Below are 72,089 nucleotides of genomic sequence, written 5' to 3' on the forward strand. Positions count from 1 at the left end.
ATTTTTTTTGTATTCGGATTATATATTTTGCACACTATGACTCGGTCTGTATATATTATTTAAATTTTATTTGTTATATTCGTATTTTACGTTGATATGTCGTTTGTTTTGTTCGACTTTTTCGTTTTGTATATATTATACGTGCAATATATCTTTCGTACGGGACTATTAGAAAAACCATAAAAAAATAGGCTTCTGCATAATTCGGAAATGCACTTCCGAATTACACTAAAATCTGAAAAAACGTGCTTTCGGAAGTGCATCTCCGAAAACACCCCCCATTTGGTGTTTTTCGGAAATGCACTTCCGAAGTCTGGGAAAATTTAAAAAAAAAATACTTCCGAAACAGGGGTAAAGTGGGGTTTTCGCTGGGGTTGATCCCCCGTAGAGAGGTGGGTAAACAAAAAACCTAAAAATAAATCTATAATGCCGTTTGGCTTTCTCAAATACATTATTAATGTTAATTTATCTAATTTATAAAGTTTGATTGTTTCAATCTTATAATCCTTTTTATAATTTATAAAAATATCGATGTGGGACTTTATTCTTCTTCCTTGCCAAAGTTTATCCTTCTTCTCAAACTTGTGTCTATTCTAGCCGCTTCTATTGTAGCCGCTTCTCCATTTTTCTTAAACATAAGCACACTTTGTAATGATTGATTAATTTGATTTTGACTAACCCTCATTAACTGTATAAACAAGTTTAAATCTAACTAACAAACCTAATTCAGTTTGAATTAATCTCAAGCTTCTCCCTTCTTCTTAAACATAAGCATACTTTGTATAAAAATTTATTATTAAATAATTAATTCTGTTGAAATTTATATTAAATTAAATAATTAAAAAAAATTCAAATTAAAAATTTATAAAAATAATTAATTTAATAACTTAATAATTAATTTATTATTAAATTTAATGAAATAAAAGTTATAAAAAAATAATTAAATAACTTAATAATTAATTTATTATTAAACTTAATGAAATAATTTAAAATTTAATATTAAATGAGAATAATGACATGGAAATAATGTTGTGCAAAGAAAAAATGACACATAATCAAAAATACCCCAAATTTAAACGGGCGAAAATTAAACTGAAAATTTTAAAAAATAACTAAAATATTGGATTTTAAAATAGAAGAATCAAAATAAATAAATAAAAACTAATGAGAGGACCAAAGTTACAATTAAACCTATTTATATTTATAAAGTCACTGCCTAAAATTTTCTTTATCATAACTTTATATTCATATTGCCATTCGGTTGAGGTATTTCTTAAATTACATATATATTTAATTAAAAAATTAAAATTAAAAATACATTAATGAATTTATATACCTATAACTAATTGGTGGTGGTGGTTATGTTTGATTAAAATAAATAAATTTTCATATTTTTTTGGGTTAAAACAATAGTTGAAGATGACAATGTATATTATGTTAAATTATGAAGAATATATTCTTAGTCAAATTTTCAAATTTTGAGTGTACATAAAGTTTGGAATTAAATAGCTATTTTTTTAGTTAATTTTAATTACAATTAAAAAAAGCTTGAATTTTTATTAGCTTTCATGGAATATTACATCGTAATCAAGTAATTCATTTTCCAAAGTAGTTTTAATTAAAATAAAAATAACTTGTATGAACTTTTTATTAAAATATATGTTGAATGATGCAATGAATTATATTTGTTAATTAAAAAGGAAGAATAATAGTGATGTTTAAACATAAAATAATCTAATAATAGTGCTGCTACGTAGAGATAGTTAATGGTAGGTAGTAATCGTGTGTAGGGAGATGAAAAATAATGTAAATATTATAGAATTATAGTGTAGATATTAAATAGAAAAATATTTAATTTAACTTCAAAATTTTGAAGAAGAAAAAAAGAGACAGTGTAGGTTTATATGATGGTGTAGAAGGATAGATGGATACAAGTATATATAGATAAATATATAAAATAAAAAATATATACTAACAAAGCTTCGTTAGAATCAAATAATAAAAAATAAATGTTTAGTAAAAAATTGTAAAGAAGGAAGAGAGAGTACCCTAATGCTCTTTATTATATCTTGCTTAAAAAAAATTAAAATATGAAGAAATGAGAAGTGAATATATTAGAAATGAGACAAATATATATAAATCAAGTTAAAAAATTCATGATTTTGACCTATGCTAAAACTCATGTTATAGGAATGTATCTACCAGTTAATAATTAATCTCCATTAAATAACCAATTATTTTAAATATTTTAATTTTTTTTATACAATTCTACTCTTTAGAAAAATTATGATCGATCTTCTGAATTTTATAGAATCTATTGAAAAAATTTATATTATTTTTAAAATATATTATCAAATTTTATATTTAAATTGATATTATCAAATTTTATATTTAAAATAACAAAGGCGCTGGACACATCACACATATACCTAACAAAGAAAAAAGACTAAAAGAAAAGTGAAAAACAAACTACATTAATGAGAATTATTAAGAATTTTATGGTGCACCTAAACAAGTATAACACATGGTTCTTATCAATTCAATATTGTTATACAAATACAAATTATATCATGTCATATGCTCTTTGAGCACTCAACTACACACAACATACATCTTGGTGTTCACAACTCTCTAGAAACACGCAAAGGCCACGTAAAAGCTCTATGAATATTTAAGTGAGTAGTTTTTCAATTAATATATTTTTTTATAGTCATGAATTTTGGTTGAGTATTGTTACCTTAAATAAAAATAAATAAAATTTTAATTTATTTTAAAATGAAATGATATTAAAACATGAAATGATATAATATTGAATGTCATCTTTTTATTATTTTTATTAGATAAAGTTAATGATATTCAACTAAATTCAAAGACATGGGAGTCTTCATCTTTTTAATTTATAATTTTTTTTCCTTTATCAAAAATAGTTTTAGCAATTAAAAATCCAATTAGTTCGATTTGATTTATTTACCAAAAATAATAAATTCAAATCAAAAACATATTAAATTTTTATGGTTAAATATGTTTTTATTCTTATAAATATTTTAAATTTTAGTTTTAGTTTCTATTAAAAATGACATATTTTAGTCCTACAAAAATTTTATGCATGTAGTTTTAGTTGTGTTATTTTTTAAAATTTTAAAAACTATTTAATTATCCTTTATATTTAAATTTTTGAATGATTTTTTTCATACATGTTTAGAATACGATAAAATATTTATTTATCGAACTTTAAAAATTTTTAAAATGAGAAAAATTAAATATACTTTTTTAAAATTTCCCAAGATAATGATAAAAGTAATAAAAATTTTGACTTAGAAATTAAATTTTGAGTTCTTTTTTTCTCTAGAAATTTTTATAACATTTTTTTTTAAGCAAGCTTCATTAAAGGAGAACAAAAGTTCTCAAAGTCGGTTACAAAAGATCCGAGAAAAGGCTCGGAAAAAGGAAAATTACAACCCAAATGAAATTTAAGAGATATAAAACAAAGGGTTTTTACAAAACTCGTAAAAATTACAATTGGTTTGTGTAATATTCTCAATAAAAGATCACCTCCAAAGCAAAGCTTTAATATTCCAAACGATATCCGAAACGCTCCAATCTTCCTCTCTAAAAATAATTTCATTCCTAGTGCACCACAAACACCAAATCGTAGCTAGCCACACACAAGCTTCTTTACCTTTTTTTACCCTTTTTTGATTACAAAAACTACACCATCTCATAAAACTACCCATGAGATCAACCATTCCCACATCTAAGAAATCTATCCAACCGGCCACTTCCTTCCAAACTAACGAGGCAACTTGGCAACCAATAAACAAATGATAACACGATTCGGTATTGACACCACAAAAAACACAAGAAGTATCAATGAAATTAGAGAGAATACCTCTACGAAGAAGCGAATCTTTTGTAGGAATTTTCTCAATAAAACACCTCCATCCAAAAGCTTTTATTTTGAGAGGAATTTTCATCTTCCACACAAGACAAAAAGCCTTATCATTATAATTGGCCGGACCACACGGGATAAAAGAGGAAAAAAAGATATTCATAGCAACCCTTTATCGAGAAGGAATTCTCCGCATTATCGTTCCAAATCGCCTTATCTTTTCCTTCCATCTTCGGAGAAAAAAGGTTCAACTTACCTTGTAACAAATACCAATCGTCGATTAAACTGGGGCTATTCGGCAAATCAATTCCAAGATCTCCCCATTTCCACTCCTCTCCCACCCAACCCCCCATTCCACCCACCGAGACGTCTTTCAAGAGCGAAGCCGAAAATAACGAAGGGAAAGTGTCCCGCAAACAACCACTAGCCAAACAAGAATGTCTGTAAAACAATCTTTCAAAAATACACTTTGATTTAACAGTATGGATTAAAACTACGTGCATAATAATTTGGGTTAAATACTATTGCTCTTCATAAATATGTCCACCTTTAATTTTAGTCCCTCTACAATTTTTCTTCAAAGGATGGTCCATCTAAAATTTTCCCTCCACACTTTTGGTCCCTGCTGTTAACGTTCGTTAACAGAGCTGATATGACAATGTTAGCGTGACAAAGTTGCTAACATGGATGTCACGTGGGATTTTGTCCCCATTTTATACTTTTTATATAAATTTTATTTGTAGAGACAGATATTTCGTCGCAAAATCTGTCGCTAAAATGAACATCATTAAAAAAACCCAGAAATCGTAGCTAATTTGAAGCAAATTTGTAGCTAATTCAAACACATCGTTTTTATGACCTAGACTTCGTTTTTTTAATGATTTTTTTAAGAAAGTTTATCACATTATAAGTTTATCACATTAAAAGTTCTTATGACCTAGACTTCGTTCTTATGGCCTGCTTCCTAACTATTTATTGATAGCACCGAGTGCGTATTAATAGATTGGTATTTTGATAGAAGTTTTAATAGTCTGGTCTTAGACGAAAGTTTTCTTGACCTTGACTGATGTCAAACGTACTTTCTTAGCTTAACTAGTAGATCGCTCGGCTCGGGGGGATTCTTTACGTATTTTTAACTCCCGTTATCGCATAATTTAATAAGTTTCTAAATTTTGGAGAGGTCGGAGAGCCCAATGGGATCTCGGCTCATTATCGTTTTGCATAAACTCATTTAGGCGTGGGACGTAGTAAAGCCCTAGTGAGAATTCAACTTACTAACATTTCGCATTTTTTGTTTTAAATCAAATCGTTTGAAAACTTTTAGACGTTCCTACGTAGTCGTATTTGTACGTGTGACCCCAGAAGACTGTTGGCGTGGCTAAGGAGTCATAATTTTATTGACTCGAAATCGTGATGACTTAAGCCCCTTGTGGTTTATACATGCTATACCTTTAAGCCCCTAGCGGCTTTGATCCAACAAAAGCCGTGATGGCGCAATTGACCGGATGTGACAAGGATTAGACCCTTACAAGCTTTGAAGAGATGAGGTGCCTCCAGTTGTTGGTTAGTTCGCCGAATTATGCAAAATAAAGTTTTTTTTACTAGATGCAACCAGAGGCCATGATGACATAGTCGACTTACGCATCATAAAAAGGCCACGATGGGGCAATTTGACTGGTGCGACAGAGGCCGTGATGGCCTAGTCGTCTTGATCAAAGGGGGCGCGATGGCGCAATTTGACTATTGTGAAAAGGTTCGCGATGGCCTAGTCGTCTTGATCAAAGGGGCCGCGATGACACAATTTGACTATTGCGAAAAGGCCCGTGATGGCCTAGTCGTCTTGATCAAAGCAGCCGCGATGGTGTTCACTTTGACTATTAAGAAAAGGTCCACGATGACCTAGTCGTCTTGATCAAAGCAGCTGCAATGGCGTTCACTTTGACTATTTGGAAAAGTTCCACGATGGCCTAGTCGTCTTGATCAAAGCAGCCACAATGGTGTTCACTTTGACCAATACGAAAAGGTCAGCGATGGCCTAGTCATCTTGATCAAAGCAGCCGCAATGGCGTTCACTTTGACTATTGCAAAAAGGTTCGTGATGGCCTAATCGTCTTGATCAAAGCACCCACGATGGAGTTCACTTTGACTATTACAAAGAGGTCCGCGATGGCTTAGTCGTCTTGATTAAAGCATCCGCGATGGCGTTCACTTTGACTAATGCGACTAGAGGCCGCGATGACATAGTCGCCTTTATTGATTGCTCCTTTGATCATGTGTGGCCCTTCCTAGTTGAACTGAGTTGATTTTGTCTAATCAGTTGATTTAGCTTTTTCATCTTCCAGTTTTGTAGCATATTGACTTCTTTTGAGCCTAATGCTTGCCAACAAATGAGAGTTTCACCCTTTAGCCTCTTCCAATAATCTTCCTAACCGAGATACTTGTACAACCCCCGAAGCGTGAGGTTTGTGGAACATGCTGAAGCTTTTTTGTCAAAAGTCATCCCGGTTATCTATCGCACACTCATAAAAAATAAAATTTGTTAAAGACTGTAGCAAGCTATGCATAGAATTATAATAAAATTCATGAATGTAACCATGAATGTTATTGATTTTTTGGCGGTGACAACGTTTTAACCCTTATTTATGTGGCTTGCCGATACAACCTAGTTTGAGAATGCACATCGACTAAACATTTGTTGTAGATCCTGAAATCAAAATTATCGAAACAGGAAAGGGTGTATACTTGAGAAAATCGATGCTGACATAATTTTTGAATCCGACAGAATACTCTGCCAAAGTGTCTGAAATAAGCTCAGATGCCAAGATCAAAATGTTATTTATATAAATAAAGAAACTCACCTGAACCTTGTTAAGACAAGGGGGAATTTTGCATAATGGCAATTCCATCAACCCATTGTCATTCACGGATTCATTCAGATTTTGGTTGCCGTCATGAATGATTAAAATCTTAGTTTTATGAATTACGTTTTAAATCCGACCCAAAACTCAATTATGTAGTGTTATCCACCCCCTTGGGAGTTGATTTACGCTCTGGTGGTGACAAGATCGTAAGTGACTTCTCCTTGGCGCAAACATACCCGAATCCTAGACGCTTGCCAAAACCCTAAATTCCTCAGTTTGCTGGATTCAACATGTCCATCAAAGATCCTTCTTACTGGAACATCGCGTTATAAGCCCCCTGTTCATCTGGATTACCATATCAATTTCATCTCCAAACAAATACAAAACTCAGGGAGTATTATTGTTGCCTTTAATTAAGTAAGAAATATATTTAAAGAAGGAAAAGTAAACAGGTGATTAATGAGATTGCAAACTTATCAGTGGGCTCAATCGATGAGGATCAATTACGCTACTTTAACATGTTTTAGGTAATTCGTGGCGGCATTTCTCGATCACGGAATTTGTTAGATGTGTAGCAGTATATGAACTTCGGTAGTGGAGCATTGGTCGCAATTAGATCGAGGTAGGTCCTAGCCGAGTTGCAGATAGGCAATTCGAGGTTGGCTCTGGCCGAGTTACAGGTAGGAAAATCGAGGTAGGCCCTAGTCGAGTTGCAGGTAAGAAACTCGAGGTAGGCCCTGGCCGAGTTACAGGTAGGCAACTCGAGATAGGCCCTGGCCGAGTTGGAAGTAGGAAACTCGAGGTAGGCCATGGTCGAGCTTTATCCAGCGATCTGGTGGTTGAGAAACTAACAACGTCTAGCGTCGCATCTTTTGGTGGTGGTGTGGAAAATTTCTGACTTAGAACTTTACAACGACACTGCTTTCGCAATGTGGGTAAATGATGATACGGTGATCGGGAATATTGACGGTGCAGATGTGACTTATTTTTCAATTTTTACATCCATTGCCACTGTTTGGAAGTAGTGATCAATTTGACAGGCTTCTTCTTTCACTATTTTTAATTCCATCGGCTACAGATACAATACGTTAGATCTGAATCCACTTATTTGCTTAGAAACACAACTATGATACCGACACATATTTCCTAAGAGACTATAAATACTTTGAATTTAGTGTTTGTTCTTTAGGTCTCAGAAAGTTTTACCATGCCCCACGGTGGGCGCCAAATGTTCCTCTGGATGACTTTTGATTATCTCCCGAAAGAAGATTCCGGCGAGGTCACGCAGGAGTTTATGGTGTTAGCTTTAGGGATTTAAGCAACACAATTGATGCAAGCTCAAGAAAAAAATGTGTCTTGCTTATCCCTTGTATGGGAGCCCTTATTTATGGTGTTCCTTGGTCTTAATTACCATTAAACTGCTTTGTAACCGTTGTAACTGTTTCATAAGTGTTGTAACGTCCCATTAATGTTATAACATATGTAACTGACTCGATAACTTTCATAATGGCAGCAACCTTTGGCATGTGCATAACTGTCATGGTCGAGTTGGAGGTAGGCAACGGACGAGTTGCAAGTAGGCAACTCGAGGTAGGAACTTGTCGAGTTGCAAGTAGGCAACTCGAGGTAGGCCCTGGCCGAGTTGCACGTAGGCAACTCGAGGTAGGCCCTAACTGAGTTGTAGGTTGGTAACTCGAGGTAGGCCCTGGAGAAGTTGCAAGTAGGAAACTCGAGGTAGGCTCTGACCGAGTGGCAGGTAGGCAACTCGAGGTGGGCCCTGGCCGAGTTGCAGGTAGGAAACTCGAGGTAGGCCCTGGTCGAGTTGCAAGTAGGCAACTCGAGGTTACTTCGAGGTAGGCCCTGGCCGAGTTGCAGGTAGGCAACTCGAGGTAGGCCCTGAACGAGTTACAGGTAGGCAACTCGAGGTAGGCCCTGGCCGAGTTGCATGTAGGCAAGATCTCCAGGACCAATCCTAGTTCATTGTCCACCGTGATTTCTTCTAATTTCGATTTTCCTGGTCGATCTAAATATTCCAAATATGTATAACAATGCATCATAATTTTATATTGAAATTGAGATATTTTCGTGCTAAATTCAAATTCACATTTAAATGCACTTAAATTCATCCAAATTCACTCACACTTTTTACATTATTCATAATTCTTAAACCACCGATTAACCTTATATTAGAATCTATTGCTTAACACAAATTCATTCACAAATGACACCAAAAATCATACATAAAAGTATAGTCAAAACCTTGCACAAATCACTCTCCAAATTTCAAGTTTCTTCATCTTTAAGAAATTTTAAAAAAAGTTTGAAACTCTAAGTAGATTTGTGAATCTCTTCTTGTTGATAAAGAAATTCTAAATTCAATACTAAGATTATTGTCCCTACATTATACAAATCATCTCTTTCAAATTCAATCAAAAAACTTTTTATCGCGTTATTCGTGTTCTTGAGAAAATTCATCTAGGTAGCCTTTCATGTTTGTTGTTTACTGAATTTATTCGCATTGTTATGTTTCTGCACTTAATTAGCATCATAATCAACCTGTTTCGTCTAATTACAATCTCGCAATGTCTTGGGCGAAGAAACAACCGATGAAGGTTTGGTTGATCGTCCAATATATAAGCCACAAGAGATGAGAGATGAAACCCTTATGATTCCTTGCCTTCTCCACGACTCAATTACCTCATAATATGTATTTTCTCTCATAAATTTGGAGGCCTAACAATTGAACTTGTTTGACAAGGTCGTGTTTTGGGCCTAGGTAAAGGTCGGGGTTTATGGCTTAAAGCATTTCGCCCCTACGCGTCTTATACATAAAGGACTTTGTTCTGGTATATCTATTTTTACATAAGTTCACTTAGCATCAATCAGGCCAACCCTCTTTACAAGAAGCTCACCAAAACCCTAAAGAATATCTCGAAAGCGATGGATGGGCTCAAGCCAATCTCAAATAGGATCAACAATAAATGCCATTAAGGGACGGCTTTCTCAAGCTCTGAAGTCAACTCAACCCTAAATTTCAACGCGGTCTGCTGACTCAGTAGTGACTCGGATAATCACTCTAATAAAGGGCATTAAAACATTTAGACAAAACGATTAATGGCAAGCTAATGGAAATGATGACCATATGACAATCTCATTAAACGAAAATAAAGTGTTATAATCTCTCACTCGAGAAGAAATAAACACAATATAAATAGGCGAGCATACAACAATAGACAAGCGTGCAACGAAGAAAGAGACGGATTCACAACACAAAAAAGAGGTTTTATTGGTCCATTACTATTAAGATCAAAGACAATGTACTTTTTGTAAGTACAAATACAAATTAATCCTTCTATAGTACTAGTATTCAACTATTTAATCAAATTGAAGACAATAATAACTAAACTAAAAGTTAAAAACAGTTATCATTATTTGCATGGAGTTTAAGTATAAACCCAATAATACACAAAATGAATCATTAAACTTTTATCACAAAATCAAAAATACAAAGACAATGTTCATATCTTGTGGCCAACATATGAATACTTCATTAACAAAACGTGAAAACTAGACAGTATGTACCTCGTAGATGCATCATGCATATTAACATTATTTTTCTGTCTTTGTTTTCTATTACTACAATCAAACCTTAGACTGATCAACAGAACACAGAAAAGTCTGCAACACACACTTAGGAGAAACAGCGTCCAACAACAACCTAACACTTCCCTCTTGTTTCACCACAGCTCCATCCTTCTCCACCAACACAGCACCCACTATCTCATCATACTCACCTCCACCGCCAGCAATAAACGCCACCACCGCAGCCTGAAGAGGACCCAAACTAGGATTAAACGCCGCCGATTCAACATAAGAGCCTTTATAGATTTTTCCATTACAATCCACAATTGCAACCCCAGATGGTGAATCACTGTAAGGAGCGTGAGATTTATTCGCAGCCTCCAAAGCCGCGATCTTTAACTTCATGTCTAGAGTGTCACCACCGTTGCAAACGCCATTGGGTAGTTTCTGTGTTGGTGTTGGTTCTGCAAGAAGAAGTGTTAACCCGTTGTTACGTGGCTCCAAGAAAAGAGGAGTTTGTGGAGAAAGAAGATCGTGTGGACCGAATCTGTATGGGAGAAACTCAGACAGAGAAATGGTTTTGGATTTCGGGTCGGGTTCTGATGTTACGATGATTTGAATATCGGGTGCTCCGCGGAGTTCTTGGAGGAACTGTCGGCAATGGCCGCAAGGTGCGGCGGAGACGGCGAAGGACTGGAGATTGGGTTCATTGTTGAGGGAGAGGTTTGTGAGGAGAAACTGTTCGGCATGGATGGAGTGATGAAGGGGTAGACCTGGGAATTCGACGTTGACTCCGATTAGGATCCGACCCGATTGGGAGAGTCCGACGGCGGCGACGCGGAAGTTGGAGATGGGTGGGCGGGCGAGAGTTTGGGCGGAGGTGATGAGGGAAGGGAGGAGTTCGGTGAGAGTGAGAGAGGAAGCTTCCGCCATGGATTTGGCTTTTGCGGGTTCGATTGTGAATCCGGGTCGATCCATTTTTTTTTGGTATCAATGGAATATGCAAGAGAGTAGTTTCAGGATTATGAAACTTTATAGGTATAATATTACGTTGTTGATTTGTTACTATATATTATAGGGTTAATTACTAATTATAAATCAAAATATATATATTTTTTATATTTATTAAACAATTAATTTAATTGATCTATATATAGTACACATAAACAATTACTTACTAAATTTTAAAATAATTTTTTGTTTATACTAATAGCTAACAAAATTGTATTTTTAGTCATTTTAATAAAGTTTATCCTTTTAATTACATTTTTCCGTCTGCAATATTTAAGTTAAAGATTTATTTAAGGAGACTAGTTTAGTTCTACTTTAACCAATATATATATATATATATATATATATATATATATATATATATATATATATATATATATATATATATATATATATATATATATATATATATATATATTATAGTAACATTGTAAGAAGTTTTTCAAAACAACCGTTTTCGTTTATAATGGAAAAGGACAAACATTTTTACCCATTCTTGAAGATTCACTGAACTATGTCAGATGATGTTTGCCAGATGTAAGATGGTACTTGCCAAATGTAAGAATAAATATAAGCAAATACATGCATGCATTTAGACACCCATAGTGGGACTTTCTAATTGCACTTACTAAGAATTTTTTTAGGGACAAATTATAGATTTTTTTTTTTAACAAAAAAAGTGTATAACTAGGATCATGAATTCATTTTACAACAAAATTTTTACGAGGGGTTATATTTACTCCAGGGTAAGTTATCATAACTTAATCCAAATCTAGATCATTGATTCTTTTCAATCTAATGATTAAAAATAATAAGTAATAGTTTTCTCTCTTCACATCTAATTACTTATTATTTTTAACCATTAGATTGAGAAGAATCAATGATATAGATTTGGAGTAAGTTATAATAACCTACTCCTGGAGTAAATATAATCCTCCTCAATTTTTATATATATAACAACGACAACATCATCATCATACACAAAGGTGTATCAACCTGAAAATGAAAAAAAAGCAAATGACAGCAAAACAATCAAAAAAGAAAAATATTAACAAATAGATAAAACAAACAAAATAATCAAACAATACAAAGAGAAAAAAAAACCAAAGCAATAAAACACTACATCCAATAAGGAGATGACAACCTAGAACCCTGCCTTCACGAAACCACCATCAACAAAAACAATTTCCTCTAAAGAAAGCATCAAGAGCATTTTTTTTTAATTAAAAACTTTATTAAGATAAAAAAGTTCAATGAGTACAAGAGATCCTTATCGGATCCAGCCATTAACCAGACAAAAAAACCAGCATACTAAAAAGAAATATACAAAAAAAAAACTAACACTTCTCTATTATTAAGATAATATGTAATTTCTAAGCTTTTTGTTATTTAACCCCCTATACACCAGAGTATTTATAATTCATTTGCTTATCTTTGTAATATCAATAGGTTCACCAAAACTTTTGTTGTTTATAATTTTCCACAACTTATAGTTAGTTTCAACCGCCACCATTTTGAGGACTGCAACTCGCATTCCTTTTCCTTTCGTTTGTTGCACTAGCCAAGTTAGAAAATGTTCATTTCTTCCACATTTTTCATATTAATTAACAAACTTGAAAAAATAATGTCATTCAAGAATTCATAAATCGTCTGAACCATAGAATGTTAAATCATGTTGAGCTCACCTCTAATATGTGTCTCTTATCCTAGTGAGATAAACAACTCAAAAGGGGGGGGACAAAAGGTCCCAAAGAAGGACTAAAGATCACCCTAACCATCTCTAAATTATATACCACACGGCCGCCGCCGCCGTAAAGGTTACAAACAAAAAAAGAAATTGATTCCAACAACTCTTCACTTCTCATTTACCTTGTAAACATTCTTCTATTTCTTCTCTTTTGAAGAAGAAGAAGGTTTTGACTTCTGAACATTTCTTTTCTTGTTCTCTAGCCATGTTTGCTTCTTGTTCTTATTAACAAAATAAGCCTTCAGAGCCTGTTCAGACTCCCTTTCAGAGTTTCTTTCAATCAGACGCAACTCTTGTGCCCCTAAACTACTCTAAAGTTCTTTAATTCTCATGGTGCTAGTGTCTTTAGAATGTTCTATGGATACAACTATGTAATCAAACTGAGGAGTAAGGGATCTAATCTAAGTACCTTTTCAATGATTACTTGTTCAGAGAGATTTTCTCCACAAGCTTTCATCTCATTCGTGATCAGAGCCACTCTAGAGATGTAATCTGGTACCTTCTCATTATTCTTCATGTTGAGATTCTCGTATTGCTTGCGTAAGAACTACAACTTCACCTTTTTTACTGATGTGTCGCCACCATAGCACCGCACAAGTGTATTACACACAGCTTTCGCCGTTGTCGCATTGAAAATCTTCTCAAACACCTTCGTATCCACACACTGATAGATATAGAACAATGTCTTTTGATCCATCTTTTTGTACCACGTTGCATGTTTGTTTGCGCTTTTATTGCATCTTTTACAACCGGCGTGTAACCGTCATTGACGAAATCAAGAACATCTTGAGCTCCAAACAACACATGCATCTAAATTATTCACTGATTCCAATTCTTTCCGTCGAATACTAGAAGCTTTGTGTTCAAGTATTAGTGTCGTTCATCTTCTATCTTGTGTAAATCATTCAAATATCACAAACACTTGTGTTTTCCAATCCCTAAAAATCAAGAAATGTGATTCTTCTCCAATTTCGAACTTCAATTTAGTGTGAATTTTAGGAACGAGATCAATCACACACCTTACATACACTCGTGTTTCCCTAAATCAGAACCGAAGCTCTTGATATCAATTTGTTGGAGTTCAATCCTCCATTGATGCACAAGAGGAAAAAGATGAAGATGAAAGAATAGAGAGAGAAAGAAATGAGAGAGAAAAATGTATTAGAATTTCTAACTAACTTTTCAATCTCAATTATGAAAGTTGCATTACAACAAACTGACCAAACTTTAGTTTATATACTACATGTCAAAGGAAACTAAAATCAAATGCAAATGAAATTAAACTGAAATAGTAAATGCTAACTGCATCTGAATTACAACTAACAAAGACTCTATTGAGATTATAGTAGTAGATATGCATCCTATGTTTGTTGTTTTATTTTTTTACAAATATGACTTTCCACAACCATGTGATATTAGTAAACTTAACTTCAGTCTTGAAAAGCTTTTAAGAGATCATATCACATTGTTCTAGATGCATTCGCTTTATCAAGCGATTTCTTTTTACAATATTGAGCCACATAAAGACACTCTTTTTGACGGCTAAGGAATATAAAACAACTTTAGGGTTATTGTTAGGCATTTCCCCCAATGTCCAAGCGAACAAATTCGTGTCTTTTTGTAACAATGTGTGGGTTGATCTTTTACCTCTTTATGTAGACCGACCTCAATCTTGAGTATGTTTGATTTATCATTCCTTATATAAACTTCTAAAAAATATCCATTTGACTTTGGTTTCTTAACCATCTTCGTCGTTGTTACTTACGAATTATGGCTCTAGACGAGTGTCAAAACCATCTAGTTTCATATTTATGGCTTATATAAGTATGGGCTCTATTTCAGAACTATCATGTACCTCTTTTCTTTCTCAATTCTTTAGTGATATGAGGAAACACGTGTGACATGCCTCAAGGGCAATTCATTATCGTACTTCTTTATTCTCAATGAAGTACTTCACTTTCAAATGAACCATGGATAATACTATGCATGATTCCGCTAACGTGAACCACCTAATTATGGGCTTGTTTGTTTTGTGAAGGAAACACTTTAACTTACTTTGTCATGTTGTTCTCGAACTCGAGTTTGGGCTATCCGTGCTATGTTGTCATTATGCCCTTAGAAAACTTCTAACTACCTTTGAACGATTGCGAGGAGATCTGTAAGTAGGTCATAGACTTCTTAGACGAAAGGTGAATTCACTGCTTGAGTTTGTTGGGGTTTCCTCATCAGAGAAATATAAAGTGGAAAAGTTGAGGACATTTTCCACTTATGATGCCTAATTGATCCAGGGGGGTCTAGATATTCAAGTGGTGATGATGCTGGTGATAAACTCCTCAGCAATGATCGTTGTATGTTGATTTCAGCGGTGACGGGTGTACCTACAAATACTTCAATGATCAAGCCAATAAAGACTCTAAGTTTGAATTATATAGTTTACAATAGTGTAAACTTAAGTAAGAATCGTTCGTTATACTTTATAGTTAGAGTTTAGGGTTTAAAGACTTTAGAACTTTCTTAGAAAAAACATTCTCGCATGGCATGTGTCACGAGATCTTATAACTCTTTTTATTTGACAGATTGTTGAGGGCCGCACAACCCATATCATGTGTGCCTCTAGCATGTCCACTTTCTGGTCGTTTCTGGTTCTAGAGAAGTGGGTCTCATGCTCCTCACGAATTGGACTTTGATCTAATCACATTACTTTTATTATTAAAATATTATGTATTAATATTTTAAATAAATTGTAATATTATGTTTGTTACTATTATATTAAAGTAAAATATATTTAGTACACTTGTTTATAAGTTTTTTTATGAACGAAGTACCTTCTACTTATAACTACTGTGAGGCAAAGCTCTTTCTAAAAGAAATTATTTATTTGTAACTAATCTATTAAATTAAAGAGAACTACAATACCCAATAAAACCTATTTTTTAAGGAAATTTATTACTGTTGCTTTCTTAAAATTGAATTTGAACTCAATTTTTTTGAATATGTTAGAAGAGACTCTTATCAAGAATTGTGGACAATAACAACATTGAATATCAATGTATAATAAAAAAATATAAAAATAACAACAGCTTATCTAAATATGAGCGTGTTTCGATTTACCCCCTACCGTTGCCAAAGACAGGTTTTGGCAACGATTTTTTTGAAAGAAACCGTTGTCAAAAGGTAAAGAGGGGAGAAAAGCAAAATTCGCTAAAATTACAGGGGTGAAGTACTATTAACCCTTTTTTTAATGAACGGAGCATCTTCTGCTTATAACTATATAGATTAATTTTTCAAGTTCGAACTTTTCTCTCTAAAAGAAATTTTCTATTTGCAACTAATCTATTAAATTAATGAGAACTACAATGACCGACAAAACTTTTTTTAAGAAAATTTATTACTGTTGTTTTCTTAAAATTGAATTTGAGCTCATAACTTCTGAATATGCCAGAAGAGTCTCTTAGTAGAAATTGTGGATAATAACAGCATTGAATATGAATGTATAATAAAAAATATATATATAACAACAGCTTATCTAAATATACAAATATATAATTGATCTATTCTAATAATATACTATGTAGAAAGTCACTATTATTAGAAATATAAACATGGTGATGGTGAGCCTAAGTTGCTACCTTTGAAAATTTGTGGCTAAGTCATCACTCACAAGTCAACTGATATGAAGATAAAGTTAATTGAGTACACATTACTGAATTTGATTTTAATTGGTTGTGAATAACTACTAGAAAATGGAAGTGATTGATTATAAGTTGAAGTATCCATGTTACATATGTTTTGAGGAAACAGCATCAAATTCAAACCCAACCCTGTTTGTAACGGGTGAAGAGATCTTCTGTTTGAGCATTCTTAAAGGCACTACAAGCAATGACATAGACCCATATAAGCACAACCACAGCCACAATGAGAATTATATTTGCTTTCCTCCATTCTTTTCTTAGGTTCCCAAGTAAACCAGCCTTACAAGCATTACAATTGTAGCATAGCTGGTTCTGATCATTGCTCCATAAGTTGCAATCTGAATCAGCCATGGGATTCACAGGGTTTGTCCACATTATGGGACTCACATAATTGTATCCACAGACAGTTGGAGGTTTGCAACACCCTGACTGCAACAAAAAAACCATCAAACAAATTCCTTAGCAGAAGTAATAGAATATTTTTTTCAATAATAAAATTGAAATAACAAACTAGGTTGAGATAATTTTGATTGGGCTCTGGAAGAGACCGGCCTATAATGCAATCAGTCAAATAACATTATAAGAGGTTAGAGGACTGTTTCAAAAAAAAATAAGAGGTCAGAGGATAAAACGGGCTGGCGTGACATGGCGCGTCATGAGATCGCCCGACCTGAACCATCTCGTAGAGAATGCGAGTGTTGTAAACTATGAGATATAGAGTTAGATTTCTAATGATAAAAATACATAATGGTAGACCACGACCAAACCATGTCACAAGCTGTCAACAATAACATTTTTATCTTGTGCAATACAGACAAAACAAAGAAATTAACAATACAAAGTTGATTAAATTAATGTCTAAATTTCTAATGATTTCTCTGAATAAGTCAGTAGCTATCTGTCATGGAACTTTCGGAGTGCCTCAATCATTGTCCCCGTATAATATAAGAAAGGTTCCACAAGCTTGTAACAAGGGATGTGTCTAATGTCTTGTACTACTAATGATAGATTTTCAAGTCAGGTTAATTCAAGATAGACATGTTAAGTGTGAACCTTAAATTTCAAACAAATAATTAATACAATGTCTAAATGGTAGGTCAAGTTAAGAATAAGATTGAAAACTATGGATTGAAATTCACATCATAAGACACGTAGTTTATCATTGTCACCAGCAATAAAAAGTAACTTTGGATCCACCAAACATATTTTATTAAACTAATACGTTATGCATATTATATTATGAATATTGAATGGGACGGTGCACAATTTATTGGTCCCAGTAAAAAAGTCATGGACACTATCTTTCCCTACAAGCTACCAAAACAATATAGTAACTTCACAAAGAGAAAGAAGGATATCAAGCTATGAAGCCAAACATGACAGCGACACAGACGCGGTAACATCGGTAATAATTTGAAAAATAAATAAATTAAAAATAATTACAAGTATCATTGTAGGTGTTGGGGTCCAACACGTACATAAACAAACATGTTATTTTCTTGGGTATCAAACTTCACCGAATAATATTGACTTTCTTTTTGGGTGATACGCCTAAAGTTTTCCATATATGATTATGATGTATGAATGTAAAAAATTACAGTAGTTCTTGAATTCAGTAGTTGAAAATTAAACATAGTAACATGGTACCATGTGATGTGGGCCTGGAATTTTAGGTACAGACAAATGAGCAACAATAAGTAAGTCCAAAATAATTTCCTTTTATTGAATCAATCATTTACATCTTGTTTGTTTCCAAGTAGTAACAGCACTCTAACCAGCTCGTAACAAAGCCGTCTTTGAAGATGTGCAAGATAGACCATACTATAGACTGTAAATTTACCACATTAAACTCCGATACTGTTAAACTGTAATTAAATAGGATCTTTGCTTACACAGAGTTTCTAAAAAATTAAGACGACTCAGCATGTAATGAAACTATCTTATTTTATCTACAAACTGTGAGAAAGATAAAGAAGAAATAAAAAAAGAGACTTGTGATGGTTACCTGTAATGGAGAAATGTGAGAACTGAAGAACTGATCAGCAGTGATATAATTCTGGTTAAGTTTAACACAAACATCAGAAGCAGCCAAACACGGTCTAATCTTCTGCCAACTCCCAGAGCCAGTCACTCTTTTCCTCAACCAAGACGAAGCTCCATTCAACCCATACTCCTTGTACCCTCTACCAGGAACAACATAGCTTCCATCGGGTCTCGTAACGACGAAGGCGAAGACGAGGACGATGAGGAGGACAGCAATTAGAAGTGCCATAGTGAAAAGGTAAAGTGCTAAGAGACCTTGTTTGTTCCAATAAGCACCGATGAAACCAGAGAGGGATACGAGGAGGACGAGGATGCCGATGATGACAATTGGCCATCGGAAGTTTGCGATGCATTGGTTGTCTGGTTTTGAGGCTAGCCATATGCCGGAGGCTATTATTGGGATGGAGGATAGTGTTGCTATGAAGTTTAGAATTGCGGTTATGTTGTTGCTTACAGCCATACTAGTACTAGTTACTTGGTGACTTTTGGTTTACTTTACTTTTGGGAAATAAGAGTTTTGAAGGTGCTGAATTTGAGAATTTAGAGATAAGTATAGAGTATAGTAGATAGATTAAGGGAAAGGGACCATGGGCACATGAGACTCGAGGCCTTGTAGTTTAGGGCCTATTTATGTTTGTTTCTTTTGGGGGGGTTAATTGGACTTTTGCTTCATCTAGTTTTACTAACATGTGATTTTGGTGAAATATAGTAGTGATACTAAATAGGTTTTTAGTCTTTGAATTTGTGAACATGATTATATTAGTTCGTGAATTTTACAAAATATACCCTTTTTTTTTTACTATTTGTATTTGGTAGAATTACAACACTGAAAAAATGAGAATTAGCGAACATAGTGATTGTGAGAGACCTCGTATTTTTTTTTGGGAATTCATGTTTGTCATGTGATCTTGAAGGTTTATATTTATAAAGACTCATGGAATTGACTATGAGCGGTTCCCATAGCTCCATCATTATGAATGTGTGACAAAAAGGCTTTTTCTCCCCATATCGCAGAGAGACGATTTTTCTCCTTCCTTAACAATCTTCTATCATTATTCCTCATAGCCATGTGTGATAAGTGAGACAGATTATGGATGGTGAATCCAAGCCTCGTCAAACGAATTGTCTTTCCCTTCAGACGACCACGTTACTTCAGGAGCCCATGCCCACATTGGATGACTAGCACACTTCGTGCATTTAAGCCCATTTCTTCCCCAAGCTTGGTTCTACCATAGGCTACTTTGTTATGGGCCATTCCTTATTCAGCTTAAATAAATTATCTCAGTTCACAGTCTCTCTCAACCAGGAGGCCTTAAAAAGGATAAAGTCATTTAACTTCGACATATCGATTTCTTGAAGTTCCACAAATTTCTCCAACAAAGTATAGGGCGAGTCCTTCAAGTTAAGCATTAGGTTGAGTCCCTCAAGTGTCACCTAGGGTGAGTCCCTCAAGAGAAACATGGGACAAGTCCTTTAAGTGTTGCATAGGGCATCATGTGCATCATTAAAGGCTTCTAATGACGGATCTGTCTCAGAAAGCTAAGTCTACAGAGGACCATTGATTCGTCTCGAGAAGCCATTAAACAACTGTTGATATGTCACTAGCACACGAAAAAAATCATAGTCTATGTGACATAGGTTTTATGCCCTTATAAGAGGAGATCATCAACCCATTATTATCCACGATACTCTGGAGTTTTTTCTCTAGTAGGTCAAGTTGCATTCAAAACTTCTCTAGTCTTAGTTTCATCTTCCTCGTAAATAGGTATAACCTTTTCCTTTTTTCTTCAACCTTCATTTTTTTCATATAAACGGTGATTATTATGGAGTTAGACGAGAGGGGTAATGGCATTGAACCTTAGATCGGTATGGAGTTCATGAAATCATATGATCATTGCATCAACGTCGGATAAATCGATAGAATAATCCATTATAATTTCCTTGAAGTAGAACCATTTGGAATTACGAGAGCACCCCAAATTATAATAGTGATAGTGACTCTCTTTCTTCCTGTTCTTTCTATAAAAAAAAATCAAATTTGTCAATGGCAGATGGTTCATCGAGGTGTTTAGGAGTGGAGGATTTTGATATGCATTATACATGCAACCAAATATTGGTTGGTTCATCATTATCATCACATATATATATATATATATATATATATATATATATATATATATATATCATAAGATTAATTCAATTAAAACTAACACATGAGTTTTGTAAGAAAATTTATCTTAGTCATTTGATTAATAATAATAAAAAAAGAGAGTAAGATTTATGGTCAAAGTTAATATTTGATAGGAACCGAAGGGGTAACGTTGCATGCGTGCGTCGAGCCACGCATCGTAATAAATGTGGAATGATGGCTAGGCTAGGCGTGTGCTCGGACACCCGTTGTATGAGTCTTCTATAAATAGGAGGGAGAAGAGTCCATTTTCACTTTCGCTTCTCTCTCTTCTCTGTATTCCTGCTCGCACAACCTATCTGTATTCCTTCTCTTTTCTCCTTCCCTTGCTCCTTTTAGTTCCAACATTTGACTTTTGCTAGCATGTATGTTGTTATGATAGGGAGAAGATAGTTTTTAGGAGTTTTCTGGTGGTTATCGGTGTTTGACAGTGGTCGTGCCATCATTGGATTTGTAAACAATCGATCCAATAACTTAGTGAAGAAATCTCTTAGCAGATATGAACATATGACTTAAATTTGTTAAGGAAATTCTCCTTCATAATAGAGGGTTAGATCACTTTTTGGTTGGACATCACACTTATTTCTTGATTTATTTATGATATACCTTTTACAAATAGTCTTCTACATGAAGAATCTTCAAATTGAAGGCATTTTGATGAGGTCATGAGTGGTGATACTTACGGTGTAGAATGACTCACACAAGAACATAAGAAAAAGAAGAAATTTGAGATGCATAGGAAGAGAATGTACTTATCTGTTTATAATGTTTCTTTTAGTGGTTTGAGCATGCAAAAGTTGCATAAAATTAATGAAGATTCTGCCCAGAAAATATGAGAGCAGAATCTTTCCAAAAATAGACCATCTAATCGATTTGTTTACTACCCTAATCGATCAGATCCTGATTTTTTAAAGATATTGCATGTTTGCCATTAATGCACATATTTGACTGACTTTGAAGAGAAGATTACATTTGATTTTGTTTAAAATTTGAAGTGCGTGGGTCACCTAACCGATTAGCCTTTTACTTTTCATCCTCCTTGGTGCTTTTTTGACCTTGTGTTGTATCTTGCCCAGGAACCCATACTTTTTACACCATTGTTCATTTTGTTTGCACCCTTTTCTTGATAAAAGCTAACAACTCATATATTTTATTAGTAAAAAAGTTTAAATCGATGAGTTATTAATAAAAGCACTTGTGTAAAGGGTTAATCAATTTTTTTATTATTTAACCTTTAAATAGTGTACTACCTTAATTACCAAGTAACCTTGATAATGACTATACTTTCGAGCAGGTCCGGTTATACATATGTGCAGTCTGGTCCACTGCACAGAGCCTCTAAACATAGAAGGGCCTCTCAATAACTCACTCCAATTAAAAACTAAAGAATAAATTGTGCTTGGTAAATTCACAGAAATTAATTTTGACTTTCTATATAATTTGTCTTCATACTACAGTAGATGATAAAGGTCCGTAACAAATTCAACCAATAATCAAAAGTGTATAAACGTTTCATTTTTTACTTTTTTTTATCAGATTTTCTTTAAATTTTATACAATAAGGCTTATGTAATTAATGCTTAATTAATTCTTATAATTAGTAATAGAGTTATAGGAATTGTGAATTGTAATAATTCTTTTTATATATTCTTTATGAATATCAATTCAATATTTTAATTATTTATTTTCTAATTAATTAATTAATATGGCATACCTGATACAAGCTTAATTTATTTATATGTTTTAAAATTTGAATACTTAAGATGGATTGCATGATTTTGCTAAAATATATAGGTGCTCTTATGAAATATTGGTCTCTTTTATTTTTTGATATTACATTTTTATTATTTTGCATAAATATTTTAATTTAAAATTCTGATGTATACCATACATTATAATAATATTTTTTAGTTTCTAATTTATAAGTTTACTTTTTAATTATTATTTTATTATTTTATTATTTTATTTTTAATTTATAATTTATTGTTTTATTTGTTAAATGTTAATTAACTCTTAGTTTGTCTCGTTCAAATATCAATATGTTGCAAATTTAACCAAAAATAGACCCCAATTAGGTTTTATTTTTTCTTCTTTTGATTCTTCATTAACACATCATAAATTGTCTCTTAAGATTAACAAGTTTAATTTTGAATACGAGAAACATAAGAAAAAATTGATAAATTAACTTGATCTCAAATAAAAAAATCTTGGAAAAAATCATATATTTTTTGGTTAAAAACCTGAATGTTGTTAGCGTTGATATATGAACTTTTTTGATTTTTTTTTGTTAGGAATTTTTAAAAATATTAGAACAGGGCCTCCAAATAGTTTGAGACGACCCTGCTTTCGAGGGACTGTCAACAAACTATTGTATGTTCTTCTCTATAGATCGTTGATACAAGAGTTGATTAAACATAAGATACATACGTCCATTACAGACTTATACTCTCAACCTACTAAGAGGTTAGCTGATTATCATAAACCAAAGATGTTAAAATCATCCTCAACGAACATTTGTTTTGATCACAACCATTAATAAACACCATCAGCGAGCATCCTTGGTCCATATGCTTCAGATCAAACAAGTACTATTTTGTACTCAAAAGTATTCTTTTTTGCTTTGTACAACTTCATTTAATATGCACCACAACTTCATTAAAGCCGTAAAGCATCCCTACAAAGCATATTATATTTTCACCTTTGGTGCCCAAATTTTCTTAGGTCCTGGTGCCTTAGTAGTTCTAAGAGGTATAAGGTTACTACCTCTAGACCTTCTCAATTTATCAAAGCAAAATGGCTCTAAACGGCTAAGCCTATTGCAGTGAGAACATTTATAGACAAGTCGACCCACTTTCTTCCTATTTGTCCCTTTAGTGTGTTGACTACCTAATTCAATTTTATTTAAGTAATGCCTTTGACTTGATAGAATCATGTCAAATTTTTCTTTCCCCGTAATAAACTTACTTAGGGTTTCATGCAAATATTTTAATTCCTTTTTCATCGAGACATAAATCTCATAAGCTACAACTAGGTTTTTAATATTAACTATTTCGTACTTAAGCGTTTCATTACTTTTTTAGAAACTAAAGATAATCTTTAAGATCATCAAAGTTATATTTTTAATTTTATCATTTTCTACGATAAACTTAACGCTTAATTTGAACAACTGCTTGTATGATAACTTTGTTACCTTATGATCATATTCTTCGTGAGATTCTTTCAAACAAACTTTATCTTCTTTATTGGACAAAGATTATTGAAGGTTCTACATGGGTCAGACTATTCAAAGTTTCTCCTTTATGTCGAATCTCTGAGTCTGTTATTTGTTGAGACTTTATTTTCCTTTATTCTCTTGAATATTCCATTAGATGAAATTTCTTCTTATTATTCTTCTCTAGATGAATTTCCTCCATTTGATGTTGAATCCTTCGAGGATCGTTCAACTACCAAGATTGTTGTTTCTAAGGAGATTATTGGAGTTGATTTGTCTTTACATGAATTTGTTGATGAAATTGCTAGGGATTCTTCTAGACTCAAGCTTATGCCTTCATCCTTTAGCAGTTTGAATTAATTCATTCAACTTTTCAATAATTTCTTCCTTTTTGGAATTTTACTGAAATTCGTAAACATCCCCATCTCTTAATTTAAGGATTGGATGAGATTTTTTATTTCAATTTTTAATTCTTAGATATTTGTCAGTGACAAAAATTCTAACATTATTTCTAACATTTCTAAATTTTGAGAAGCACTTATGAAAGAAACATTCATCTTCTTCGTCTCATGTATTTATTTGCTCTTGTTTAACACTTGGAGAAGCTCCATATATTATTTAAAGAGTGTCCCACATGTCCTTGATGAATTTACAATTATGAGCACAAAAGAATTGACTTTCTTCTAAGGATATAACTAAGAAGTGTTTAATTTTAAAATCAATTTTAAACTTTTCTTTTCCTACATGATCCAAAGGAAATCTAGTTTATCTACTACTTCTCCATTAACATGGTGAGTAGGGATAGACAAATCATTGATTATAGTTTCCCATAATTCAGGATCAAAACTTTGAATGAAAATTTTAAATCTAGCTTTTCATAGTTCAAACATGTCACCATTAAATGGTAGATGTGTGTTTAGTAAAGTCCTCTTGTTAAAGACAATGTTGAAAGTCATCTTTCTCCTGACACGACCAGTCTTTACATACGAGTTAGACTCTGCCGTCACTTGTTGAACATGTGACTATATACACAAGTGAGGCTGAATTGTGTAGGTTTGAAAAATGATAGTTTAAAGCAAAATTATTTTTCAATTTAGAGTTTAAAAAACTTTCTAAAAATCGGTTGGATATGTAGCAAAAAATAAAGATAAAAAATTTAAGTGAAAAGTAAAAGTTAAGGGAAGAGAAACAACACCAGAAATTTATAGATGTTTGGTCTTAAAGAAGTGATCTAATTATTTAAGTAAAATTTTCCAGCCTCATATAATTCTAAAATATTATAATTTTTATTTATGATAAAAATATATTTATAATGAAAAAAATAGTTTTTTATTTAAAATAATATATTTTGTAAAAAATAATAATGTAAAACTACTCTAATTTAAAAAAGAATTCAATATTTTACTTGGGGATCATTAGATGATACTCAATCAGTTTTACATCAATTAACAAAAGAGTTTAATGGATATGCACTGACAAAATAGTTTTACACTGTCATCCAATAGAAAACAAGCAATCTGCCATGTCATTAAAACTATTTTAAAATAAAAGTGTTGTGTAATTAGATACATGCAGGGACGGACCTACATTCATGCTTCTGTAGGCAAAGGCCCCCACTTGCAAAACAACTAATATATACCTATTATTATATACTTGTTTTAAACACATATTTAAATATTAATGATTATATTTTGTTTTAAATGCATATATTTCAAAAGGATGATTTACGTTTCTGATAATATAATAGAAGTGTTTATGATAGTATATTCAATCTAAAATTAAATAAGACATTTGTGTTAGAAACCGTTTTTAAAAAATTAATTAGTGGAGTTGATTTGAATAATAAATATTAAAAACTCTAAAATACTTTTAATTATAATAGTTAATAAATTCGAAAGTATTCTATTAATAAAATTTATGAATGATGTATTTGTATTTTAATGAGACAACTATTTTGAGATAAAAAAAATATAAATATAATCTTTAATTGTATATTCTTTTAATAAATTAAGGTATATTAATGAAAATATATTACAATTATAATAGATTAAATTTATGAATGATGTATTTGTATTTTAATGAGACAATTATTTTGAGATAAAAAAATATAAATATAATCTTTAAATGTATAATCTTTTAATAAATTAAGGTATATTAATGAAAATATATTACAATTATAATAGAATAAATTTATGAATGATGTATTTGTATTTTAATGAGACAATTATTTTGAGAATAAAAAAAATATAATATAATCTTTAAATGACAAAAAGATATAGTTCAAAATTTTATTTGTCAAAATGTTAATTATACATATTTATTTATATAAAGATGTTGCCCCCGCTACCTAATATTTCTGGGTCCGTCCCTACATGAGTGTGATTGGTTGATAATGTAAAACTACTCTACACTGTTAGTGCATCACCCATTTTCTCTTAACAAAAAGCGATATTATTAAGTGTAACATTAACTCAAAGTTTTATGTGAATTTTTTATGATTATTTCAAAAATCATAAAATTCCTCGTTCTAATTTAACAAATTTTCTTCAATACTATGTTGAACGTTTTCTTTTATAAAAATAAAATATTTTGATTTTTTGAGAAAGAAGTTATTTCGAAAAAAAGGCAAAGTTAATATGTGTAAGTAATGTTTACTTTTTCCGTTTTTTTAGAAAATGTAAGTTAAGTATACTCAACACAATTGAAGTAATAGATACTCAATTACTCATATCAAAGTAGGTTGATTATTGTTGAACGTGTCTCAATCTCTTCAATAGGTGTATTAGTTAACATAATGTAGTGATGCTTTAGCATAAGTTACGATCCAAGTAAAGAAGCATCTTGATTTTGCATCCACACACGCGCTTTGACGAACGTGCATTTCACACTATATTTTTCAATTTTCATTCACCGAACATCAAGGACTATTTCGTACATTCCCACTTCCACTCCATTCTATTCCCTTTCTCTCTCCACAATCTCTCTCTCTTCATCTGTGAGTTATACAAGAGTGAGAGAGATTTCGCGCGCCAAACACGACGGTGCTGATAATTCCGGCGGTGTCGCTGCAACTCTCCGCCATTACTCTCTCTCTAAACCAGGGAGATGATTGCGATTCTCAAAGTTCTCATTCTCTGCGATCTACTTCTCTGTTATCCTTCATTCTCTTTCTCTCTCCTTGCGAATAACACGGTGCCGGAGCCGGATTTTGTTTTACCGGAAACTAACCTAACCGCCGTTGGCAATGCCTCGCTTGCGGGATCCAACGAGGATAGTCTCGCTAACATGATTGATCGGGCTCTCGAACGGGAGTTTCCCGAAAATGAACAGAACGAAGGTTTGCAGATCTAGATTCTTTCGTTTTTTCATTCTAATGCTTATGCATTTTTGAATTTCGCTTGTTTAATTTGGTTCCGAAACTCTTGGATCGTGTTTTGAGGTATAGGCGCATGGCTATTGAATATATGAGTATTAGAAAATGCAGATTAATTGAAGTTTCATTTTCGTTTTTGCATACTTCTGCAATTTTGTTATTAGTTTTTTGAGATTGATGCTGTGGATAGTTTAAAAAACGTAATTACTGAATTTCGCTCCATGTTTATTGACATTTATGAGGGAAACTAATAAATGCTATCAATTATGTGGATACTTTGTTATGGTATAGTTGAGTTTTTATGAATCAGTTAACGTTTGGAGTTTTTATTCAAATGAGTACACTTGGTGAGTTATCCTGATTCTTTTGTAGGTACTGATGATGCTGGTAGTTTCAACAACAGTGTTGCTGGACAGCAGGTTTGTAGTCAATTCATTGCTATGTTAGTATTTAATTACTGCAGGAAGTTTGTAGATTTCGCCAAATGCGAAGCAGTTCTGGCGCGGTGGGGTTTAGTCCACCTGCCTAATTTGGTAGTGTAGTTATTTGGCTTTAGGCTAGAGTTCAATCTGGTAGGAATTTAACTCCCGCGCACTAAGGGATAAGTAGACTAAACGGCTAAAAGGCAAAGAGAAGAAATGCCTACTCAATAACAATTAACTAACCGCCTGAGCGAATTGCTGATCTCTTTCATCAAGGATGATCTTCCTTTCATTCTGAAAGCACTCCATCTTGCATTTTCACGCGCTCAATCGTAATTTTTTAGGTAGATATGGTTGTCAAGATCTCGATCTAGATCTTAAGATCTTACTTTGCGATCTCACTCACTCTCAACAATCCTGATCTTTAGTAGAATCGATCGTAATTTGTTAGGTAGATATGGTTGTCAAGATCTCGATCTAGATCTTAAAATCTTACGATTTTGCGATCTCACTCACCCCCAACAATCCCGATCTTAAGTAGAATCACGTGTTGCGGCAAAATTGTGAAAACAAGTTGTAGAACCATTGATTGTGTGCGATCTTGGCTAGTTTCGGCCATGATCAGGCGTTTTCCGGCCACACACACTGTTTTCCGGCCACCATCATTACAAGCCAAGAAGGTTGACAAGATGCCGAGGTGGAACAAAACAATTACGGTTCGGCGGAGGCCATTTCCCCACGAATACACTTGCCTACCAAAGTATCATGTAAAAAACTTAAATATATAGTATAATTTTTTTCGTTTTAGTAATATCTTACGATTTTTGTTACGATCTTATGTTTTACGATCTTGCTACCCCCTCTCGATCTTTCAAAAATAATTGGATAGGATCTTCCAATCTTAGTTACGATCTTATGTTTTACGATTTTACTGTCACCTCCCGATCTTGACAACCTTGGGTAGATGTGGTTGGTGATAATTAATTTGGAGGAGCATTAAACTAATCTTAGGGCTGAGTTCATGATTGATGATATCATAATTCTGATTTCACTTTTGTGTCAAAAATGTGTCTTAGTTTTTATCTGAGATAATGAATTTTATGGTGGGAACATCTGGCTTGGTTACTTTGCCTTCCATTTGTTGGTAAATAGTTATAAGAGTTGTTATTTGTATGACTTATTCATAGCTCTTGAATAGACTTGTGATCTAATGTCCTTCCTTCTCATGACATGTTTATTGTATCAGGCTGTTTTAGAAACTGTTGCTAGAGTTAGGAGCAAGAAAAATGAGAGCAAAGAAGAAAAGTATGCACCTCTTTCTTGTAGAGTAGTTGGTTTTTCTTTGAGCGAGAACTAATTTTTAATAACTTAATGCTAATAAGTAATACCCATTTTTAGTAATTTTGACATTTGGTAAGTTTTTTAATAGGTCATTTCAGTTCCATGATGTTTTCAATTTGGACAGTGAGAACCGTGTTGAGGAAACACCAACTTTAATTGATCGAAAGGTATGCCTCAGTCAAGCACTTGAAGTTTAGATCTTTCAAACTTACATAATGCAATAATTTTTTTACTGCCATATCATCATGATATGCATAAAAAATACACTTTTTATATTTTGTTAATTTTTCTTCTTCAGGACAATGTCTTTATCATATCCAATCCCAAATCAAAGTATCCTGTTCTGCAATTGGACTTGAGGTTTACTAACAGTTCCTGTCCATTTTTTTTTTAATTTCTTTTTCAAGTGGCGTACGTGTATAAGTGACTGCAACTATGAACGAGTCAGGCTGCTTACCTTCTTTGGGCATTTTGTATTTGCAGATTGATATCAGATCTTGTGGTTGTCATTGTCTCTGCAACCTGTGGTGGCATAGCCTTTGCTTGTGCTGGACAACCGGTTTGATCACAAACTAATTTTTTTTGGGGATGTATATTTCTACAATAAACCTATTAAAGTTGTGTCATCCATGCAATCAAATTTGCAGGTTATGACTGGATATCTATTAGCAGGATCCATCATTGGACCAGGAGGTTTGAGTTTTGTCAGTGAAATGGTCCAAGTATGTTTGAGTTTTCCCTTAGTTCTTTTGTTATGCACTCTACTGGTTGTTTTCTCTTTCTTTGAGCTGGTCACATTATTTCTAGATATAAAATCACAACGTGCGAACGGAGTATGATATATATCCTTGAATATGGTGTATTGAAATAGGGTGATAATTAAAGTAACTTAATTATTTGATTGATCTCCAAGTAATCTCACATACTACTTCCGTTTCTTGCAGGTTGAGACAGTTGCTCAATTTGGTGTCATCTTTTTGCTCTTTGCATTGGGCTTAGAGTTTTCCACAACAAAGGTTGCTTGGGATACTCATTTATTCATTTTGGCTTAAACTTGTATATTTTCAGCTCATCCATCCATATATGGTGTAAATCTGACTTTTCATGTTTGCAGCTTCGAGTTGTTCGGGCAGTGGCTATTCTTGGAGGTCTGCTGCAAATTCTCTTATTTATGTGCATGTGTGGAATAATAGCTTCGGTATGTCTGATACTTGTATACATATTTTGAAAAGATAACCCAAGTCATGATAAATATTCATCGCCGGTTTGCAACCTGTATTGAACCTATTTGGTTATCTAATATACTATGAATCCATGATAACCAATTTGTTTAGATTATTTACAGTTCTGAAGAAATTACTGATTTATGTATGTAGCAGGATCAACTAATATAGCTTTCTCAAAATAGGAGATACCCTGAGCTTTAAGCTAAATTGAAATCTCAGATACTGAGGGAACAATGAGAGAATTGGAGAGAAATTTCCCTTGTCATTATGCTAAAACAAAGTACGCTGCTTTTATAATTTTTTCTATATGAGATCAAGTTAGACTTGAGATTTGATGGGAAGGCATTTAAAATTTCCTAGGTTGATACAGTAATCTTACTGTTTAAGTTAACAGTTTTTCCTCAAAAACCTCTTTCTCCATTTCCCTTTTAATTGCATCAAAGTTTAAGTTTTAGCAACACGACAGATTGATATTAAAAGATTTCATTTTTAGTATCCTAAATATGCATGTAAATTTTGTTATGTCAACAATATATATTTAGATTGTTTTGCTGACTGTTGTTTTATTCTGGCCAAGTTGGATAAGGCTTTGTTGTTGTGGTATTTTGCTTTGCCTACATGATTGTTGTTTGGCCCTGATTTAGTGGCAGTGAAAGTCTAATGAATGCACCCCAAACCCTACCTGCAGTTATGTGGTGGTAAATCATCTGAAGGAATATTTGTTGGTGCATTTTTATCCATGTCTTCAACAGCAGTGGTAATTTCCTGATCATAATTTCTCATATTCTTTTCTACAATATACGTGTAATGTAAATTAGTACAGATTTGTTTTGAGTTTGATGTTGTTAAAGTACTGGCTTTATACTATTTCAGGTATCCAGTGCACGCTCTTTAATAATTGTAATATGCTCTTATAATCCTTGTTTGGTGCACTTGGATTAGACTTTACAGTGATTCATATTAATATTTCTTTATTCTACACTGACATCACAATGTTTCAAGTTTCAACCAAGTAAGAGTTAATTGTATTACTGGACCAGATTAAATTTGAGAAAGGTATTTCTGTTTGAAACCGGTGGTCCAATTTTAGGGTCTAAGTGTTAATTACAATATGCTTATTAACTTGACCAAATAAGTAGAAGTTTAGGGATGCAATAGACAACATCAGTATAAGAAATTAAAAGATTATTTGATCGTATGACAGGAATATCTCACTGATAGGGGCATGATCATAAGGAAAAAACAACACTTCACGAATTGATTAAAAATTTCTTTGATAAAAACTTTGTGAATGTGAGGTGTATGTATTTGTTTGAAGAGGAATAGTTTCCAATAGTCCTTTTATTGTCACAAATGTTACGGCATTGAATAATGTTTATGGTTTATCTATTGTGCTTTGCTCATAGTTTAAAGCAACACTGACAGATGGTTTGTGAATGGATTACAGATTCATATGTTTTGTAGACTTCTTGGTTCCTTTTTTTTTTTCTTTTGTTTTTGTTTAGACTTCTTGTTGTGCTAGTTGTTGGCTTGGTGTAGTTCAGTAAAGTTTCCCTGTTTTCCAAAAATCCAAAATAGTAAGCTCGTTCTTTAATCATTTCATTTCCAAACTTTATCATTTCAACAAGAACTGTTCATGGTTCGGTTCAGTAAGGAAAGCCAAACCAAACTGAACCTATTAAATAGTTTCATTGAACCGATTTAAACTGTTTGTGATTTTCTTGAACCATAGGAAATTGTTTTAAGGTTCAGTTCACTGGGTTCTTATGCTTCCGAACTGAACTGGTTCAAAGGTTAAAGAATTGAACTGCTTATAGTTATATAAGGAGACCCAAACTATGTAACTCAAGTGGAGTGGTTGAAATGGAGGAGGGCCTTAGATGTTTTATGTGACACGAAAGTACCACTCAAACTGAAGGGAAAATTTTATCGGACAATTGTAAGACCGGCAATGTTATACGAGACGGAATGTTGGTAAAGAACCAACACGAATATAAACCATCTGTAGCATAGATGATGATGATGTGTTGGATGTGTGGTAAAACTACACGAGGTAATATTAGAAATGACAATATTAGAATCCTGAGTTCAAACATGGGTTACCGCATTCCTCCTTTTCTACAAATGTTTATTTAAATACATGCTGGTCACTAGGCCAAAAAAAAGTATCTTATCAAAATATGAAAATTAAACAGATTGATATTGGTGGTTTAGTAACAAAATGATTAAAGATGAAGGTTTTAGTGCCCCAAGAGCCTGTTTAATATCATTTGGCATTAGCCGTTCGGAAAAAGATGGAACTAACTGCAGAGATGGATACACAAACTTTCAGTTGTGTGAAGCTACTTCTGCAGTAACGTGCAAATTACTTGTTTCAAAATCCAACGAGAACAAATCTGAATCCTGGGTTGATGAAATGATGTTTTTATTCAATAAAAATCTTTCAGGAGGAGATGTTGTCATGAAATTCATCTATTCAGATCCACACAACCAGCAGCTTGAAATCCTCCCCAAAAGTTAAATACTCCGGCATAACATTAACAGCAGGACATTCTGAAAATTTTCCTGGATTGATAAGTCATTGATGACATTGAGTTTGGTTTTCATTTTAGTTTTATTGTTAGGCTTGGCTGACAAATGGTTTTTAATACCCACTGCTCAGTTTGGGATTCAAGTGCACAGTTTGGTTAACAAACGGGTTTTAAAAAACAGCCGTTTGGTTTACGTCTCTATTCTTTGGTTCGGTTTGAAAATGGTTCAATTTGTGGTTTAGTTCTTCCATTTTTTTTGTATAGTCCTAGTTATCACCCTTCTTCTCTGTCCACCTAGACAGTGTTGTTGTTGCCTTTGAATATTTCATTTCTTCATCAAGAATTTGAATTTTCTTTTATTCTTCTTTGGCACATAGGTCTTGAAATTCTTAATGGAAAAGAACAGCGTCAATGCCCTTCATGGTCAGGTTATAATTGGAACTCTGATTCTGCAGGTATGTACACTATTACTTTTATATTTATTACTGTGCATGCATGACTCAAACCATGCTGCTACAGTCATGCAAAAAGAGGGGAGATCAGTGCTCTCAATGACCTTTCTGTCTTTGTTAAGATTTTCTCTCAGGTATACTTCGAAATTTAGTATTCAATTTTATTGATTCTTTTCAGGATTGTGCTGTTGGTTTGCTCTTTGCACTGCTTCCTGTCTTGGGTGGAACATCGGGTGTTCTTCAGGGAGTAATATCCATGAGTAAATCGTAAGTAAATTATGGGGTACAGTCTGTCATTTATTTATGCTATATTTTTATCTCAGCTGGTTTATTAAGATATATATTAGATGCCAATAAACCCCTAAGGTCCCCTTTTGCTGTTTCTTTGTATTCTTCTGGTCCTGTCTTTCTAGTATGACTACTATCCAGTTGACCTTATAATACCTAGACATCAAAAAATCTATTCTGTTCATAGTTTTGATTTTTGGCTTGTGAAGAGATTTTTAAAATATGTAGATGCAACTAAGCTTAGAAATATTAGTGAGGTCCTCAGATTTTTTTGAGGTCTACAGATCTTCTTCAACAGATTGTCCTTTGAATTATGTGACCCCATGTTTTTTCCTTGAAAGAGAATTATGTTACCCCATGTACGTAGTTTCAACGAAGTCACTTCAGTTCTTATTTTTCTTTCAAAAAATATTTGTATATTCTATTATAAATATGAGTTTAGATCCACATGGTCTAGAGTGTGTTTATTCTATATATTTATTTGTCTGTATTACTTTTGTTAATCAGACTTTACATTATACCGTTACAACTGAATAAGTTCTTAAGGGGTTGCAACAACTAATTCAGTTAAGTTAAATAAATGAAATATATTCTGTAGTGAAAAATGGAAAATAGTTTTCTCAGTTTTCTGGTTGTTTTATTTGGACGTAAGAAATCCACATGGGAGGGGTCTATTCATTTCTTAGAGTCTGTTTCTAATATTTTGGTTCTCTTTGATGGAGTGGGTGGAAATGTATAACAGGGTTTCTGACGAAAACAAATAAAATTGCCAATGCCATTATCATTCCCTGGGCCTAGATATTATTTTGATGATTTAGTTTAGTATGTCTGGCAGAGTGACACTATTTTCCATAGTCTGGTTGAACTTCACAAGGAAGTCTGCTCGATTTGATATGCCGAGGACATAAACTTTATTCCTGCTTGATAGTATGCTTTTGTTTCAATAATTTATTCTTTATGATATACTTAATTTAAAATTATTTCAGGTTGTTGACCTTAATTGCATTTTTGGTCGTTTTGTCAATATTATCTCGTACTTGCGTACCCTGGTTCCTTAAGCTTATGATAAGCTTGTCATCTCAGGTGAACATAAACCTTTGATCTGTTGTTGGACGTTTGTTTTTGTGTTACTTTGTAACTGTCTTTTTCTTGTGCAGACCAATGAACTTTATCAACTAGCATCAGTGGCGTTCTGCCTAATGGTTGCTTGGGTCTGTTTTCTATCCATTCTTTGTTTTCAATTTTTGGTTACTAGGCAAGAATGTTATCTTAATATATTTTGTAGTCTGATTCCATATCTACACTGTTTAAGTGGCCTAGTCATGACAATGTCTCTGGTTGTTTCCTCTCAATATGTAATGACTTATGTTATGTCCATGGGCTTAACTTTACTTCCTTAAATCTTAGTAGATGCTTAAATGCATGCATTCCTGACACATTATACTTGTGATGAATTCCAAATCCAAACAACTTGTGTGCCTCTGACAAATTGTTTTGATAATTTGTTATTTCATTTCAGTGTAGTGATAAGCTGGGTTTAAGTCTTGAACTAGGTTCATTCGCCGCGGGAGTAATGATATCAACAACGGATCTTGGTCAACATACGCTTGAACAAGTAAAATATTTTACTTAGGATATATATTTTTTGTAGCTGCTAATTTTACTTTATACTATATGATTCGGAAGTTTTCGGATAGTATAGTTTCCATAAACTGTCCCACCCAAAATTAATTATTTTTTTCCCTTTTTGTGAGTAAAAACTTGTGGATTGTGGAGCAGCATCTTGTCCAACCATTGTCATTTTATTTATTTTCGATTTCAGTATTCAATTATTTTCTTTTCTGTCATCTCAAATATATTTTAAGGGGGGATGTTTGAATATTCTTTTTGGTACTACTCTGTATTTTTATTATGGATGCCTGTAAATTGGGGTGGCCGATTGAGATGAATTTCTGGAAGATTTCTTGAAAGACATACAATTTGAGGTGAATCCATGTTTTGTCATACTTATTCGAGTTTTACTCAATTTATGATTTTAGGTTGAGCCAATTCGCAACTTGTTTGCTGCTCTGTTCTTGGCCAGTATTGGGATGCTTATACATGTCCATTTCCTTTGGAATCACGTTGACATTTTACTGGCATCTGTTATATTGGTGATCATTGTAAAAACAATTGTAGCCGCATCTGTTGTCAAGGGGTTTGGATACAACAACAAGACTTCCATTCTTGTAAGAATTGGCAACACTCAATACTATTGTGTACGCTTTTTAATTACATTATACATTTCATTGACAGAGGAGCCTTAGGTTATTCCACATGCGTAGGTTGGGATGTCCTTGGCTCAAATTGGGGAATTTGCATTTGTTCTTCTCAGTCGTGCTTCGAATGTTCATTTAGTCGAGGTACACATTTCATTTTTATACACTCCTTTGAGATAATTCTTGCTTATGCTTAGGAAGACAGTGAAGTTTATCTTCCTATATTTCTGGAAATAGTTTCAATTCAAGAAGACTGGAATTGTTTACATACACACAGTTAACTGAAGTCTAATCCTTACTGTAGGGAAAGTTGTATTTATTGCTCCTTGGAACAACTGCTCTCAGTCTGGTATGCAAACAATGCTTTAATGAGTTATAGTTTACATAGTAATCATAAACTGTTTCCCTTTTAAGTACTATACAGTTCATTTGTCATGAATTCAAATCATTAATCACCTGTTACTTTGTTGGTTTTGTGAGGTTTGAATCACTTGATCCATATTATCCCTGTATAACATTAAAGACGTTTTCAATTTGTCTTTTAAATGAGATCCTCATAAAGCCCATTAGTTTAGTTATTTGAATATACAAATTTTATGCTCTTTGAACACGGGTTAGAGTCGTAGGGTTGTTGATGTTCATTTTGGATTGCTTGCTAGCTGCTTCTACTCAAGGGCAAACTATTGCTTCAAGCCTTGCGGACCATGGTCATTTTACTCCCATATATTCTCTTTTGTTTTTGAGAGGGTTTTGTAATGGGAAACAATCTTTGTGGAAAAATGGGATAAATAAAACAAAAAGCATGATAAATCTGCCAAGCATGTTAAAAGGGGCACCATGAACTGTTTCAGTTGGCCAGCAGTGGCATGCTTGCAGTTGCAGGGTATTCAGCTGGCCAGCATAAGTGAACCGTTTCAAGTTTTTTTGTTGCTATATTGTATTGTGATTTTGTTGGCCGTCTTTAATTTAATTTTTCATTCAAGTGTCAAAGCAGTTTATCACTAGTAAATTTGAGTGAAGTTTTAGCATTGCTTCACTAGTAAACATTAGGTCCTGCTGTTGTGAAATTCTTGTGCATAGATTTGAATGTTATAGCCTGTTTTGTGAGTAATCTTGATGTGTTTTGAATATTGATTTCTGGAATGTATTTAACTAGTTGACTAGTTGTTTTGTAGTGACTTTGAAGCTTACGCTGATAGAAATTTGTGCAGGTGACTACACCCTTGCTTTTCAAGCTGATTCCTGCAGTTCTACGTCTTGGTGCATTGCTCCGGTGGTTCCCTCCTGATACTCCTGCTGAGGTAATTTATATTTTATTTACTGGCAAAATATTCAGATCATTATAGCTTTTTGCCGTTTCAATTGTCTTGATGACATTGAATGTGATTGTACTTTCAGGTTGTCTTTAAAGGGGACAGCTTTCGTGCAGACAGCGCTAAGCGTATTACTTTGATGGTTCAAGGCTCCCATGATTCATGATGCCCAAATATATTATGACACAATGAATTTGCTGGATTAACCCGATGGCTTCTGTTATTCTGGTGGACAGGTGCTAAATAGTGCAAATAATGCTGACTAATTGAATCCTTTCTATTGCAAAGAACTGTACACGCCACATGCTTTTAGAGTACAAACCAGAAACAATGAATGCAATGGAAAATGCAGGACACCAGAGGCAAGGTTTCCAACCGGATCCATCAACTAACCTTGTAACTTAGGCCACATTGTTATCAACTTGAATGGCCTATTTTTGTGTATAAAGTAATGTCTAGTTGCGGTTAGTAGTGTATTTCATCTTAGGTCTTTCCCCTTTTATTTTTATCAAAAATTTTGTGTTGATTGGTTTTCGAATGTGTAAGTTGTCTCTGTAGGTAGTCATCAATGTCAAATGTATCATCCTCACAAACTATTGAAATTATTAATGATTAATGATAGCAGAAAGAAAATTGCTATGCAGTTCATTACCTCTAATTGTTTAAAAACAGAATACCATGTAGTATTTAGGACTAATATTTTTGTTTTGGCTCTGCTATCTCCCATTCTCCCTTGTTTTCGTTGTCCTTTTAATTTTAGCCTGCTACAGTTTGCACCAATTATCCGTGCACGTGCAGATAAAAACATGGTGGGTCATAAGAGAGAATGGTGATCAGATATTATATGTGGCAGATAGAAATTTAAGGATATGCAAAACATAGCTGGAAGATGTTTTTGGTTTAATGTTCTTGTGGCATCTGTTGCATTGAGACCCTCTTTATCTGTACAATAATGAATGGTGGTGAGTCTGGAGACGTTGGTCTTTGCCAAATTCAATTATTGTTCGTCAGGTTACTTGTGTTTTTTTGTTGATTCAGAAATCGACATCAGCCAAAAGGGGACTCATGAAGTGGTCCCCTTCTTTTACTATTTTTGAATTTTAAATGAAACAAGAGCCAGGGATAATGTACATGATTTTCAAATGCAAATACTTGACTAAATTATCAAATCAAATTAGCTACTGGAAGGTACAACGTCAATTATAGATTGATATTGAGTAATGACTACTTCTATCAAATCACCTTTGAATATGTATTATCCTAAAAATTGACATATGAACTAATTTAATACTACTATTTGAGAGTATTGTACAAATATAAGTAGATTTAAAAAGTTATTTTTTTTTTTCTAAATAAGAACCGGGAAGTAGTTAAGTGTTTAATTTTTAACAAAAATTAGAAACAATTAAATACAATTAAATAGTGGTTGATATTTCATATCTACATTATGATTATTTAACGAAAGACATACATTGAGAGAAATATTTGCATCCTAGAAAATTAAGCAAAAGTCTACCATTTTCTCATCATTAAGTGAATTTGTGCAAGAAATACAAAACAAGTGATAAAAACATTTCGTGACAAAAAGTCCCATGCAGGTTTGATTGGCATATTATTTATAGAATCTTGTGGACGCGCTTCATTTTCATCCTATCCCCTTTATCTTAATATTTGTAATCAAACAAGGGAAGGCACTGTTCAGTTTCTGGTTATACAATACAACACTTTAACTTCCATTTTAAGATTTTTTTGATTAGTAAGGTTAAGTAACTTAAAAAGTGTTAAAGCAAAGCATTTTTTTAAAAATATTTTTCTAAACTATTAGACATACTATACGATTTTTATAGGAGTGTCGGACACAACAATATGATTAATTGTAGAAGTTGTTAGAAGTTAATAATTCAGTGTTTCATATAGGTGTTCCATTTGATAAAACAGAGCTGAATAAAATAAGCTTTATGCAACACGTAGTTGTTGTGTCAAAGTGTATGTATTTTTTGAATTTTGGTTTTATAGATATGTATCAGAAGGTTAGAGGTGTAAGTTTTGAATGATATGTTGTTGTGATAGTTTTGAACTGATTAGAGTTTGCATGGAATAATTTAAAGGTTTGGTTTATTTGGTAAATGAAGATGATGGTGGTTAATTGATTAGAGAAGGGCTTGTGAATTTTGGTTTAGGGATACTATGATGTTAGGAAGAAAAACGCGAATAGGAGAAGGAATATGGTATTGTAGAAAAAAAAGAGTCTATTTAACAAATAAAGAAAGGAATCAATTTTTAATCAACACAATAAAAAAATCAAATCGAATTTTATTTTGATTTTAATTTTTTGGCTATATTGAAAAAATTATATCATTAATTTTCAATTTCCTGCACTTATTCAGTAAGCTGACGAATCAAAAGTTAGTGTGACAATGAACAATATATAGAAAACAGGTGTGACAATAATGGAGAAAATTTATGATTTAATTAAAAATGAATAAATAATAATTTTTAAAATGCCTATAAATAAAAAACTAAAATTATATTAAAAACTAAAAAAAACTAACATTTGACTTTTTTTTTTAATAAAAAAGCAAATTAAAAAGTAAACATTGGGATTCGAATCTGCGACCTTTTACTTGAATTCCTAAACATTCACCAAGGGAACTAACTAACACTTTAGATTTTTTTCTTCCATTTTTTGAAATGCAAAATTTAGAGTACGACACACGTCGTCTTGAGTGTTGTCCTCACGGGGAACATGTGATATTTCAAACTCTTGAAAGCTCGCTAACTCCTCCTTATTCAACTTGAGATATCTTTGTAACATCGGGTCTTTAGCTTGCGCTTCCCCCATATTTGAGAGACGACCAATTGATAATTCGTCCATCATTAAAATAAAAGATTGAAGAGAGATAAAAAAAGATTCACACATAGGGTATGTTTGGTAAAAATAGCGGTTGACTGATAAGCTAGCTGATAGCTTATAGCTTATGACTGATGGCTGATGACTGATGACTTATAGCGGATGATTGAGACTGATAACTTATAAGCTCATTGAAGTGTTTGATAAAATTAGCGGTTCAATTAACTTATAAATGTAAAATGACATAAAAGATATTTAATATATAATTATTTTATTTTAAATTAAGATAAGTTATAAGGATTAAAAATGGATTTTAATTAAAATAATAAGGATAAAAAAGGAAGAAAAAATAATAAGCTATAAGACATAAGCTAAAACGCTAATTGAAATAGCGTCTGAAAAATAAGCTATAAGTTAGTAAAATAAGCTATAAGCTCGTGATGAAAAGACCGTTACCAAACAGGTCTAAATTATCATATGAGCTTATATGACATAAACATAAGCTATAAGCTCGAAAACATGTCTTATCAAACAGAGCCATAATCTCCACCATTTATTTTAAAACCATTCCCCCAAATTTGAGAGACGACCAATTGATAATTCGTTCATCATTAAAATAAAAGATTGAAGAGAGATAAAAAAAGATTCACACATAATCTCCACCATTTATTTTAAAATCTAATGGTTTAGATTCATTCTCACATTCTCATATAAAGAAGACATTCTCATATGATATGCCATATATATATATATATATATATATATATATATATATATATATATATATATATATATATATATATATATATATATATATAGATAGATAGATAGGATGACTCAAGTGAGAACACTTGGTTATTATGAGAAATGAGAACAATGAATCACGACCATTAAATTTTGATTTTGTTGATTTTAATGGACTGGATTGGTTTCTCTTTTTATGTTGATTTAAAATAAATACTAAGGATCATAGAAAGAGAAACCAATCCAGTCCATTAAAATCAACAAAATCAAAATTTAATGGTCGTGATTCATTGTTCTCATAATAACCAAGTGTTCTCACTTGAGTCGTCCCATATATATATATATATATATATATATATATATATATATATATATATATATATATATATATATATATATATATATATATATATATATATATATATATTCTTACTCCAAGAGTAAGTGTAGAAGAGTTACTCCAAATCTTAACCATTGATTTTCATTATTCTCATGACTTTAATTGATCACTTAATCTAATTATTTTGGAAATATTTTTATATATAAAAAATTAATTAAAACTATTATACTAATAAAAATCAATGGTTAAGATTTGGAGTAACTTTTCTACACTTACTCTTGGAGTAAGAATATCTCTCCTCATATTATAAGCAAATATTCTCTTTTTAGGTTCATTGAATAATGAATTGTATGTGATTTTTATGTAGACCAGATACATTCATTATTCAATGAACTTAAAAAGAAAATCTTTGTTTATAATAACGGTCGGAGAGAGTATATATATATATATATATATATATATATATATATATATATATATATATATATATATATATATATATATATATATAAGATGTATCAAGTAGGAGCATTTTTAAAATAGGAGATAAGAGGAATAAATTCTAACCATTGAATTTGATATTGGGTCTTGATAAATATTTATTGTCTATGCTTGTACATGATTTCATCAAGACCATATATCTAATCTAATGGTTAAAATTTAATTCTCTTATCTTCTATTTTAAATATATATATATATATATATATATATATATATATATATATATATATATATATATATATATATATATATATATATATATATATATATATATATATATATATAAAAGATTATACAAAAATAAGAGACAAACGGCTAATAAATTGCATCACTTTTTCTTTTTGGATGACAAAATACTATTTTATAAATAATTTTTTTTAATTTTTTACAAATTAAAAATAATCATTGTGAAACACTGTTTTGTATGATGGTGAATATTATATATACATCTTCAAAATAAAAGGACCATTATATAATTCATGACTATTAATGCCAAGAAAAATGTAATCTCATTTTGATCATATCTTCTTGTGCATGAGGTTAAGTTACACTTGACAAGAAATTTATAATTAAAATTACTCAATCTGAAAAATTCCACAATACTTAATGAATTAAGTGACCCTAATTGGGCCTAGAAGAAATGGGCCAGCTGGAGAGGGTTGATTAGCCTTAGGGGGTGCAACAGCAAGTGTAAGGTCCAAATTAGGCACTGCTACATAATTTGAAGAATGATGATTATGTAACCAATTAACTTTAGAGTAATTAATTTCTTGTGTATCTAATTTGGTTTCTTCTTCTTTTTCAACTTCACAATTACACTTAGTATCCTCTAATTTATGACCTTGTCCTTCTCTCTTGGTGTTCTTGCTCCCAACCTGCATCCATATCATATCAATTTAATAGCAAATAATGATCAATAAATTGGATTAGTCTATATTATTAACAAATAATTATGTATATACCAAGTCAAAGAGACTTGATCGCCGTTTCTTGTTATTGAGAGTTGCTAATCGGATAAAATATTTTTGAGCATGACTTGCGACTTGTGTAGGAGTTCTTGTAGTGACAAAGTTTCTAGCGATACCTCTCCAGTCTCCTTTTCCAAGCTTTTCTAATCCAACAAGAAATATTCTATGTTCTTCTTCTGTCCATGGAACTCCTGAATATTATACGATAAAAACAATAAAATATAGATCATATACATCAGTTATTCAATGAATTTGAAGATGAATATTCGATTATTATATAATGAATATACCCGTACCTTTCTTCCTCTCTTGGGGTGGACCTATAAAGCAATCAGATAGATAGGCAAGATTAGAGGTGGATTTGTGATGATGATTATCATGAATGGTTGATGAAGAGAATGAGGAAGATGAAGAGGTTGGTGAGGGAAAAGTGTCCATGCTAAAGCTTTTCTTGATGATGGTATTAGATGATGATGAGGAGGAGGAAAGTTGGACACCAAAGAGACGAAGTCCTACAAGTTTTGTGGTGAAGGATGTGCATGTCCTACAATTATGTCCTATTTTACCACAATGTGAACATTTTCTTCTTCCCATTGTTACAAACCAAAATATATGTCTCTAGTTATGAGAATGATAAGGAGAGAAAGGTGAGAAAATGAATTGGTTTGGTGGTATATATGATATGATGACGAGGGAGTGAGATGTGGGGCTAATGAATTAAATAATATGGAAATGGAAATATATGGTCGCATACACAAGATACTTAATTGGACGGACATACTTTTATTTTTAAATTTGTTGGATATTTTTGTTAAAAATAATCATAGAGACACCAATTCCTTATCTTATTATTTTTTAGGATTTGTGTCCTATGGGCCTCTTCACCGTACATTTGGATCTGCCTGCAAATTGTTCAACTTTATAATATACTTTCTTTAAATTCAAAGCTTTGTAATATGGTACTCATGACAGGAGAGATATGATATAATATACTAGAACCCCACATAATTTACTACAACTTATTTGAATTTTAAGAATAGTATGATACAAGTGTAGGTGTTTAGGTTCTACTTCAAAATGTCGAATTTTTAAGAGAAATGATCCATTAATCTAATCTAGATATCAGAGTTATGATTAGATTCAAAAGAGCAGCATGAATGGAAGAGCGTCAATGAACTAAACTCAGAGACTTAACATAATATATCATTTAAAATGTGAAGACAATTGATATATTTCATTCTCTTATATATTTAATTTATTTTCTAACTTTTAGTAATTTTTTTAGAATTTTAGCGTTAACGCTCACACTTAAATTTCAAACTTTATGAGAGAATAATTTACATTGAATCAAGAGCAACTACAAAACTGAGAAAGACAATATCTCTTCAACTAAGTCGTAATTAAGTCTTACATCAACTTGAAATGGAGTAAATATTAGATCTATAAGATAGGTGACTCATATACCTTATATCTTAAGACTTTGGGTAAATATGTGATGTCAATGTCTCTTAAAATCATGGATATTAAATTCGTTCATACTCCCAGCACTCCTCAGATCCCCTCCCCAAACAATCTATTTATTAAAAATGATTGATTTAGATTCTTAAAAAAAAATTATTTAATTAAATTTGTTAAACTTAGGCTAAAAAACCTAAAAAAATTATATAGACCGGCCTAGATATTTAATTTCTGAAAGAATATCAAGCTAGAGGGAAAAAAATATGATTAGACCAAAATAATTGATCCTTTCTATAAAGATTTTCGTCTTCTCTTTTCAGAAAGCATATCTTCTTCATTAAAGGATCGAGGTTAATTTAGTGAATTGTTTGAAATCATTCCTACCTCCCGAGACGATTAATCTTATAACAGGAGTTAGACTCCCACTTGATAAACAAGCAACTCCAAACACAAGAGTGAGGGGGGGGGTAAATTTTGATATTCAAGTTTCAAAAATCAATTTCTATAAACGCTTTGATTTGAAAACAAGTGATATTAGAAGAAAGAAATAAATAGAGATAAAACAACAAAATAATAAAAGTAAGAAGATACAAAGAAATTAATAGCGAGAAAAATAAATGAGATAAGAATAGAAAGATCACTCTAGAGATTCTTATGGTTTGACTTTAAACCACGCGGCCTAATCCAATTTCCAAGAGTCTCTAGAGTGATCCAACTTTAAAGCACAAGTTCAACCTGACAACCTTTCACAAACAACTTGAGCTTTTACACGGGTTCAACTTGACAACCACTACTACAAAAAAAAAGGGATTTGACATCAGACACGAAAAATAATTTAACCTCGCCTATAAAGGCAAGGTAACGAAGGGCGTCATGAAAAGTTGTCATTTAACCCCTCAGTTATTGTAAAATCGTTGGGTAAAGTGTTCTTCACATGGGTTCGATCCCCAACTTTTGTATTTTAATTATTCTTAGAACTGGATGACGCGCCCACCATTACCTCTTGGCTTACAATAATAATCGAGGGAAAAACATTGTTATTTATTTATTTATTTATTTATTTATTTATTTTTCTATATTTTGGTTTTAACTTGTATTACAAAACCATATTTTGGCAATTTCTAAATACAGTAAAATCGAGCTTTTTTTTGAAAATATAGTAAAATCACGTTTTCTGAAAAAATGCAGTAAATCAGGTTTTTATGAAAATATAGCATAATCGGATTTTTCGGAAAATACAGTAAATTCAATTTTATTAAAAAATACAGTAAGATCGAGTTTTTTGAAAATACTGTAAAATCAATTTTTTTTGAAAATACAATAAAATCGAGTGCTTCCTAAAATACAGTAAAATCAAGTTTTTGAAAATACGATAAAATCGGGTTTTTTTGAAAATAATACAAAATTGAGTTTTTAAAAAATACAATAAAATCAAGTTTTCTAAAAGTACAGTAAAATCGGGTTTTTTCCCAAAAATACAGTAAAATTGAGTTTTTCTAAACACGGTAAAATCTAATTTTTTGAAAATATAGTAAAATCGGGCTTTTATAACAAAATACAATAAAATTGGGTTTTTTGAAAATACTGCAAAATTGAGTTTTTTAAAAAATACAATAAAATCAAGTTTTCTAAAAGTACCGTAAAATTGGATTTTTCCAAAAATACAGTAAAATCTAGTTTTTCTAAAAATGCAGCAAAATTGTTTTTTTTAATATAGTAAAATCTAGTTTTTTGAAAATACAATAAAATTGGGTTTTAAAAAAATACAGTAAAATCAAGTTTTTTGAAAATGTAATAAAATCAGATTTTTTTTTTAAATACAGTAAAATCGAGTTTTTCAAAAACTACAGTAAAATCGAGTTTTTCAAACATACAGAAAAATTAAGTTTTTTGAAAATACAGTAAAATCAGGTTTTTAAATGATTATAGATTTAAAATATATAATAAGAATAATCCATTAGATCATTAAAATATGATGGATGAATTGGATCAATCCGTGTATATAAATGGATGGATTTTGTCCAATCCATTAACTTACTTTTTAAGTGGTGGGTGGATTAGATGAATTTTTTGGTGGATGAATTGAATGAATTTTGTCTTAATGGAATCAATTGTCACCCCTAGCTTCAACCATAACCCCACTATTTTGCATGTTACTATGATCATCCTTTAATTTTGTATAGAATGAATATTTAGTAGTTTCGTATACATTCCAAGTTATTACATTAATCTTAGGCATATTTGACAACCATTTAATTGTCTCCGACACACAATTCTCTTTAGAAATCATTTCATTAAATAAGTTATGAAAGTTTTGTTATGCTCTATCAACAACATTTTTTCACTAATCTAAGGGAAAATATCCTTGATAATACTTTTGTGAATGGTCAAGTAAGGTTGAACTTCACTAAGGTAATTCAATATATACAAATGTCCTTAAGGAACTACATCTTGGTCAAATGTCTTAACGTCTAAACCTAAAATACCTCTACCATCATATCTTCCAACATGAAGAGACTTGAGAATTCCTATAGAGTTCGCTTTTGACAAATAGTTTGTAAGAAACTTTATAGTTTCTTTTGTGATGTACCGTTCAACAATCAAAGCTTCCTGACGGTGATGATTCTTTGTATACCCTTTAAAGATCTTCATGTATCACTCTACCAGATACATCCACTGTAAATAAACTAAACCACAAATTCTAATCTCCCTTACAAGATGAACAATTAAGTGAACCATAATGTCAAAAAATTATGGAGGGAAAAAATCTCTGATTGACACAAGATAATTGCAGCCTCATGCTCCAATTCATCTAAATTTTCAGGTTCAATGACTTTACTACATATAGCATTGAAGAATAAGCACACTCTGGCTATAGTAACCCTTACATTTTTTTGTTAAAATACCATAAATAAGCACTGGTAGAAGTTGTTGCATCAAGAAATGAAAATCATGATATTTTAAGCCAACTAATTTGAGATCGTTCATTGGCATAAGTTTCTTCACAGTTGATGAGTACCTTTGGGAACTTTGATACCCTGCAAACAACCGCAATTTTTTTTTCTTTTTTAAATAGAGTGTGACATGCAGGGGGCAAATATGTTCTATATATATATATATATATATATATATATATATATATATATATATATATATATATATATATTCAAGGCTAACTCTTGTCGTATACCCATCAACACCTTATCTTCACGCGATTTCTTAGTACCTTTTGTCTTACCTTTAATATTTATAAGTATTTATAGATTTTTCTCCACATGCATGACATCAAGACAATGTCTTACATCGAGGCTAGACCAATATTGAAGATCAAATAACACCAACCTCTTTTCCAAATATTTTTCCCCACGAGCCCTTTTCGTTTCTTTCCAAAGACAACATTAATGTGTTGTTGTCTTTTATAAACTTCCTTCCCAGTTAAGGGCTTTGGAGAGATACCAAACTCCTGATTTCCATTAAAAGCCTTCTCAAATCTACCATATGGATGATTAGGTCTTATAAATTTTAGATGCTCAAGGTTAATAGTATTTTTTCTTCATTTTTTAACTGGTGGAAACATGTATTATCTTCACATATTGGACACGCTTTATGTCCCTTGACGCTTACCCAGACAAATTACTGTATGCAGGAAAGTCATTGATTGTGCAAAACACCATGCCACTCAGCTTAAAGTTACCACCTATATACGCATCATCAACATCAATGCCTTCCTTCCATAAAATTATTCAATCTTCAATTAATTGCATTAAATAAACATCTATGTTGTTCCCTGGTTGTTTTAGGCCCGAAATCATCATTGATAACATCATATATTTACACTTCATGCATAACCACAAAGATAGGTTGCAAATTATGAGAAGAACAGGCTATGAACTATGGTTAGTACTCAAATTACCAAACAGGTTCATTCCTTCAGTGGTAACTCCAAGCCTAAGGTTCCTTGGTTGAATGGAAAAATATAGAAACAACGTATCAATTTTCTTCCATTGCAATGAATCAGCTACATGGCAATTTCTTCCATCACATAATCTTTCATATGCATTCCATCTAATATTCTTTGCGTTATTTACATTAGCAAACAGTCTCTTGAATCTTTGAATTATAGGTAGGTACCACATCACCTTGGAAGGAACACCGTTTCTAGTTACTCCATCATCATTTTCAGCACCATTATCCCTGTTCTTGTAGTGTGACTCCCCCCACCTCACACATTTCTTGAAAATTTCATACTCTTTCCTATATAATATGCATTCATTAAGACATGCATGTATTTTGATATAGTCCAAATCCATTAGACACAATATTTTCTTGGCCTCATAACTATGGTTCGACAACGTGTTATCTTCTGGAAGCATTTCTAGCAAGTATTCAAGCAATTCAGTGAAACTTTTATCCGTCCACCCACCTCTTGCCTTAGGATCAAATAGTTTTAACATAGCTGACAATCTAGTAAATTTTTTGCATCCCAGATATAACAACTCTTCCATGTCATTTTTCAAAGTATCTTCAGGTCTTTCTTAAAAACATCTACTCCAATATCACGAATCATATCTTCTAGAGTATCATTCATAAATTCTTCATCTTCAACTCTATGTGACGTGTGTCTTTTTGTGTCACTTTGCCATGCCATTACCCATTTTGTGTAATTTGAAATAATTTCATCACAACCACAACAATTGAATATAACATCCCTTGGATGTTTTTGCGTATTTCAGAAAAATTTACAAGGACACCAATAAATTCTATTATCGTTGAGAAGGTTTTTTTTTCACGAATTCAAGAAATTGAACCAATCCATTCTCATACTCTTTACTTAATCTATTGGCTCTCATTCAAGTACGATCCATATTAACATACAACTTCTAAAAGTAAAATAAAAATGAACATTTCAAAAAAATACAACAATAACAATAAACTACTACTACTACTACAAATACCTGAAAAACAACATTGTACATTAACAACAATAACAATAACAATATCAACAACAACATCATTAACAACAACAACAATAACAACAACAACAACAATAACAATAACAACAACGAGAACAACAACAACATTTACAAGAGAAAATTCTACCTGCTGGAGACGTGGAAAAAATGTTAATTTGAGATTCGACCTTTCTTCCTCCTCCCCCCCCCCCCCCCCCCCCCTTCTCCTTGGAGAAAATGTTGCTTCAATTTGTTAGGTTGAAAGAGTGGTGTTTCAGTCAAAGAAAAGTTCTGGGTCGTAAAAAGTAAATGAATGAAACTTAACATTATGATGAAAGAGTGAAATAATAATTAGAGTTATCATCTCGGTTTTCAGAAAACCGAAGGATCTAATCGAGGTAAAAACTGGGTTTAATTTATTTAAATATAATATTAATTAATTTATATTGTCGGTTTTCTAAAAAAACTAAGGTATTAGATAATTTACAAAATAAAGGCGAAATTTTGATTCTAAATAAAGCATTAATTTGCAGGAGCTTGGAATCGAAGCTCAAACCCTGATCTACATAACTTTTCGGTTTTCTAAAATGTTGAAGGATAATATGAAACTTTTAAAGAAAAAAAATGACGCTTTCAGGTCATTTGACCTCAGATTTTCTTTGGCATAGGTGAAAGTCTCGTCATGAAATGTATTATTTGTAGTAGTGAACCTTTCACAAACAACTTGAACTTTTTTATAAGATCAATCCAATAACCTTACATAATTGAGCTTGAACTTTTACACAAGATCAACACAAATAACTTTAAACAAATCATCTAGAGTCGTTACATAGGTTTATCTCAACAACCTTAAACCAAACTTTTTATAAGTTTAGCTTGCAACCTTGAAATCTATTACAAAAATATCACAAGAGAACTATGCTTTTAAATAAACTATTACAACACAACACCAACACTACTGTCAATGAAGTTTTTCACTCTCTCGACATCAAGACAAATCTAGTGAAAAATAATTTTATAGGAGAGGAGTTTTATTCATAATATTGTTGAATTTTGAAATAAAGAGAACCCTCGTATATATAGGAAAAATATCTTTCTCATAAGCAACAATTCATGGATTCTTTTAACATTTTAACCAATTAAAAACACGTCGTATTCGGTTTACTTAAGCTAAAAAAAGAAACTTTAAATTTTGACGTCCCTTAATTAATTACAAACCTCCTTAATTGATTAGGATTCGTTACATATTGATTTAATTAATTAGAATAAGGGGTAAATCGATTAACCCATTTGCCTTTTTAATTGATCAAACAAGCTTCTTAGTTGTTTAAGTACTTTTTCAAATTGGTTATAATAAATTTTATCAAAACGAAGAAGGTTTGAAATAATTAGAATATACTAACTAACTTAGTGGTTAAGGTTTTTGTTAGAGCATGTGATTGTATACTTGTACATACATTATAACTACCATAGAGATTATATACTCTTATAACAACTAAAATATATGTTCATATTAAATAATGGAAAAGATCACAATTACTACTCATAGATACCCATATATCTATGTGTGCATACAGATCTAGTACATGAACTAACGAAAAATGTGCAAAAGTTCTATTTTGACTGCCATCACAACTTTCTTTAAAAGCATCCACTAATTCGGAAGTTACTTTCAAGCCTTCAATAGAGTAATAGAGTAGTATATTAGTTTCAGATGGGTTGATATGGACTAGAAAAAAAAATGGATTTAAACTAATCAAATTTCATTTTTAAATTTGAATATTTAAATTTTATTTTAATTTGTACAAAAGAATTTATGTGTATTATTTTGAATTTTATTTTATATAAAGTTTTATTTTAATTTTTATTATATTTGATTGAATATTTATTATTATAAAAATTATATTTTAATTAAATTATAATATTATTTATGTTTAAATTAAATTATATTTATTATATTTTCTTTTAATTTAGATTTATATTTTGCCAAGGGCAAAACTCCTAGCAAATTGAAAACTATTGACTTTTGCGAGGGACTTATCTCCAAGCAAAATATCTTCTAACGCACCCTGACCCATTAGACAAAGTCTACGTCAGCATGTTGCAGACTTGAAATAAGGGACAATATTTAGCAAGGGGTGGGCCCCTAGCAAATAGGCGATGTTCAAAGCCCCTTAGAAAATAATTTGCGACCCTCTATTTTTCTAGGGGAGTATTCCCCTCGCAAATTTTGTATTTGTGAAGGATTTTTGCCACTAGTGAGAGGTTAAGCCCCTGACAAATAGGCTTTTTTCTTGTAGTGGCATATCTATTTGGATTTAAAATAAGATTTTTTCTTTACCCACCTCCCTATGGGGGTCACCCCCAGCGAAAACCCCATTTTACCCTGCTTCGGAAATGCATTTCCGAAATATTTTTTTTTCTAAATTTTTCCAGACTTCGGAAGTGCATTTTCGAAAAAATCCCAAAAATTGGGATTTTGACTAATTCGGAGATGCATCTCCGAAACAACAAAAAAAATCTAAAAAAATCCCAAAAATTAATTTTAGGATATTAATTAATTCACATATCATAAATTTGATATAATTTATAAGTAATAAATAATAATAATTATATATTTTGATATAATTTATGAGTTATGAATAATAGCAATTATATATTTCTATCCTGATTCATATTTTAAAATTTAAAATAATTTTAATTAAAAAAATTAAAATAATTTCACTTACAAAATAGGTTATAATTTTTTATTTATATATTTATAATAATTGTTATATATTTATAAAAAAATGAGCGTTTTAATTTATATATTTATATAATAATTATAATAATTATTATATATTTATATATTTATATAATAATTATTATATATTAATTATAAATATATTTATATAATAATTATAAAAGTTAAAAAAATAAGTGTTTTAATTTATAATAATTATTATATATTTATATATTTATATATTATATATTTATATAAGTTAAAAATTATTTTTAACTTTAAAATTGTTTAGGAAATTTTGATTCACCTTGATTTTATTGATTAACCTTCATTTTATTGATTCACCTTGATTTTATACCTATTAATTGTATTGATTCACCTTGATTTTAATTTTTTAATAATTATTGAATTCTTTCGAAAGTGTATATCCGAAACATTCCAAGACCAATTTGGTCTTGGAATATTTCGGATATGCATCTTCGAAGACACCCCCTCCCAAAAAAAGGTGTTTTCGGAAATGCATCTCCGAAAACCCAAAAAAGGGGTGTTTTCGGAAATGCATCTCCGAAAACACCTTTTTTCCGTGTCTTCGGAAGTGCATTTCCGAAATAAGACAAATTTTGAAGGAAAAAAAAGCATTTCGGAAATGCATTTCCGAAGTGAGGGTATTTTGGGTTTTTTACCGGAGGTGATCTAGAAAAGAGGGAGGTAGGGAAAGAAATTTCCTAAAATAATTGAATTTTAACTAATAAAATAATTGGTCTATTTGAAAAACATTAAATTAAACCATTTTACCTATCTATTTAATAATCTAGTGTAAACCAAAATTTAATCCATATGAAGTATGAAATGGGGTTGGACAAATCATTACATATACTATGCTTTAAAAGAATCATAAACAGATGAATTTGCCATTATTAGAATCTTAGATTCAATAAATCAAGAAGAGGTGATGAAGATATTCTTGTTCAATAATGCAATATTACTTGGATAAAACATAAATTTTGAATAATTAAGTCCCCATCCTTGTCATTGTCCTACTTATACAATCACTTAATTCAATATCATTATAGCTATAGGCCAACTTGTCAAGAATTTCAGTCCATAGATTACAAGTTGATTAATTAGGAAGGCACACATTGATTGATTAATTCCCTTGTCATCTAATTGAGACTCACTTGGCATTATCATACAAAGGAATCTTCTTAATTATTTTGCTTAATTTTAACAAATTCAAGTACTTTACACCAATCTTTATAGCTAACTTGTTGGAACTATTTTAAAAATTGAACTAGTGACTTAATTAACTATAGCATTATTTTCCAACCCACTTGTTCAAATGAAAGTGCATAGCTTGTGTAAAAAACATTATAATATTAAACCACTATCAAATTATCCACTTCTTGATTTGGATACAGCCACTCCTCCATATCTTACCAAATTTGGCTATGTACACTTAGTAATAAATCATTATATTAAGTCACATCAAACAAGATAATTAGTCTTTGGATAACCACACTAATCTTAACATAAATAGTATGTTCAAAAGGCAATCAATAATCAAAGACTAGGGTGAGTTTGTTCAAAGGTCATAATCATAATCAATCAAGGATATAAAAAATAATTGAAGCTTCTAGTTCTACAATATGCTTTTTGAATACTATCATGATCAATGTCACATTGTATATATATAAGATGAAATTAAAGTAGCACACTGTGCCACTAATTACTATGCTGAAAAAGATAGATTGCATCACTAAAATTAAATCTAGGAATGAAATATTTTACTGAATGTCCAATGTGCAAACACTTTGCTATCTATATATCAAGAAAAATAATTCCACTATATTGAATTTGTTGCAACAAATAATGTTCTATACCCTAGGCACCACTTGGTGGAGCCAAAAGATCATAATAATTAAATAAATAAATATTGTTAATTTATTATATTAATTAATTATGCAATTTTATAATGTACACGTTCCTTAACAAACAAGTGGCTTTCTAATTAAGCAAAGAGGTAATAGTAATCACTATTTAATTAAGTCAAAAACAAGTTGGAGGAAATTAAGCAATAATAGTGATTGAGTAGACGAGGAAACACTATATGTAATTTTTTCTTAACTTGTTGCAATCATTTCAATAATTTATAGTAAGTTGATGTTATATATGCAGCCTATTATGATGAGATAAAAAATATATATTTTGGTGAATAGATCATAAGATAAAATAGACAATTGCAAATGACATATAGTTAACAAGTTCACCGCATATTCCTTATTATATCATACACATATTCAAGATTAATTACGGGTCATTGTAATTAAATTGACAAATTATCTACTGATTGATCATGATTAATATATAGAGTCTAGAAAGAAAGCTGAATAGGACTATGCAGAATTGACAAGTAAAATTGACACAAAATATTGAATGTGTAATTGTTTATTTTTTTCATCAATTTTGTCGTTTTCCAAATATTCCATTTGGTTTCTTCAAATAAAAAAAGAAAGAAAAAAGATTCCATGTGCTTCAGAGGATTTAATCTCAAAATCGGTTATTTATTTACTCTATTTGTCTTTTTATTCTAAAATGACCTAACATTTGGTGTCTTGTGTTGAACAAACTAGGTTTAATATAGATAGTATATTAAAATTAATTGATAATATGGTATCAAAGAGAAGGATTCAATGTTAGGATTTACTATGGAGTGGTATTGGAACATCTAGATCACATGACTCTGTTAAGTTAAGGTTAGGAGAACGATAACATAGGAGCTAAGATATGGGGGTTTGAATTTTTTGTAATACTCATACAGTATTATAAAAAATATAGACTCGTGTTAACCCAAATTTGTAGACGCGTCGCTTCACTTTCTTTTATTTTAACAAAGTTGGGTTTTTTTTTTCTCTAAGTTTGTTGAAGTCTATAGTTTATTTGGCTCAATTATTAGTGTTGTTAAATTGTGGATGGGAAATACCCTAACACAATTTCTTTCACTATGTATGTACCTTTTGTCTTTCATCTATTGAATGAGTTTGTTTTACCGGCAAAAAAAAAAATTCAATACAATTTGCATTATTCATTCATCAAGCCAGATTGCACTTCTTTCAGTCAAGAAAAACAAATCAATTTGCATTCATATATAGAAATTCTTTTTGCATTCATCATTAGAAATTCTAATCTTTGTTAAAACTTAACATGTCCGACTTTGATTATTTGGTTCTTTTGATTTTGGAAATATAGTGTTAAATTCAAATTCAATGATTCTACTTCTTAGGTGATATTGCTCGCTACTTCAGTATTTTTTATTCCATTATAGAACCAGAAATAGAGTAAGGATCGGAAGTAATGGTAGATTCAAGTTTTCGGCATAGTGGATAGGGGAATGACCTTTAAGGTTAGCATTTCAACGCTTAAGTCAGTATGTGAGGAAGAATAGTGAATTGAAATTGAGTTTGAAGCTTGTCATCTGAATTGGCGTCTTTTCTATCTATAGTGAAGAGGATAACAAACTCGCTATTTGTTAGATGTGAATCGTGGGCAGCCCTTGGATGTTCTTGAAGTTCATATTTCATGTAGTCATCCGCAGGATAGTTCTAGTGTGCTGAGAAGATTCTTGAAGGTTTGCAGTTCCTTCGCAGTGGTAGGTCGGGATCGTTATGGTTGGCTCATTCCCCCTAAACACGTGCCTATGTACAACAAGGTCGGGGTTTGTTTTAGCATCGACAGTGGATCACTCTCTTACTTATCTTTGGGGGGGAGCTAGAGGAAACAATTCAGTATCTTGGAGATCCACGCCTTTATTGCTCCATACTTCTGTTTACTTGTGTTTTTATTAAACAATCACAATATTTAATTCACTTGCAGGATCAAACTCAAAAAAATCCTAAAGGACACTTTGTGTTAACCGTTTGAGAAAATGTATTAGTGCTAAAAGGGTTTTCAATGTAAAAATTCAGAGAAGTAATGAAGAAATTCTTAAATGGATAAAGCAAATAAAGAAATATGTAATAATAAAGAAATTAGATAAAAAAATACTTGAATTAAGTGTGAAAATCAAGTTTATATGTTTCTCACAAATTCATTATCTTTGTGACTCGAATGTGTGACTTTTAAAGAAAATAGAATAAAATGTGAACCCCGATAACAGATTCGAAATTTACTTATATACTAAGTTCATCGTTAACTATCAACAACGGATATCTCTTCAAAATTTGACACGTATACTGCTATGTGGGTTTTTATCTTATGCTTTATTTCCACATGTCTTTGACTCTAGAACTGCTTTAAACCGTCACTTGCTGTCGAAAACGTCTTTTAAGTCCCCTACTCATATCTGTCAAAAATATCAACCTATCGAGTTTGTGACATTGTGTCGGAAATATGACTTGGTTACATGCACTTAGAATTTTTATACACCTCATATTCCATATTTATGTCGAAATGTCCAACAAAATATCTTAGGCTAACAACTTCAAACATCTTTCCAAAGATATCATCATTATGAATCTTGGGAACTAAAACACTCGAGTGTTGCGTGTGAATAATTTGACATATTTAATAGAGTTTACTTCCTTTTGCATGCTATAAGAATGCTCAATCGTCGTGGTTAGACCCTGTTTATTCTTCCACGTTTGTATTTTTGCAAGACAGGGTAATCTTGACAGAGATTTCCCTGAGGTTGGTCCATCTTCATGTTGGGACGTCTTGACCCCTAGCAAGAACGACAGAATCTGCATTTAGTATGGTGGTTGTGTCATCCCTTCTTACCAATGCACCTTTTCAGTTATGGGCCTTCGTTTTTCTTTCACTGCTTTTGAAGTGGAAATTCTTAAGCATCTGGTAATGGCTCCTTCACAACTTCACCAAAAAATTAGGGCGTATGTGAAATTCTACTAATAATTGTGTTAATACTTGAAGGGGAATACTTCTCTAATCTTTCCCTTTCATCTCTTTTGCTGCCATTGCGGAACTACGACCCAGACGAAGATTAGGGGTTAATTTCTCTGGTGTCGACCATCTAAGGTTTTGTGGCCTTTGCTGAGTTGTAACCTTTCAAAGACCAACTATTTCGAGTTACTCCTATCCATCCAGAAGCCCGCGCTACAGTTTTTCAGAATTGGGAACAAAGTGGAGGGTAGATGTGTTGATTTGCTTCCCATGTACTATACGGAACGTCATTTCTTCATGGGAAATGGGGGGTATGTATAGAAACAGGAAGACTTTTCTATGGAGGATATTGATAAGTAGTAAATGTATCATGTTTCTTGTTTTTTCCCTTTGATTTCATGTGTGTTTTCATCATTCTAGTTCTTTTTTACGCGTTTTTGTCTCCTATGTTTGTTTTCAGGTAATAAGAGGTCAACAAAGCAAATCAGGACGAAAAAGTTCGAAGATTGCACAAAAAGGAGTGTTTCCAATGCAAAAATATGGCATGGCCGTGTACCATGACACGGGCCATGTTGTCCCCTTAATGCCCCACCATATAAGTAGCCAGTGGCTGACATAGCCAGCCCATGTTGCTTGACACGACCTATGTCAACACTCAGGCAGTTACTAACCTTTGCCTTTATTTTCCATTTTATTTTGCTTTACTTATTTTCAATTATTTATTTTTCTTGCAATGTCCTTAATTTGTATATTGTTGTTGTTCATGTCCCCATGAGTGAGTAGATCCTTAGGGAAATGGGGCTATGAGAGTCCATCTCATGACGAACCCCTACCAAGTCATCCATTTGCAATCACGAGAAGTATCTGTTTGTTTTATTTTAGAATTATAATTCTAATCCATGCTTATGTCAGTTGCGAAAGCAATGGCAAAATAGATGTCAATCATGTATCGAAAGATAATGATTCGACATTCGAAATCGGATTACTAAACAACTGAGTTCAAGGAACCACTGACAAGGCGACTTGATCTCAGTTGAGAAACAATCAAGATGCAACATCGTATGACATGGTGTAACACTCTTCATTGAAATGCTTAACCATGCCTGGAACATGTTTATAAGCACACACCATGAAAGTGGGTGTCACACATATTTATCTAAAATTTCTATAAAAGTAATTTAGAAATTCTTGTGGTTAAAATATGGATGATTATAGGGGGTAAGTCTTGATGGATGCTCATAGTCCCTAGTCCTGCTTTTTATTATTTGTTACAATCTATTTTCAATATGGATGAAACAAACCCTTCTCGATCACTTTAGATAAACACAGTTGAAGTAAAATTCGATAATCATACATCTCTCTATGGGTTCGATTCTTTTTTCTACTTGGCACAACTGTGCACTTACGATTCACACACGATCAAGTTTTTGGCGTTGCTGCCAGGGAGATAATTTGATATCATAATTTTATTCCAACACCGTCTAAACTAAATCACTTTTATTTTTTATTGTTTTTTATTTTTGCACTAAAGGTCCTCTTTTCAGAATGATTCTCGCTAGAGGATTTGTTCAAGAGATGGGAAGTTACATGAATAATAACTTAGGAAGCCCGTACTACGATTCCTATGATATGAATGGTTCAATCACCCAAATTTTGTCTACAATAACCACCACTAGTATAGTAAGGAACCGCAAGATTTCTAAAATTCAAACCTTGAAAGGTTAATGGACAATTTTATTGCGACACAAAATCACTCTAACCTAGAATCTATGATGGAGAGTTTTGTGGCGATGCAAACTTGCAATAATGAAGAGTTTAGAAATCAAAATCTACATATTATTGAAGTCCTTAGGTAGATAAAATTATGGTCGAGTCCCTCGTGACTTACAACAAAGCATTGGAGACCAAAATCTCCCATCTTGCACACATTCCTCTATGACCTTTCCTTAAGAGACATGTGGATGTTGTAGCACCCATGAGTGGTAAACAAATTAAGAATTTTAGGGAATAGAATAAAGAGGTTGAGGAGAGTTCTGTTAAGAAAAATGTAGAGATTTCAGAAAGTCCTCTGACACCACCCAAAAGGGAGTTTATCAAAGAGGTAGATAAAGAAGCACCTTATGTTGCTCCTCCCCATACAAGCCACTAATTCCTTGCCCAAATATATTTGTGGAGGCTAAGGTAGGCACCCAATCCAAAAGATGTATAGAAATATCGGAAAAGATCCACACCAATGTACCAATGACCAAAAACCTGAACTCTAAAAAGAAAATAATAGAGGACCATGAAACTGAAGAAATTATTAAGAGTAGAAGATTGACCTTTAAGGTAGGGACTGAAAGGATTGAAGTCAAATTCAAACAGATGATACTTAGGATAGAACTAGAACCACCTCCCACAAGTTCAGAAGTATGAACCACCTGAAAAAAAGAAGAAAAGGAATATGATTGGATACGAGAGATGGCTTGATAAGTGGCCATGGATTCTTATAACCACTACCATGTTTGATGGAACCACCGTGAGTGTTTTCACTCATAGACCGTCGAGCTAAAACGACATTAAACAAAACGTGTTGTGGGAAGCAACCCACGCTTTTAATTGCTTATTCCTTTTATGTTGTTTCATTTTGAAAGTTTGATTTGATCTAATCAAGAAAGGAAAGCTCAAGAGGATAAAGCAAAAAGAGCATAATTTCTTCAAATTCTCTCTTCTATTGTGCTTCCCACCTCATCGGACGGTGAAGTGTCTGTGAGTATTGTCTTTACTTCCCACGACTTTAATTGGAACATTGAGGCCAATGTCCAATTTAAATTAGGGGTATTTCCCTTATTTTTTCATTTTTGTTTTATTTGTTGGATGTGTGTTTTTGTGCTATTAGGATAGTTTGGTTGAATAATTTGCTTGTACCGTTGTTAAAAAAACCCAAAAATTGAGCAGTTGATTTTTTTTTTATAAAAAAGCTCATACTTTTGAAAATTCGTTGAGAAAGTATATAGGTTTGTAATGAAGACTGACTAAGTTTAGGGGTCCATGGAAAACCGGTAAAATCCGTATTACCCGAACACCCTTAGTTTCCCAAATAGGTCAGAAGTTTGGCATGTGTTTTGTACCATAGTACTCGGATCTTGAGAAGTATTTCCTAAATAGTTTGTTATGACAATCCAACATACTTTAGATTCACAAGTCATGCATGATTGGTTGAGAAAAAAATAATTTAAAATAAAAAAGTATAATTTTAGCACCAAAATGATAAAATAAAAAAAAGGTGGTAAAAGATAATTACACCTTCTAAGTTGGGTAACCCACACTCGGTTATTTAGCACAATGGTGGTTAAACCCCAAACATCGTTCCAAAGTAGGCAATAAATAAATATACATAAGTGTGTAATTTCACCAGTTAATAATGTTGGAACAAGATTGAGAATCTATGTTCAGAATCTAGTTTTGATGATAACAAGCGTATATTTTGTTAGTAACAATTTTATTTCTAATGGCTTCATTGAGTGTGCAGAAACAAGTGTCGAGTCCTTTACAACATATACAACAACTCAATCAGAAAGTACGTCAGAAGCTTCAAAGGAAATGAACAAAACATCAGGAACAAGAAGCCTTGCAAACTCAGAAGATCACACTTGTAAAAGATCGGAAGTTCTGAAGTTACAAGTTCTGAGTTACAACGTAGTAACTTACAAAAGATAAACAACAACAGAGTCACATGAAAGTCAGAAGATAGTCTTCAGCTCAACATGGAAAATCAAATAAAATACAAAGAATCAGAATCAAGAAGAAAATCATTACAAACATCATCATTAGCTAAAGAGCTATAACAACTAAAAGAAACAACTCCCAAGAATGATTGAACAAGCAACCTACATGCAACATATTGAAGAAAACAAAAGCATGGTGGAAACACGTCTACATTTATTACGCTTTCCGAAGATCAAGATAAAAAAACATATTTTAGAGCTATAAAAAGAAGTAAGATCTCTTATGAAGTGTGTGGTTTTTTTTAGGTAAGATGTAGTAATGAAAAACTATCAGAATTAAGTGGAGCATTACATAGAAGATCAGAGGAAGATATCAAAGAAGCAACTCTCAACAAGAACTGATGTTCTTAATCCGCTTAAGAAGAAGATCAGAGGAAGATATCAAAGAAGCAACTCTCAACAAGAACTGATGTTCTTAATCTGCTTAAGAAGAAGATCAGAGGAAGAAATCAAAGAAGCAACTCTCAACAAGAACTGATGTTCTTAATCCGCTTAAGAAGAAGATCAGAGGAAGATATCAAAGAAGCAACTCTCAACAAGAACTGATGTTCTTAATCTGCTTAAGAAGAAGATCAGAGGAACAAATCAAAGAAGAAACTCTAAAAAAGAACTGATGTTCTTAATATGCTTAAGAAGAAGATCAGAGGAAGAAATCAAAGAAGCAACTCTCAACAAGAATCGATGTTCTTAATCTGCTTAAGAAGAAGATCAATGGAAGAAGAATCAAAGAAGCAACCCCCAACAAGAATTGATGTTCTTAATCTGCTTGAGAAGAAAGTTGAAGAACAATGTAAGAAGCAATCCTGAATCAGGACTGACGTTATCAATCTGCCTGAAGAAACCAAGATAAAAACAAGAAGCAAGGAACTAGACAGAAGATGCTGACAATAGGAATTCAGTGATTATTCAATTAAAACAAATTACTTGTCATTCAGGCTGTAATTAGAATATTTGCTTACTAAGAAGCATTATGTAAATTAAATTGGTAATTATGCCTTAAGCGACCAAGTGAAGGTCAAATGTTTGAGAAGACAGTGGATGCGGTCATTGTGGAAATCTCTTGGAGACCATGTGAGGGTCAGGAGTCCAGGAGTCAATGGATGTTATATCTCGTGGAGATCACTGAATAGTCCATTACAGTCAGTCACACCAGGTAGCTGTGCAGGGAGTTAGTCACAACGTGTTGTTGTGCAGGGTTAGTCACAGCGGGAAGACTGTGCAGGGTGCCTGAGTCAATGAACGTTATATCTCGTGAAGATCACTGAACAGGTCATTGTCCAGATGGTTAGTCACAACAATTGGCTGTGCAGGTTGTTAGTCACGACGGAGGTTCGTGCAAGTTGTAATCATGATTTGGTTATAGTGGATTAAGACCTCTATTGAGAGGCAAATCACCTGAAGAAGGTGGACTGGAGGTAACCTTAGTTAGAAGGTGAACCAGGATAAAAATGAATGTGTCTTTTACTTTCTACATATGTCATTTTAACTTAGAACTTCAAAGATTTAATCTGCCGAACTGTACTGAGCAAGTCAGAAGTTCGGATATCCTTTAGAAGTTAAAATGAACATCTTATTGGTTATATAGTTCTACATCTTCATGCTTCCGCAACATCAAAGCATAATCCAATAGATGATTAAGTGAAAGAAAAGACGTTAAAGAGAAAGAAAGAGAATTTTAGTTGATAAAGAACACAATTCAATCCCCCATTTCTTGTGTTTTTCTCCACCTTTAAATAAAAATAGCAATTGTTGCTTATCAAGTGTCTAAACAAAAAATGGAAATCGATTTGTTTATGTGATGATTATCATAATTCCAATTGCCTTAAACAGATTGTAAAAACGAAAAGGAAAGAAAATTGAAAAGAGACTTAAGTCCAAAGCACAGCTAAAGAGGTGGCCAATGTAAGAAACTTTTAACTGTATTTGCTTTAGGATTTTGTGTTCCCGTAATGCTTTTAGTATTGGTGTTCGGAATAACGGACCCATATGAGTATCAATAGATTTCATCTTTTTTAACCTTTGAAGATCTGAAAAACCGCTTGATCCTAATTGTTAATAAGCAAGCTCATTGATTAAGGACAAACAACAGTTCAAGTTTGGGGGTATTTGATAAGCGGTAAATGTATCATATTACTTGATGGATGCTCATAGTCCCTAGTCCTTCTTTTCATTATTTGTTAAAATCTATTTTCAATCTGCATCAAACAACCTCTTTTGATCACTTTAGATAAACACAATTGAAGTCAAATTTGATATTCAAACATCTCTCTGTGGGTTTGATTCTTTTTACTACTTGACACAATTGTGCACTTGTAGTTCATACACGATTAGATATGTACAGAAGAAGCGGCTGATAAGGTTCATTAATAATCTGGGATATTTTGGGGACATTGTAACCTCAGAGGAGGCCAATCGGAAACACTTGAAGCGCATGATTGATACCCAGTTGGTGATGTAGGCCCATACTCGGGAAGAGAGGAAGGTTATTTTTGGTAATTTCTATAAGCTCTTGGCCTCTTTGTCTTTAATTTACTTATTTTTTACGTGTTCACTCTGAAAATGATTGTAATTATGTCCATATTGGATGAATGATGAAGTAAATCTCTGACTTATGAGGCAGAGAACATGGGCGGTGGGAACTGAAGTAAGCCCTTCTACCATTCTCTATCCTTCAAGGGGTGTTGCCGCTTTGATTGCTCTTCTGAGGCTGCAGAGTGGTTCGGGGTTGGGCCCTCACCCCTCCAAGGAAGGTCGGGCTTACATTTTTCTTTGCCATGTTTCATGAATCCTAATTTACCTTCTTGAAAGATACATCGCCAAACATAATCCTTAACATTAGTCCAAAGAGAGTTTGGAGATAGTGGTTGGAGGTTGGAGCTGAGGAAAAAATGGATGTTGGAGATGAAAAAATGGAGGTTGGAGATGAGAAAAAATGGAGGATGAAGATGGTGGTTGGAGATGAAAAAATGAAGGTTAAAGATGAGGAAAAAATGGATGTTGAAGATGAAAAAAATGAAGGTTAGAGCTGAGAAAAAATGGATGTTGGAGATGAAAAATTGAAGGATAGTGATGAGAAAAAATGGAAGTTGAATATAGAGGACAGATGTTAGAGATGGATTGAGGAAGAAGAGATGTATGTGATTTATTTATTTTTAATTTCCATGTAAGCGTTTTTATAACGGAAAGTTGACATCAGAGACTAAAAAAACACGTAAACTGACAGAAACGAATTAACCATTTAAGCCTATAAAAAATTTCTAAAAGATTTGGAAAGGGACAAATTTCTCTTAAATTACTAATAAGAAGGAAAGAATTTTATCTAGCACCCCCAATTGGTCTTGATACCCCCACATAACCTTTAATTTGAAGAACTTATCAAAAATTTTAAAATATTTGATAATATGTCTCGGTGTACTTATTTTTATTAAATCTGATAACAAATAAATATTTTATATTATTTAAAGTGTTTGATTTTTTTACCTCCGAAATTTACTTCAGAAATATGTTACTTGCGCATTTTTCTACAAATTTTAGAATACATGCATTTAATGCATTTTTATCGGATTTTTTAAAGATTCATACCTAATTTTAAGATTTTTATCAAAATTTTCAAAATATCAATAACATATATTTGGGTGTACCTGATTTTTTATAAAATCCGGTAAAAAAATATCTAATTTTTTATGATATTTTAAGTGTTTGATTTCTTACCCGTGGAAATTGCAATAAAATATGTTACCTTCCGGGTTTTTTTTTTAGATTTTGATTGTATGAATTATTATGCGTTTTTATCATATTTTAAAAAATTAATACCTAGTTTTATGTATTTTTACCAGACTTTTTAAAATATCTAATATGTATGGGTATGTATCAGATTTTTTAAACAATCGCGTAAAAAAAAATATTTTTATAATATTTTAAATGTTTGATTTTAGAGTTAAAAGATAGTGCACTGACAGTGTAAAATAATTTTACATTGTCATCCAATAGAAAATTATAAATATGTCATGTCATTAAGTTTTTTTTAAATAAAAAAATGGTTTAATTAGATACATGGGTGGTGATTGGTTGACAGTGTAAAAATATTTTACACTGTCAGTGCATCACCCCTTTTCTCTTGATTTTATTTGCCAAATTTGCTAAGGAAATACCTTATCTGCAAATTTTGGATATTATGGATTTCTATTGGATTTTTTTATTTTTTTTTTTATTTTGAAAGAAATTTTTAGGCAAAATCGAAAATTTTGATAGAAATAAAAATAAGAAAAGTATTTTTTATTATATCAAAATAAATGCGGGTGTGAGCTAAAATTCTTTAAGAAGCACAACCTTTCAAAAGGAGTCCAAACTCTACTTGGTCTCTTAACAACTTTTAAGTGAACCTACAAGAATTTAACTTAACACCCCCTTAATTATATTTGACACCCCCATATTTTTATAATATCAAAAGTATTTTCTTTATTTTTTTTTTAATCACATGTTGCAAAATAAATTCAAATTCAATAGTTCAAAAAAAAATCCGGCATAAATTTTTACTAAATTATTTGAAATATCATGTGCGTATCAATTTTTTTTTACTGAGTTTGTGTATAAAAAACTTTGTCAAATTCAACACAGAGACCACGCATAACCAATAACAACACAAACAACTCTAAACAATAACAACAACACAAACAACGCTTAATAACAAACACAAACATAAATTAACTAGATTAAAACAACTTCATTTTCACGATATCACAACCATCAAAACGATATCATCTATGTCATGCATCATGGTCATAACATCAACGTCGTTCTTAACTTCAACCCATCAACGTTCGATTTTTCTCGTGATAATTGACGTCCTCATTCTCTGTCTCTGAATTCGTCTGATGCTTTCACCAGCTTCGTACTCCCTGTCTAACCATCAAATCAACGACCTCTTCAGATGGTCCATGGAATGAATGTTCCAAAATTTCGTTTAATCGGCGGTTTTACAGCTGAGAAAAAGACATGACCATCTCTCTTAAAAATCAGCAAGGCTACCATGAGAAAAAAATCGGAGAAAATGTGAGAAAACAGTGTAGAAAATGTGTGAAAAATGAAGGAGATTGGGGGTATATTTATTAAAAAAAACTCTAACACATAGGAGATTGGTGGCTCCTATGTACAAAATATGTACATAGACGCCACAAAGGGCAAACCCTAATTTCCCCTTCAACATTGACGCCACCTGAGGTGGCGCATACATGCATTTTTTGGTACCTTGGCGCCATAGGGGGTGGCTTCTATGTGTAGGGCACCCTCCAAAAACCTGGCTACCTAGGTAAATTTTTCCACAATTGATTTTTTTGTTTTTTTGTTTTTAATTTGGTTTTTTTTCCTCCATTTTGTTGGCATGACACTCATTTTAAATGGAGAAGAGATTGTCTAGCATCATCCTAGCAATATGTTTCCTAAACTTAATGTTATTCTAACCCCCTATAAACAAGGCTCTAAAAGAAGGCTCTAAAAACTTCTTGTGAATTGGCTACAAAAGAAGGCACCTATGAAACATATAATGATAGTCCTGTAGTGAACAAGCACCTTCTTCAAGATTTGACTGATAGGGACTGTGGAATCCTGCACTTAAGAATAAGATTATCTATGACAATGGTTCAGTACAAAATATCTCAGAAATACCAGCCGAACTGAAAGGCATATACAAGTATAAGGTTTATGAATCTCTAACAAGATTCTAATATTTTTATGCTAACTCTCTTAAATTATCACAACTGTTTGGGAGATCAACCAACAATCAAGTTTCTACTCTGCTATCAACTGAGTTGCTTTAACAGGACAGCCGGGTCATAATTTTAATATGATAGAATGTAACTGTTCGATGAAATTTTCATTACTCTGGGATGTGAAAAATCAAAACTGGAATATTGTTCTGTACAATCAACTAAACAATAGTAATAATATGTTCCTCTCTCCCCTCAAATACTATTATTTACATCACTAAAACCAAAAACTTACTATAGTAAAAACAAGAATATGCAACAAGCTTTAAACTCTCTCTCCACCTATAAAAAGAAGAGCCTCAACCTCCCTCTGCAGTCTGCACTGCCTCTGAATCTCATTGTCCTTTGTTTTCTGCCGTGGTCCGATTTACTTGGGAAACGGAAAAGTGGTCAGCAATCAATCACATGAGAATGTCACCTTCCAGCATCTTGAGCACCTATGACAAAACACAAAATTATGGATGGATTACTAACCAGTTAAACATCACTCTTTTGACTTTGAAAGATGAATGTCTAGTTGTTATACATTACATTCGTGCTGTGATTTAATGATTTTAATGCGATAGCAAGTCGAAGATAACATATAAATTTTCTAACCTGAGACACTCGAGGCCTTAAATGTGGATCTCGTCGGATACACATAGACGAACATTGCATCATGCGATAAACCTCTTGATCAACATAGCACTTTCCTATGCTCGGATCTACAAGTTTATCAATTGCTTGTTCTTCAAGCAATGGCCGTGCCTATATAAATATTTGAATCGAAGACAATGATGAATAAATAGTTTTAAATGGATTAATGCCTGTTTCAAAAGAAAGCAGTTTCTTATGCTCGTTATATAAATCTTTCTTACCCATTCGCTAAGGCATTGCTGGCCCCTCGGCCGGCCAATATCCACAGCTTTCCGACCTGTCACAAGCTCTAGTAATACTATCCCAAATGAATACACATCAGCTTTTTCAGTAATTTGACCACTTTGAGCATACTCTGGTGCCAAATACCTATGGAATAACAAGATAACTATCATAATCACATTCTACAACGACTCGTAACGATACGGGATGAAAAACAAAATTGGCTTTCGTCTAGCATTACCCGAATGTTCCTATCACCCGTGTTTCCACACCCATATCTCCATCTGGCTGCCACCTAGCAAGTCCGAAATCTCCCACCTAAAATCCATAATTAGCAGTTAGTCGAGACATACATCGATAAAAAAAATCATTTATCAGCAATGGCTGCAAATAGAATTTGAAGCCAATTATGTTCATAATCAAATAAGACGTACTAATGCTTCAAAATCATGAGTGAGGAGAATATTGTTAGGCCGCAAATCACGGTGTACAATGCAACCAACTCTACATTCCTCATGAAGATATCTCAAACCACGAGCTGCTCCAACCGCGATTTTCTGGCGTGCAGACCAATCAAGCACATTCTGCATCCGTCCTGCAAAACCAAATCATTCCGTAAACACCTTTGTCTGTGAATCTCCATTTACTGATATGAATGTAGTTTTATATTATTTAGGATGGAAGGGAATTTACCGTAGAGATGAGAATCCAGCGACCCGTTGCAGATATACTCATAAACTAGCAATCTTCTTCCATCCTCAACACAGAATCCAATTAGCATCACAACATTGCGGTGTTGTGCGCAGCTTAAGACCTCTACTTCTGAGCAAAACTCTTTATCTCCTTGAGTACTGGCTAATTTATACTGCTTAACAGCAACAACTTGTCCTTCAGGTAACACACCGCGGTGTACCGAACCAAAACCACCTTCGGCCAAAAAGTTTGCTTGCGAAAAACCACCCGTGGCAAGTTGTAATTCCGCAAATGTAAACCACCTCGGAGGATTCCCAAATACAGGTGCTTTGTGCTGACAAATAGAGCACAATGGAGGAGGTCCGTGAGGCGCATTTCTAGCGAGTGAAATCACTTCTCGAACGCTTTTGCTTAAGTTCACGTCAATTTTACAAGCAGGAACTCCGAAGATAGGATCTTGATCCAAAATCGTGAGTTTATGAAGCAAAGCTTCATAGGTAGAAACCAAAGCCTTACTATCACTACATCTTTGAATATTGTCCTCGTGTTTTGAGTACTCGCCGCCTACACAAATTACATTCGAAATCCATGGCTGAAAAGACGAACTTTTCGACGATGAACTTAGCTTTTCACTCTCCGAGTCAGATTCCTCGAGGTTCGCCAGTCCCTCGTGAACGACAAAGGGAAAACATCTCCTTCGTCTTTCATAATTGTCAGAGTGAAAAAACGGGGACGTTCCAGGATCGGAGCTTGATATCGACGCTGTTCCAATATCAGTTACAGTCAATGGTGGCGACCCTTGTTCAGGACTACTAGCAGGAGTAACTGCTGGACCTTTGATTATATCTGAATATTCAAAATTGTCTTTCAAATTTCTATACGCATTCGGCTCTAGCGACAGTGAACAATCTCTTCCGAGTTCCTTCTTAGGCGAACTATTCAAATTCAAACGCAGAATCTTCGGGTGAGAATGCTTCATCATTACAATATTGCAATGCAGCTCATCCATGCAATGTTTCTGTTCACCTTTCAGTTTTCTACAATCGCACAAGAATAGTCATTCGGATCACATTACAAATGCATTAAACAAGAACACAACTCATAACTCATAAGAAAGAATGCGAAAAATACAAAGTAATCTCAATACCTGTCCAATATAACCCAGCTTGACTGAACTCTCTTGGCTTCAGCCGCCACCGCACCGCACAGCGAACCAGAAAGAATCTTCACTCTGATCTTTATCTGTGCAAACATTCGAAAAACGTTACTTCCAAAAGCCGAAAAGCAAAACAAAATGCAAAGAAACACAAGCTACTACTTCGAACCTTCTCCGGATCATAAAAATCATGAAGCTGAAGTACTAATTGAGAACACGAATTCGTAATAACTTCTTTCTGATCCGAAACAGTTCCTAATCGCGATGTCCAATTACTCGTAGCACAATCAGTCGTAAATCTTGAAATTCCCCATACCTTCTTCCCTATTAAACACACACATACCATAATCAAAATCATAATCATAAACCTTCAAAATCATTCAGATCTCAATCAACTTCAACCTTCCCCATTGTACATTTTCTGCCTCATTTTCAAATTTTCTCTTTCCTTAAAGTAATCAACATTATTAATAAAGAATCACACAGAAAAAACACAAAAGCTGCAAAAGCAAAAGTACATGAAACTCTAAACACAAAATTGAATTGAAAGAGAGAGAAAGATAGAGAGAGAGTGATCAATACTTGATGAAATTGCAGGAATGACAACCAAAAGCTTAATGCAATCCCCAGGTTGAACAACATGAGTCAAAGCCCAAACCAGAGCAGTCTTTGAAATATCTTTCGAACCTTTCACCGCAACAACAACCACCTTAGAACAAGAACTCATATCTTCATCATAATAACCACGACCCTTTAGTCTATTCATCTCAAGTTTCCAACTTTACATCAAAAAACAACCGGCAAAACCCATCTGAAACACTAAATCAACAACCCAGAAGAAACAAACAAAGATTCAAAAAAAAGTACAAAGAAGAAAAAACAAAGAGAAATAGACATGGACACGAAGTTCAAGACACTTTAATATCAAAATCAAACAATGTTGCCGTTAAAGATGAGACAAATAACACAAGAATGAAAGCAACTATAGAGAGACATTGGAAGGGAATAATGACAAACCGGAACTGAGGATGTTGAATGTGTGAAGATGAAACAGAAATTTGTTAATTTTTGTTATGTTTTTTTCTTCGGAACAGTTTATGTACAATGATTGAAAAACAGAATATAAAAAGTAACTAATTTAATAATTTTAAATAAATAAATAAATAAACTTTAAGTTGAATTAAAAAGGGTCATGTGAAAGAAATGATGAAACAAAGAATGAAGAGACATTTTATGTGTGATTGTGTGGAAACAAATCGTTTGCTAATCCCAAAATTAAAAGAAAAGAGTTATAATTATTGATTAAGCAATGAATTTAGTGCCATTCTAGGAACTCACTAAAGTTTTAACCTTTTTTAGTTAACAAAAACCAAGAAAATGATGACTATGTTACTATTTATATTACTATCTCATTTCATCATTAAATGTATCTTTATACAAAAAAAAATATTTAAATTACTTTTTAAATTTTTTTTCAATAAAATATATTTATTATGTGTTATTTTAGCTAATTACTTCACTAATTAATACTCTCTAATTTCCTATTATAAAAAATACTATTTAAATTGAATTATCAAATGCATCTAAACTATTATAGACTATATACATTTTCATTTAATTAATTTAAAAAATTAATTTTCTCTTATGGTGAAATGGAATTGTATTACATATATAAAATTATTTTGCATCAATAATTAATAAAAAATTTAAAAATTCATTTTACATTTAATTACAGTTTTAGTCTCATATTACCTTATTCAGAAAGTTACTTCTCTTAATTTAAATTCAAACAGTTTTGATTCTTCTTTTAGACTTTTACACTTAAAATTAACGGTGTTTCTATTATTTAAATGATAAACTTCTTGTGAAATATGATAGCTAAATCATCGTATATAAATTTATTGTAGAATTTTGTAAATAAAAATATAAGTTAAAAAACGAAAATTTCATTAATTTTCAATGAAAAAATTATTTAAATTTAAAATTGAAAATTAATTTTGTGATCTGATGATCAAAAATATAATTTAATCAAATAATTATAAAATATTTAATTTGTATTGAATGTTAAGATAAAATTAATACTTATTTTAATAATATTCTCTAAAAATTAATATAAATAATTTTTTAAATATATACGTTACCTAAAAAAATTATTAATATGAGTGGAGGAGTATCAAATGAATGGCTTGAACAATGGGAAATGGATATTAAAAGGAGCAAATAACAACTTTATATTATAAGCAAGTGACAACTTTGGTTTAACTTGAAAATCACTCTCACAAGCCTCAAATATTGTGTGACATTAATGACATAACATGTGAGTTATATAACTACCTCTCTATTCAAGTAACTAAGGACTAGATTGTAATTATATATATTCAATCCCCATTCAACATTTGGCATAAGAAATAATGGAAGATGTGTTGAAAGAAGGTTCCAAAATTGGAGTAATTATCAAACGGTGGAAACTTTTCCATAGTAGATACAAATAGAATGGCCAAAAAAATTAACAATTGAATTGACTAAGAACTAACTTATTTTTACTGTTTTGGTTGATGTAATGAGCCAACATATGAGTGCGAAATTGGTGGCTGAAAGTGAAGGTTTCAGCTTATATATTATTGTGGATTGATGGTTGCATTAAATTTGAAGTTTTTTTTTGGAAAGTAAATAGAAAATTTCTTTACCCTCCTCTCTATGGGGGTCACCCCAGTGAAATCCCAAAATTACCCCTGCTTCGGAGATGCATCTCCGAAGTTATTTTTTTTAAAGATTTTTCATACATTTCGGAAATGCATCTCCAAACCCTCTCCAAAACTCAATCAATCTCCATCCATTTTTCGTCTCAAAATCAAGTTTCAAACCGTTGATCACGTTAAAGGGAGCATAGAAAGCTACAATTTGAGGTAAACATCTCCCATTTCACCCCCTATTTCACTACATTGATTCAACAAAATTCTGATGAAACCTGCGATGGTTCGGAAGTTCATTTCC

General features: G+C 32.3%; 5 protein-coding genes across 8 annotated transcripts; 1 reads left to right on the top strand and 4 right to left on the bottom strand.

The window, feature by feature from the left end:
• Positions 1-10,212: 10,212 nt before the first annotated feature.
• LOC131608129 (cytidine deaminase 1-like) lies at positions 10,213-11,353 on the bottom strand. The gene has a single exon (XM_058880060.1). The coding sequence runs from the start codon at positions 11,308-11,310 to the stop codon at positions 10,393-10,395; it is 918 nt and encodes a 305-aa protein (XP_058736043.1). The 5' UTR covers positions 11,311-11,353; the 3' UTR covers positions 10,213-10,392.
• Positions 11,354-16,824: 5,471 nt separating this feature from the next.
• LOC131603779 (tetraspanin-2) lies at positions 16,825-19,431 on the bottom strand. Its single transcript, XM_058876209.1, has 2 exons — positions 18,788-19,431; positions 16,825-17,211 (listed from the first exon to the last, which is right to left on the bottom strand). The coding sequence occupies exons 1-2, from the start codon at positions 19,283-19,285 to the stop codon at positions 16,900-16,902; spliced, it is 810 nt and encodes a 269-aa protein (XP_058732192.1). The 5' UTR covers positions 19,286-19,431; the 3' UTR covers positions 16,825-16,899.
• Positions 19,432-27,097: 7,666 nt separating this feature from the next.
• LOC131603780 (K(+) efflux antiporter 4-like) lies at positions 27,098-38,078 on the top strand. 3 transcript variants are annotated; one of them, XM_058876211.1, is made up of 21 exons: positions 27,108-27,560; positions 27,969-28,015; positions 29,265-29,323; positions 29,448-29,526; positions 29,658-29,719; positions 29,843-29,918; positions 30,007-30,081; positions 30,304-30,375; positions 30,474-30,557; positions 31,274-31,342; positions 31,459-31,485; positions 33,494-33,571; positions 33,747-33,835; positions 34,843-34,939; positions 35,014-35,067; positions 35,376-35,471; positions 35,896-36,084; positions 36,181-36,258; positions 36,419-36,463; positions 37,326-37,415; positions 37,513-38,078. In XM_058876211.1, the coding sequence occupies exons 1-21, from the start codon at positions 27,329-27,331 to the stop codon at positions 37,591-37,593; spliced, it is 1,779 nt and encodes a 592-aa protein (XP_058732194.1). In that variant the 5' UTR covers positions 27,108-27,328; the 3' UTR covers positions 37,594-38,078. The 3 variants fall into 3 exon arrangements, 2 of the variants coding, with proteins under 2 accessions (XP_058732194.1, XP_058732195.1); XM_058876212.1 differs by lacking the exon at positions 31,459-31,485 and having other exon boundaries at positions 27,112-27,560; XR_009284493.1 differs by lacking the exons at positions 37,326-37,415; positions 37,513-38,078 and having other exon boundaries at positions 27,098-27,560; positions 36,163-36,258; positions 36,419-36,461.
• A 4,277-nt stretch (positions 38,079-42,355) lies between these two features.
• On the bottom strand, positions 42,356-43,521 carry LOC131608130 (transcription factor MYBS3-like). Its single transcript, XM_058880061.1, has 3 exons — positions 43,128-43,521; positions 42,826-43,022; positions 42,356-42,738 (listed from the first exon to the last, which is right to left on the bottom strand). Exons 1-3 carry the CDS (start codon positions 43,423-43,425, stop codon positions 42,475-42,477), a joined length of 759 nt encoding a protein of 252 aa, XP_058736044.1. The 5' UTR covers positions 43,426-43,521; the 3' UTR covers positions 42,356-42,474.
• A 22,950-nt stretch (positions 43,522-66,471) lies between these two features.
• Positions 66,472-70,249, bottom strand: LOC131603781 (inactive protein kinase SELMODRAFT_444075-like). 2 transcript variants are annotated; one of them, XM_058876213.1, is made up of 10 exons: positions 70,113-70,249; positions 69,678-69,914; positions 69,265-69,419; positions 69,087-69,181; positions 67,940-68,976; positions 67,681-67,841; positions 67,488-67,564; positions 67,246-67,393; positions 66,986-67,135; positions 66,472-66,825 (listed from the first exon to the last, which is right to left on the bottom strand). In XM_058876213.1, the coding sequence occupies exons 2-10, from the start codon at positions 69,859-69,861 to the stop codon at positions 66,790-66,792; spliced, it is 2,043 nt and encodes a 680-aa protein (XP_058732196.1). In that variant the 5' UTR covers positions 69,862-69,914; positions 70,113-70,249; the 3' UTR covers positions 66,472-66,789. The 2 variants fall into 2 exon arrangements, with proteins under 2 accessions (XP_058732196.1, XP_058732197.1); XM_058876214.1 differs by lacking the exon at positions 70,113-70,249 and having other exon boundaries at positions 69,678-70,106.
• Between the last annotated feature and the right edge of the window lie 1,840 nt (positions 70,250-72,089).

The sequence above is a fragment of the Vicia villosa genome, linkage group LG5 (assembly GCF_029867415.1).
Source record: "Vicia villosa cultivar HV-30 ecotype Madison, WI linkage group LG5, Vvil1.0, whole genome shotgun sequence".
NCBI lineage: Eukaryota > Viridiplantae > Streptophyta > Magnoliopsida > Fabales > Fabaceae > Vicia > Vicia villosa.

Bases quoted from the DNA above. Each gene is read 5' to 3' on its own strand.
- LOC131603781 (XM_058876213.1), bottom strand. From the start codon at position 69,861: ATGAATAGACTAAAGGGTCGTGGTTATTATGATGAAGATATGAGTTCT. The intron at 68,977-69,086 runs GTATTGAGATTA...GTGCGATTGTAG, and splicing joins AGCTGGGTTATATTGGACAG to AAAACTGAAAGGTGAACAGA. The intron at 67,394-67,487 runs GTAATGCTAGAC...GTTATTCCATAG, and splicing joins CGGGTGATAGGAACATTCGG to GTATTTGGCACCAGAGTATG.
- LOC131608130 (XM_058880061.1), bottom strand. From the start codon at position 43,425: ATGGGAAGAAGAAAATGTTCACATTGTGGTAAAATAGGACATAATTGT. The intron at 43,023-43,127 runs GTACGGGTATAT...TATAATATTCAG, and splicing joins ACCCCAAGAGAGGAAGAAAG to GAGTTCCATGGACAGAAGAA. The intron at 42,739-42,825 runs GTATATACATAA...ATATGGATGCAG, and splicing joins GATCAAGTCTCTTTGACTTG to GTTGGGAGCAAGAACACCAA.
- LOC131608129 (XM_058880060.1), bottom strand. From the start codon at position 11,310: ATGGATCGACCCGGATTCACAATCGAACCCGCAAAAGCCAAATCCATG.
- LOC131603779 (XM_058876209.1), bottom strand. From the start codon at position 19,285: ATGGCTGTAAGCAACAACATAACCGCAATTCTAAACTTCATAGCAACA. The intron at 17,212-18,787 runs GTAACCATCACA...TTTTTGTTGCAG, and splicing joins CTCACATTTCTCCATTACAG to TCAGGGTGTTGCAAACCTCC.
- LOC131603780 (XM_058876211.1), top strand. From the start codon at position 27,329: ATGATTGCGATTCTCAAAGTTCTCATTCTCTGCGATCTACTTCTCTGT. The intron at 27,561-27,968 runs GTTTGCAGATCT...ATTCTTTTGTAG, and splicing joins CGAAAATGAACAGAACGAAG to GTACTGATGATGCTGGTAGT. The intron at 31,486-33,493 runs GTAATATGCTCT...TTTGGCACATAG, and splicing joins GTGCACGCTCTTTAATAATT to GTCTTGAAATTCTTAATGGA.